Source organism: Pinus tabuliformis, chromosome 6 (assembly GCF_031772625.1).
Source record: "Pinus tabuliformis cultivar Carrire ecotype Pingquan chromosome 6, CPIR1, whole genome shotgun sequence".
NCBI classification, from domain to species: Eukaryota; Viridiplantae; Streptophyta; class Pinopsida; order Pinales; family Pinaceae; genus Pinus; species Pinus tabuliformis.
Window position 1 is genome coordinate 1,361,023,310 of NC_142292.1, and position 72,089 is coordinate 1,361,095,398.

Consider the following 72,089-nt stretch of genomic DNA (forward strand, 5'->3'; position numbering starts at 1 on the left):
TGGCATTTGTTGTTGATTCAAATTCATGGGCAAAGCAAGTTGTTGTGGACTTGAATTCATAGGTAGTTGTTGTTGACTTGGATTCATGGGAAGAGCAGGTTATTGTGAATTTGTGTTCATAGGCAACTGTTGTTTAGGAATGAAGGTAATAGAGGTGGGTTAAACCATGGCAATAACTGAGAAATATTTAGAGGGGAAATTAGGTGTGCCAATATGTGGCTGTCGTGGCTACAATTTTGTCTGGTTAATGGATAAGGTGGTTAGCTTTATTATAAAACTAAGTCCTAACCCTCTTCCATTGCAACACTGCTTACCTTTGATCTTCACCATAGCTTGACCAGGGGAACCTTGCCAGGCCTTATTCGATGCACCTGATTTGGGTTTTGTTGAGTATCTTGAGATACTGCTTCATCTCTTCATTGATCACTTCTCGTTGGTCATTTCGACGATGGCTCTACCACTGAGGTTTTGTAAACATCAAGATTAAAACCAACAGTTGGTACTGACGGTGTTGGATTACTAAATAATCTTATGGTGCTACCCCTCTTGAGCTTGGGAAAAACCCACTCTAATGAATTTATGGCCCTCAAACATTCCCTATGCATGAATAGGGAATTCCAGGCATGTTGGCAGCGGCTCTCCTCTGGTCACTCTCTGTCATGGGTTTGTAGTGAACTCCTGAAGGGTCTCCACCTCTCCTGCCACACACCAAGAGTTATTGACTCCAAAGAAGGCTTGTAAGCCTATCAATGGCGCTATGTAGTGTCTTCCAAGGCCTAACTAGCAGTGTTAGGAAGCTTATCGAAGACCTCTAGGTTGCTGAGAATGCAAGGTCGACTAAGCCTTTATGCAAGTTTTTCGGGCTACCCTTAGACTTAAAAGAGAAAATAACTCCCTCACCATCAATGCAATGCCACCTATGTAGATTCATAGGCTTTTAACGAATCGAATAATCATATATGTGTATATGCAAACCTTGCTAAGAAAGTAGTCTCTTATGGATCCTTCCACTACCTGTAGCATTTCATAATGTTTGTGTGTTATTTTCATATGTATTGTTTAACAAAACAGTTAAACATTTAATACAAAATAGGATTCCATTTTAGGGATATAACATAACGCTTGTTATCATGTAAATCATTACACATTTTTTTGCTTATTATATGTTATATGCAACACTAACAAGCATTTCACACAACATTTCATTCCCAGTCCAATAGCACACACTTGCTTAACCTATTTAACAACGTCATTCATCTCAGAGATGTAATATTTTATATACATAATTTCGATGACATGAGGGATTATAGGAAAACCTCCAATGATCGACGAGATAGGGCATTCTGTTGAATATATGAGCGCTAAAGAACTACAATCGAATATTCGATGGTTGTCTGGATTTTAGAAAAAAAACAATAATATCATTTAACTTCCAACACTTTTTCGATTTTAGCCATTTCAATGGATTCCGCCATCAGAATTTCCGCCCAAATGTAGTAGTGCATGGTATTTAGATTGAAACCTATGTCATAAGCCCTAAAATATACATGGGGCCTTAAATATGGTAGGGAACTCAAGCTTGTATAGGTATCTGCATTGTATGTTGGGATATGCGGGTGTAATATGCATGTCATTATGAGTTTTTTCACACCATGTATATGCCCTAAGGATGTGGCCATGCATGAAGAGGAGTACCACAAGGATGTGGCCATGGTTATAAAATATTAATTTTTGGTTCAATGGAACATGTACATGGTCTATAGTTGAAAAATGTGTCATATAAATGGAATATTTGTTCCACAAGTGTAATAAGATATGTTTCATTGCAACATTTTCCCAAAATTTTAATGTGGACATTGTTATAATTTATCGCACAACAAGCAGCTCTCCTCTCCAAGGATCTTTAGTTGTCATGGTGACAGGGACTTATGTTCGTCGACAATAGCTAATTGGACATCGCTCGAGAACGGAATGTAAAAGGTTCAAATCAACAGGTGGCCCATTGGATTCTAACCTCTAGGCCCTTTATGCCAGTGAGCATTGCAATATGGAACATGCAGAGATGGGGGTCAAGATATATGACCTTAAGGTGATGCTCCTTCAGGAGAGAACCTCTCAGAGTAGCACACTAGACACCACATGTCAAAGGATTTCCTACTTGGAGGACGAAGTGGAGGCACTTTCCAGCATTATGGAAAATCTTCATCTTTAACAGAACAAGCCGAACAACCTCATGGTAGAAGTGAAACTCGAAATTGATCTAACCATCTAGCATACCCTCTTGATTAAGTTAGTTAACATATCACTAGGTTAAAATAATTAGTTTTTTTGTCTAAATTTTTCCGGATATATACTAATATTAGAATAAGAGTACTTTTTATTCCTGATTCTTTCGATGTAATCTGGGCACTGATACAACCAACATATGCTAGTCATGAAGTTCAAAATTTATTTTGAAATGTAAATCTCTTGGAATTTTGCAGTGACCAACGTAGATTTAATGAAAACATACTCATTCTCATTGAAAAAAAAAATGTTGCACACCATGAATGGGTACAAGGCCTTCTTGTGGTTTTGGGTGTTGACCTACATCATGAGCTATATAATATGCATGGGACCTTATATATGGTAGGTAATTTATGATTGTAGGGGTATGTGTGTAGTATGTTAGGTTCCATGAGTGCAACATGCATGTCATTATGAGATTTTTCAAATCATGCATGTGCCTTAAGGATCTGACCATGCTATAAGAAGGAACACCACTAAGATGTAGCTATGGTTATTAAAGATTTTTTTCAATTCAGTGGATCATGCAAAATATCCATAATTGATAAGCATTCCCTATATATGGAATCTTTGGGCCTAGATCACCTCACATTTCCTATGAATGGGGACCTATATCACTCACATGTCCTATGTATGGGGCCCTATATTACCAAGTTTAGCTTGTATGAAGTAAATGAAGTTGTAAGGTTTATGGGCTAGGAATGAGGCCTCAAACCACCAAAGATGACATACAAATGAAATGTTTATCCTACATGTATTGTATGATCATGATTGAAAGGTATGTCTTAGGGCCCCATATTTGGTCATTGCGAAAGGAAAAGGTTGATAGAGTTGTGTTACACGTAATGTAAAGTGAATATGAGCATGAAATACCTTCTAAAATGATAATAATGATGAGAGATAAATGAAGAATCATAAGGTGGATTTAAGGGAGTTAGGAAAAACAAAATAAGCAATAAAAGCATGTCTTAGATCAGAAATTTCATCTTCCCAAGATTTTTATTGGTGGTGTTGAAAAACATCATTGATCTTATTTATGGACCTTCATGTGCCTATGACTTTTTGGATAACTTGGGCATGCAACATGAAAACAATGTAAGACTAATTCATTAAAACAACTAGGAGTCATCTATATTAATTGTAAAAGAATAAGAATTTCAAACAACCCACATACCTTAGAATAAAACGCATGATTTAGAATGTCATTTTACCTCACTTATATATTTACCTACGATCATTCAAGTAGACTACCTCACCATCTCTAGTACTAATTGTCTCTATTACTTCTCATACTCAAAATGAGGTACAAAGTATCATACATTTTAATGAGTGCTTCCTTATCATTATTTATAGTTTAAGGTTTGTAACAACAAATATATTTGAAAAGTGGTATACATATGCACTTAGTTTGTAATCTTGAAATACAAAACCACCCTTCTTTTTAGTTCTATCATCATATGTCAATATTCTCCTTTAAAATCCATTAAACCAATTAGAAATTGAATGACTTCATTAGCCATTAAATAGATATTGGGGGTCTACTTTCCCCCTAAGCAATGTGTCAATTAATAGGTAGTGCCCCATTCATTATCTTTTGAGAAAACCACTGCATATATGTGCCTTGCAAAAAGTGGAATGTTGTCATTTGACTCCACTAAATTGTCAAAGCATATTATATTCACAATAGTTAATCAAAATTAATCTAATATTCCCGATTTGCAATAAACTTGGTTGTATGAAATCTAAAACATGAATATAATGTGGTGAAATAGTTGGTTGGTCCTCCTTCAATTGGGATAATTCAATAGCTATACATTAACCAATAAGCAATGACACACAATTTCATCTATCAACTTAGTGAGTGGATTCACAGCGGTCACATTTACCATTACTACATGGACTGCAAGATCATGCAAGTTTTCTTGTGAATATTTCAACTATAGTGTTGTTTATGGTCCAAACTAACTGAAATCCCCAAATTCCATGTACTATTTTTCATTCATAGTATATGATCGCTTCACATCAATCATTTTCAAAACCTTTCCTTATCAATTATTCACTTTGTTGTTCTCTCTACCATTATTGAAGAATACCATTCAACTATATATTTTCATATCCAATAGGATTATTTGTCGCAAAGTTCAATTCTTCCCCACATATTGTAGTTTTGATGCATATGCTAACTCCTTCATGCTTCGCTTCCCAATTAATTGTCTTTAAATAGTTCCAATTATGTCACACCTTGTATTTCTATGTTCAGCATACACTAAGTGAAATAGATTAACATTTTTTAACTAAGTCACACAGCCATATGACAAAATACAATGATGATTCATTTACATATTATTCTCCTCAAGTAACTATAGAAAAATTGAAAGAAATGTTGTACATAAGACAAGTCAAAGTACCTATCATTACTTATGTAGAAGTGATATTCCTTCAGTACAACATTTTTATCTTTGTTACTACATGGCTTATGCTTGTATGTGATATGAACCATTAAGTTAACATGCTTTGAGTGATAATGTTGCCTTTGAATCTTATTTTGTGGCTAAAGAGTGTAGTTCTTAGCAAAAAGCAACCACTGATAATATAGTACCAATGGGAAAGGTATCTCTAAAAATTTTAAAATGTTTGTCTTTCCATCAAGCCACATGGATATGCTAAACATATTATTGGGTATTTCTAAAAAAATATTTGATAAATTCATAGACTTGTACATAGTGGTATAACAATAAAGGTATGTATATAAATTCATTGTTATAATAATTCTCCCATGGAATTTCAAACTGCAATATGAAAGAAAAGATAACATTTGGGTATGCATTACTAACTTGGAGTGTGTGTATGTGTCATTACAAATATGTGTGTGTGTGTGTGTGTAATAATAATAACCATAGTCAATGTGGTGCACAAAAAAATATTTGTTTTTGATGGAATGCACATCCTCGGGAAACCCTCCACGTACTCTCCTCATTTCGAGGATGGTACCTACCATAAATTATCTTGTTGTAGTTTTGGTAACCAACCTCGAAGGGGACATCAAGTGAGGCCAATAATGTTCACATAGGAAGCCAACTCGGGAGCTTGACCTTATGACCTCTTGCTTGTAATTCATGGCACTAAACCACTCAATCCAACCCATTGAGCTATGGTATCTACAACAATATGTGTTACGTATTGTGTTTAATTTAACATTCCAAGGCTTGCATTTATCAAAAGATATTTGACCTACGTTATGCTCACTCTTGAATTTCCTCATCCAATTCTATCTATGTCAGGTCAACAAAGTGTTTAAAGTGGGTTTCATGGTCCCTAAAATCCTTTCTCAATTTTAGTACATCATTATGGTTGAAAGAAGGCCTAGAGCTCTAGTGCCAAAATTTCTACACTAGACCCTTAGTTGCTCTAATTAACTTCATGTTAGAGTGAGAAAAATGCCAGTGAAATCCCACAAATTTGTTTGTCTTGCAGTATCGATGTTGTCTCATCTAATAGACTACTTTTGAATGGTTTTTACGTTACATTTAACGAGATGAAATGTGTGTTTCAATGAACAATATTTTGTTATGAACTTACTAACAATTGATTGTGGCAATATATGTTGGGTTGTATTATAATCTTTTGAACAAGTTTTCTCCCTAGTTCTATGAAAAACATCCATGAGGTTTCTAACAATATGATTATATTTTTATGAACTTTAACTATTTTAATGCCTAAAACCTTCCTCACAACAATTAAAGCCCTATATTTTGACAAAGATAAAAATCCTTGACTTTTAATTGAATAAGTTTTTGATTCAAAACATTCTTTAATAATTTTGAATGACTCGTGACTAATTGTTTATTTAGATAACTCAGTTTCAAGGGATGATAGATCACTTTCTTTCACTTAAATGCATTTAGGTGTTAGGAGAATTTTTCTCAATCTAAGTATGGATGATGGACCCACTTTTTGGTACTCATCACCTCCCTATTGCATAGTAAATGGAGTTCTTACCCCTTTAGTTACTTGTAAGTCCAATTTTGGAAGATAATGGATAATCTCATGACTACTTTTAGGAATGTCTAATTATTCAACAAAAACCGCACAATCAAAAATTGTTTCCTAAAAGGCTATCCAATTAGTTGCTTCTCTAATTTCATCCATGATATAGTTAGCTCCAAGAAAATCTTTCATTTTATGCCTATTCAGCTTATTTTGATGAACTAGCCATTGGAGGTTTAATATATGTCAAAATTGGATTAGCCTCTAATAAAATCCCATGATTTTCCTATTGCAACAAAGGAGAAACAATAGTGGCATCTATTAAGCTAGAATTTGGATTGATCTCTATTGAGACCAAACATTGTTCCATACATAACCTTGCATTTTTTTCCAAACATTGTTCTATACATAAGCTTGCATTTTTTTCTTTCTTCATTAACCTTGTCACTATTTTGTACTTTCCTCAAAGAATTTCTTGATCAATGACATCTATTCCCCATGTTCACATTAATTACCAACAAGAAATAGATAATATTTCACTTCCAATCACACAAAAATAATAAAAATTATTGATATTAGTAATTTTTCATAGAAAATGTTGGTTAACTTGTAAACAACATCATATTTTCTAGATAATTTGAGATTGAGTTTGTGCCTTTTTTGTTTTATCCAACAAAAATGCACATTCATTATAAAATACATACAATTTAATAACATGCATGCATTCTATGACATGTGTTTATTTTACAATGGATAAAACCAAATAACCTGTCATTATTTTCACCTCCAACACCCAAACAATATCACAACATAATCTTCCCAACCTCCAATTACAAATATGGGCACATAGGATCTGCACACTAAGATTTAATATTGAGTGAAATGAATTAATATGTCATGTTTAGCCTTAAATGCTAGAAGTTTTTTCTATGTGCTAAACTTGTTCTATATTGACATCTTTCACTTAACCTTTATTATTATATTGATATTTAACCCATCTAAAACTTTTTTTTTAAAACAAACACACAAACCTATCTTTCATAGATTAGAAAAACTACTTTTTCTCTCTCAGGTTGACACACTTTTTTTCCATGGAAGAATAACAAAATTTAAACTTGAGCACCAAGCCAAACATTTTCCCCAAACACCAACACATAGTGAGAATGACATCTTTATCTAATTTATATATATTTAAATCTTATTTGAAGAAATATTAAATTTCCTGTCAAGGTTTTCTGCTGCGATGTAAAAGTGACTATTTGCAATCATAAGCAGTATGTGTTAGCGATCTCCAATAGCAGGCTATGCAGCTTCTCCGGTGCACAGAAGAATGGACTATGGTTTGTGTCGAGACTGTAAACCTTCTGTGGTGGCGAATTGGCAAGGAGCTCTTCTTGCTTGGCCAGAGAGAGCGCGTTATCTTTAATGGTTTTGATATAAATTCTTGGAACAACCCCATACCGCTCATATGTGGTCTCGAGGCTCAGGTTTGTCAGTGCCCTGTTTGGACATGGTCGGAGCAACAGAGAAGCCAGAGTGGCATCCTGTCAACATCAAATTATATTTAGTACCACTCCTCTCAAGAGATTAATCAAAAAATAATATATGATAGTGAATGCAGTTACCAATGTGGAGGTTGTACCGTACAAGAAATCCTTCAGAACCTTTTTAGGCAGCTTTCCAGATGTCGGAGATTCTTCCATGCCATTGCCAAAATTATATTCAACCTGCTCAGCAATGTCTCTGTCCAGCTCCATCTGCAGAGGCAATCTATCTTACTCTCAACTATATCTATATTTTTATTTGATTATAATTATGTCTTTAAAAGAGGTAAAATCCTTACCATTTCCTTTTCCCGCTGCATGTATTCTCCACCTCGAACCATAAGAGCGCAGACATACACTGCTACCGTCATGAGATGCAGGAATTCTTCAGATCCACGGGCTACGCTAACGCCTCCCAAGCTGTGTCCCACTAACACTATCTGTGCTCTCCGTAGCAGTTCGAAAAAATTTCATGCAAAGAGAAATTGGAAGCCTCAGGTGAGTCGTCAAAATCAAAATTATTAATGAACCAAAATACAATTTTTCTCTCCATCATTTCAATTTCACTGTGATATCCTCTGCATCATTTCAATTTCAGAGTGTGCTCTCTTTAGTTTTGATTTCCGTATGATATCCTAACCCTAGTTTAATAAAAAGGCCATTTTGTTAACCAACATTTTTGTTGTCTAAGCACTGTTACACGTGGTGCAAAGATATTGATTTGGATAAGCTAAACAATCCCTCTTAGGCCTATCACAGAAATGCAGTACTAGCACATTTCAGGGATCCAACCAATTCCTAGTTACCAGATCAGGCCATGAATGATAGGAGAGGTGAAAGACTCCATACATCCGGAATCACGTTATAGCTGATGGTTTTTTCAGCAATTAAGGCTGTTCGTCACGTTAAATTTGTTTTTGGTTATTCTTTAACCCTAATAATTTTAATTTTAATTTGTTTTTGGTTATTTTTTAACCGTAATAATTTTAATTAATTTTAATTGGACTAGATGTATTTTTTATTGGGCGGGAAAACCTATCATAATTCAGTTGTCAAACCAGCTGTGAGGACTCTAACTGCTATTCGCGAATGCAGGTTGACTTATCACCATTATTCAAGGAAAACCACGCCACCTAGAATAACCCGTTGGTGGTCCCATTGATGGTGCGTTGGAAATTGTCAAACCAGTCCTGAGGACTCTAGGTGCCAAGACAGGTTGACTCATCACCATTATTCAAGGAAAACCACTCCACTTAGAATAACCCATTTGTGGTGTGTTGGGTCTTGGACCATTAACCTGTTTCCTTGTGTCCGAGGAAGACGAGCTCTTAGCCAAGAACGTATTTTTAGGGCATACTCCAAGCCCAAATATTGTTATAAGAGAAATTTTTGGCCCACACTTTTTGAACCAATAAGTGTGGTTCATTGTCATATTAATATTTTTAATACAATATTATTATTATTTTTTTAAATTAATTACACGGTAAACATTTTCTTTTAAAAACTCCCTAAGTGTCACTATACATTGGTCTGCACCACAGATTATGAGAAAATGTTGATGTGATTATTGTTTAGAAAATGTTGATGTTGATGTTAAACAATGACATCCAATGGAAAATACATCTTGTGTAAATTTAGATATGTTATTAGTACAAATTTAATTGAAGAAATGAGTATTATCACAACAAACCCTTGGTTTTTTCGTATTGGGGATGCCAAACTCATTATGGAACCTTCACAAGCTTAGACTATGATACAATAATATTTCTGGTCATATATAAAGCCAATATAAAACAATTTATCTAATAGGTAAGAAATTTAACTGCACTTCCAGGGCTAGAAACTGAATTCCATCCTATTTTGTGATGGTGAAACACCTTGTACTGCTTACCACTCTTGAGATATATCTTTTCTCACCTAGCTTACCACTCTTGAGGCATATCTTTCTCACATAGCTGAATATGATAGGCGCAAAATTTGATATGATAGGCCTATATTCTTTCTCTAGAGATTACGGTTGGCTCTTGCCAACCGTAATGTCTTCGATATCTCTGATACCAATTTGTAGCAGGGACTTCCTCAGAAGAAAAAAATGAAGCTTGTTGTGCAATTTCTATGTCTTTTGTGATGAATACATGAACTCTTACACGAACCTCTAGATCTTCACGCAATAATGCTCTTCAACGGACTCTTGCCAACACGAGCAAAACATCCATCAATCCTCGGTGAACCTCCGACGAACCTAAGATGAACCTCTCCTCTCACAGAATATTTAAAATAGCATAACAGAACATAAACTCATGCAAAACATTTTGAAAAAGAACTTCCCTTTTATTGATTTCAAAAGATGAATTACAATGTTGGAAGATTTAGAGAAACTTCAATTAGAGATATACTTCTTAGGCATTTACCAGACGCTACACCTTAGATTAAGATTGTTGGGTCCCTATAATACTAGTGATTACCCCATTACTATTGTAGTTATACCCCTTATTAATATTGTTGTGCCCCTATTGCCCTCATATTGTTATTACTGTGCCCCATAGAATCCCTCTATTGTTATTTTTGTGGCTTTATATTATTATTGCTAGCTCGGCTGGATTATATTGTGACTTCTTAGACTCCTATATATAGAAAGGAGGTTTTGTCATTTGAATCATCCAAGAATTGTTCATTTATGTAATGTAAAGGAGGTTGCCCCCTCGAAGAGGCTGAATTCTAAGGCGTTGATCTATCTTTTCTATCTTTTCTTGAGCTGGTTTCATAACATTTGGTATCAGAGCTTTGGATTCTAGGGTTTCGCTGCTCCAAACAGGTCATCGTGGCATTTTTGCTATAACGTTTTTTCTGTGACGTTTCAGAAGTCGCAAAAAAAAAACCCATTTGAGAAGAAATCGTGCTGAACCTTGGGTCCGAATTTCAGATCATTTCGCGCGATATTTGCGGAGATATGCTCTGAGGAAGTTGGTCTTTTTGTAGACTCCTGAATTACATTCAAAACAGATGACCTAGGGAAAATCGTCATAACTTTCTCTCTGGGGATCGGATTGAAATTTCGTAAGAAGGTACAGAAAGAGGATGGACTGTAGTTTCTTGTATGCATGTTTCAGATCCAAAGGTCAAAACAGTGAATCGTGGCACATCGTACAAGTTTGCTCTACTGAACTAGTCTATAAGTAAGTCATTGTGGGAGATTTCACATAACTCTTCCTTGGAAAATCCAATTTGGGTCAGACTTGTGGCATTGGAAAGAGGACACAGAGGGCTACTACAGCTCAGAAATTCAGAACTAGATGATTGGAAAGTACAGAGATACATCAGAGGTAATATCGAGCTCCTACAAAGTGAAAAAAGGTGTGTAGATTTTCTTAAATTTTTGCTTAAGCTTGGTTTGAAAATTTATTTTGAAGGATTTCAAAGGGCATAGTAGAGCATTATTATCGGTAATTGATGCCCCGAGGAAAGAAAATGCAAACACCTAGTAAGGAACCTAGAAGCTCTAGCATGACTCATGAAGAAGAGGAAGAAATGCAACATGATATATCAAAATTACAAGACCAAGTGCAACAACTGTCCCTTGCACAAAAAGGAATAGAATCTAAGATGGATGGTTTAAAGAAAGATGTAGAAGCTAAGATGGATGGTTTAAAGAAAGGTGTAGAAGCTAATATGGACTGTTTAAAGAAAGACGTAGAAGCTAAGATGGATGGCATGGAAGCTAAGGTGAATGGCATGGACGCTAAAATTGATAGCATGGATGATAAGATGGAAGAATTGAAGATAAATATGAATAAGTTGCTACAAGAAATGGTCACGAAGGGTGAAAGGGTACTAAAAGAAACTCATCATGAGAACAAAAGAAATGTTAATCATGATTCCATAGACTCTAATGTTGGATCGAAGACTCACCATGTTCCAAAAATCGATATGAGGAAGTTTGATGGCAAGGATCCCGCCACATGGATATTACAGATGGAGCAATTCTTCGATCTCAATAATGTGCAAAACACAAAAAAGGTACATATGGCAACTTTATATTTGGAACCAAATCAGTTTGTATGGTATCAATGGCTTTGCTCTCGTAAACAATTTATCACTTGGGCAATTTTTACAGAAGAATTGATAGCACATTATGAGGATACAAAAAACAACACTTTTTTTAGCCAATTGATAAGTCTCAAACAAAAGGGTTCAATAATGGAGCACATTGAGGAGTTCCAAAAATTGAACATAAGGGTAAAAGATATTCCAGAGGAGCATAGGATTGATGTGTTCATAGGGTCTTTAAAGGATAATATCCAACATGATGTTCGCCTTTGGGAACCGGATTCATTAGAAAAGGCATTCAGGTTAGCAAGAAAAATGGAAAGAAAAATTATGGCAACCAGGAAGCATACCACTCACAACTATAAAGATGGAAGTTTTGTTGCCCCTAGTCTTCCACAACCTATAAGGTTGACACCACAACAATTGGAAGAAAAAAGAGCAAAAGGGCTTTGTTACAGTTGTGATAGCAAATACACTAAAGGTCATAAGTGTGCTGAGAAAAAATTATTCTACATAGATTGTGAAGAGGAAGAAGAAAAGGAGCAAGAAAGGTCAAAAGAAGAGGATATACTCCAGGAACAAAGCCTAGATGAAGAACAAATAAACTTGACCATATCTTGTAATGCATTGGCAGGAATTACCACTCCTCAAACCATCAAGATAGAAGGACAAATCAAGAAGAAAAAGGTAATAGTGTTGATTGATTCAGGAAGCACACACAATTTTATTCATTGTAAGGTAGCAAAAGAATTGAATTGCTTCCTATATCCAGCACCAGAGTGTCAAGTGATGATTGCAAATGGAGGAACAATAAATTGCTCTGGAAAGTGCCATAATATCAAGCTATCCATGGGAGAATATGTATTGACTAGCCCAATGCTTTCCATTCCAATGGGAGGTGCTGATGTTGTACTAGGAGTCCAATGGCTACAATCCTTGGGTACAATAGCTTTTAATTTTCAAGAACTTTTCATCAAATTTTCTACGAAAGGAAAGGAAGTTGAATTAAGGGGTATTGCAGGGAAACCAGGAAAGATAATCAGCTCTAATGGTATGACAAAGCTTCTAAAAAAGGAGCAAAGAGGTGTAATTGCACAATTATGTTCACTAGATGTTTCCACATTGGAATCATCTATTTCTCCAGATCTCCAAAAAGTCTTGGACAATCATTCCAAGGTATTTGAGACTCCCAAAGGTCTCCCACCTATGCGTGATCATGATCATGCTATTCATCTGATTCCAGGAAGTGTTCCTCCAAACATCAGGCCGTACAGATATCCCTATGTCCAAAAGAGTGAAATTGAACGTATGGTTGCAGAAATGCTAGAGGCTGGTATAATTCAACCGAGTCAAAGTTCTTTCTCTACTCCAGTAGTATTGGTGCACAAGAAGGATGGATCATGGCGCATGTGTCCGGATTATAGGGAGCTCAACAAGCTCACTATTAAAGATAAGTTCCCCATTCCTGTCATTGATGAATTACTGGATGAATTGCATGGATCAATTTACTTCACCAAGTTGGATCTTCGTTCAGGATATCATCAAATCAGAATGAAGACTGAAGACATTCCGAAAACAGCATTTAGAACTCATGAGGGTCATTATGAATTTTTGGTCATGCCTTTTGGCCTTACCAATGCACCTTCAACATTTCAAGGTTTGATGAATTCAATTTTCAAACCATTCCTTAGAAAATTTGTGTTAGTATTTTTTGATGATATACTAATCTACAACAAGTCTTGGAAGGATCATGTTGAACATGTTGACAGGGTGCTACAACTATTGGAGGAGAAACAATTATATGCAAAAAGATCCAAATGTTTCTTTGGAGTCCAGGAGGTGGAATATCTGGGTCATATTGTATCTCATGAAGGAGTTAAGGTAGACCCTAGCAAAATTAAAGCCATTAAGGAATGGAAAATCCCCACATCCATAAAGCATCTGCGAGGATTTCTCGGGTTGACAGGGTATTATCGCAAGTTTGTTAAGAATTATGGGAGAATAGCAGCACCTCTAACAACATTATTGAAGAAAGATGCATTTTCATGGACTCCGGAAGCAACAAAGGCTTTTGAACATCTTAAAGAGGCAATGTGCCAAGCACCGGTCTTAGCTACACCGGACTTCACAAAAACCTTTATTGTGGAATGTGATGCTTCAGGAAATGGAATTGGTGCTGTTCTAATGCAAGATGAAAGACCCATTGCTTTTGAAAGTCGTCCAATCAAGGGAAAGTTTTTAAGCAAAGCTATTTATGAGAAGGAAATGTTGGCAATACTCCATGCACTTAAGAAATGGCGACCCTACCTAATGGGAAGACACTTCAAGGTAAAAACGGATCATGATAGCCTTAAATACTTTTTAGAACAAAGATTATCCTCTAAAGAGAAACAAAAGTGGGTCACAAAGATGTTGGGTTATGACTTTGAAATCATCTAAAAAAAAGGGAAGCAAAATGTAGTGGCAGATGCACTCTCAAGAAAGGATGAGGATGTGGAAGCATTGTTGTGCACCATTTCTATTATCCAACCAGATTGGATAAACGAAGCAAGGGAGGAATGGAAGAATGACAAAGAAGTGTGGGCACTTATTCGAAAGTTACAACAAGATTCCAGTATGTCTGATACATTTAGCTGGAAAAATGATTCATTATGGTACAAAGATCGCTTATACCTCTGTAAGAATTCCCAGCTAAAACAAAAGATTCTTATGGAATTGCACACTTCTCCCTTAGGAGGGCACTTAGGATTTTTAAAAACTTACCACAGGGTTAAGAAGGAATTTTTTTGGGATGGCCTTAAATCAGATATTCAAAAGTTTGTGGCAGAATGTTTGGTTTGCCAACAAAATAAGGTTGAAACAATTAAGACACCGGGTCTATTACAACCTTTATCCATTCCAAGCCAACGTTGGGAAGAGGTTTCAATGGATTTTATCACAGGTTTACCCAAGTCTGAGGGAAAGAGTGTCATCATGGTGGTAGTTGACAAACTTACCAAGTATGCACACTTTTGTGCATTATCACATCCATTTAAAGCCAGGCTAGTTTCTATTGCATTTATGGAAACAATTCAAAAGCTACATGGAAACCCAAAGATTATTGTAAGTGACAGAGATCCCATTTTCACTGGAAATTTTTGGACAGAATTATTTTCTTGTCTTGGTACTCAGTTAGCTCATAGCTCATCTTATCATCCTCAATCTGATGGGCAAACTGAGATAGTAAACAAGTGTTTGGAAGGATATCTTCGTTGCTTTGTATCTGATAAACAGACACAATGGGTCAAATGGTTGCCTCTAGCTGAATGGTGGTATAACACTTCCTTCCATACAGCAACAAAAATGACCCCATTTATGGCACTTTATGGGTATCAACCACCATCCATCACATCATATTTAAGAGAAAATTCTAAGGTTCAGGCAGTGGAACATCACATCAAACATCAACAACAAGTCCTCCAACTCTTAAAGGATAACCTCGTGTTGGCACAGAATAGAATGAAACAACAGGCAGATCAACATCGCAGTGAAAGAAGTTTTGATGTATGTGATTGGGTATTCCTACGGCTACAACCATATAAGCAAATGTCCCTCAAGCAAGCTAAGAAGGATAATAAATTATCACCAAAGTATTATGGTCCGTACAACGTGTTGCAAAAGATTGGTACTATGGCATACAAATTGGAGCTTCCTACAGCTTCTCGATTGCACTCAGTTTTCCATGTTTCATGTTTAAAGAAGGTTATAGGTGACAAGCTCCCAGTTCAAACAATATTTCTAGAACTTGACGAGGAAGGAAAAATTATATTGGAACCGGAAGCAGTCACAGAAACAAGAACTCGATAGCTACGAAATCGATCAATTTCAGAGTATCTTATCAAGTGGAAGAACTTATCCGCTGAAGATTCCACATGGGAGGATGAGAATTTTATGCAGAAGTATCCTGAACTACTCAAGCGTTGAGGACAACACTTTTTTTGAAGGAGAGGGGCATGTTGGGTCCCTATAATACTAGTGATTATGCCATTACTATTGTAGTTATACCCCTTATTAATATTGTTGTGCCCCTATTGCCCCCATATTGTTATTACTGTGCCCCATAGAATCCCTCTATTGCTATTTTTGTGGCTTTATAGTATTATTGTTAGTTCAGCTGGATTATATTGTGACTCCTTAGAGTCCTATATATAGAAAGGAGGTTTTGTCATTTGAATCATCTAAGAATTGTTCATTTATGTAATGTAAAGGAGGTTGCCCCCTCGAAGAGGCTGAATTCTAAGGCGTTGATCTATCTTTTCTATCTTTTCTTGAGTTGGTTTCATAACAAAGATGCACTCCAGAGGCTACCTGGCCCTTTGCAGACTCTGTCTTTGAACTTTTTGAAACAAACACAGACTCAAACTTAATGAGATAAGACACTTTAAGTTCTTACCAGGGTTGTTAGGCCTTGATATGCAGGCTTTTCAAACTCGACTCTAAAAGAGACTTTCTTCATGATACAAGCAGATCGAACACAGATGTTCGGATTATCTCAGACTTCAAACAACAAGACTCTCACTGTGAGACTCTCCAACCGCGAATGTCCTAATGAGCCTTACTTGTCTCTTTTTATAGGATGAGAAGGGGACAAACATCATACAATCATACCGAGATATGGATCAAATCACACCAAAAGACAATCGTACTGAGATTCCGAGATGTGGATCAAATCACACCAAAAGTCAAAGAATTATTTCGAGTCTCGAAAAATTAGAATTTTTACAAAGTATAGATTATGCCAAATCCTACGGAAAAGATATTTACATACATGAACTCTTACATGAACCTGTACATGAACCTCTGGATCTTCACGCAATAATGCTCTTCAACAGCCTCTTGCCAACACGAGCAAAATGTCCCTCGATCCTCAGTGAACCTTCGGCGAACCTCAGATGAACCTATCCTTTCACAAAATATTTAAAATAGCATAATAGAACATAAACTCGTGCGGAACATTTTGAAAAAACTTCTCTTTTTGATTTCAAAAGATGAATTACAATGTTAGAAGATTTAGAGAAACTACAATCAGAGATAGACTATTTGTGCATTTACCAAATGCTACACCTTAAATTAAGATGCACTCTAGAGGCTACCTGGCCCTTTACAGACTCTATCTTTGAACTCTCTGAAATAAACACAGACTCAAACTTAATGAGTTTAGCCACTTTAGGTTCTTACCAGGGTTGTTAGGCCCTGATACGCAGGCTTTTCAAACTCGACTCTAAAAGAGACTTTCTTCGTTATGCAAGCAGATCAAACACAAACATTCGCAGATGTAGAGAAGGAAGATTATCTCGTACTTCAAACAACAAGACTCTCACTCTCAGACTCTCTAACCCCTGAATCTCCCAATGAACCTCACTTCTCTCTTTTTATATGATGAGAAGGGGACAAACATCAGACAATCGTACTGAGATTCAGAGATATGGATCAAATCACACTAAAATACAATCGTACTGAGATTCCGAGATGTGGATCAAATCACACCAAAAGTCAGAGAAGTTCTTCAATTCTCGAAAGATTAGAATTTTCACAAAGTAGAGATTATTCCAAATCCTACAGAAAAGATATTTACAATGTGGAGATTTTTGTCGTAAAATCCCACGAAAATCAATCACTCTCAAAGTCAAGTGACAAGACATTACTGTACATTGTGGATGCTTTTTAGGAGAAGCCCACGAGAACCCTTGGAGTCTTTTAAGTTATGTTCCCAATGGATTGTACCAAGAAATCGAGCATTATTATGATGGTATGCTCTACTAGTATCCCATGCTTTTGTACAAATTCTTCAAACAATCATTGGTTTCCCGAGGATAATCTGATGGTTCACTTTGGTTAAGACTAACCAATGATGATGTCCTCTCATGAAGTAGCCTAATATGTGATCATCAGTAAAAAAAAATTAGATCTACAATAGTCTTACAGGGAAGGTGAAAACACCCCATGCACTCCTGGCCATCACTTTGAAAGTCTCTTTCAAAGTACCTTGGATCGATAACAGACTTATTTATCCCATACCATCTCCACCATTCTTGTAACCAAGTTGGTTGTAACAGTAATTGTGTAATGAAGGCAGGTCAAAATTTAAATAATGTATAATGTATTTCTGATCTTTGTTCTCTGCATAAGAGGTCCCACCAGAGATCTTTATAGCCCTGGAAATTATAGACAGTGTCAGGATATACAAGGCTTGGATCCTTTTGTGGCCACATTATTCTTGCAGGATGTTTAGGATATCTGGTTCTATTGATAGTATAATATTTATGAAATATTTTGGTTCTATTGCTTCCCTCATTCCATATCAAACTAATATCATGAAAACTCTCCCTTAATGCTTCGTTTGCAAGATCAGAGTAAATCATTGAATTCTTATACACCATGTCATGTATCCAAGTGCTGGACTTAGGGTAAATCTTTCTTTCTGGTACAAGGTGTTGTAATTCCTAATGAGGTTGTAGATTTGCATCCATAACTTTGGTGTTTCTTAATTGCCAAGTGGGTTTCCATTTTTCAGCATAGATTGGCCATGAGGTGCTGTCTAGGATATTTCTAAGTTCTTCTTGTTGTGTTTTAGGGTCCCATTCAGTAACAATAACCATTAGATGATTTTTTTTTTTCAAATACTCCCGCCTCAAAAAATCTAGTAGACAGTTTCTTTCACGCTTTATATGCTCGACATCAAAATCAAAATTTGCAAACAAAACTTGCCATATAGCAAACTTGGATTCTCTAGGCTTTTTGATGTCTTTTGTTAACACTATCTTAAAAGCAGAAGCATCAGTCCTCAGAAGAATCCTTTTGTATGAGGTTGATTTCAAATTTGGCTATACAATTCCATGCAACTTTTACCTCTTTTTCAATTGTAGAATAGTTTTGTTCTGCTTGGTTCCATGTGCCTGAAGAAAACTGTATAACTTGTTCTTCTCCTTCTTTAGTTTGCTTTAGAATACTTCCAATTCCAATGTTGTTGCCATCAATTTCTACAATTTTTGGCAAATCCTCATCTGCAAGGTAGAGAATAGGTAAAGTTTTTACCTTAGATTTTATTTTTCTGATGGCACTGGTTTGTTCTGAAGTCCAAGGCATTGGATTTTTTTTCAATCTTTGATTTAAGAATTTGTCATGGGCACATCCTTCATAGAAATTGTTGACGTAGTTCAAACAACCTAGGAATATCTACAATTGTTTTTTATCTGTAATAATATCTAGAAATTTATTAGCAAATTCAAGTGCATGCTTTTGTAATGTGATTTGGCCATCCTCAGTAGTATGTCCCAGGAATTTGATCTTTGTCTGACACAATTATATTTTCTTCTTTCTTAGTACGAGCCCACTTGTCTTGACTACCTCTGTAAAAATTTGTACATGTTTGAAATGTTCTATAGATTTAGAGAATATTAACACATCATCAATATATACAATGAGCCAATCAAAGTATGGCTTGAAAACCTGGTCCATGACCTTTTGAAATTTGGATGGTGCATGTTTTAGGCCAAAGGGCATAACATTCCACTCATAATGACCAGCAGGAATGCTGAAGGCAGTTTTGAATCTATCTTCTTCTTTTACCGCAACCTGCCAAAACCCATATTTCATATCAAATTTGGAGAAAACTTTAGCTCCTGCTATTCGACTTATTAGGCTTCCTTTGTGGGGAATAGGATATGTATCATCTGCTAGTACAAAATTTAGAGGTTTGTAATTTATGACTAATCTGGGAACACCTCTAATCTGTTCTGAGTGTTTATTTACATAGAACCTGTAGCAGTTCCAAGGATTGCTAGATTCTCTGATCAATCCTCTTTTTAAGAGATCTGAGATTTCTTTTTGGCACAGATTTCTGTACTCGCTGTTCATAGGTATGGCTTGGCTCTTGCATGATTTTCCATCATATTCTTGTTTGAACGAAAATGAAACTCTGTGTTTCTTTCTATGCCAGAAAGCATTTGGGTTTTCAAAACAACAATACTTTTCTAATTGCTCTCTGAGCTCTGAGATTTTTTGTTGTACCTTTGGGGACTGTAGCTATTCTTTTATTCTGAGAGAGGACTTGAAGTCTTTTAATTCTCCCAGTTTTCTTTCTGTCAGATTAACTTCCTGCATAGTCTGAACCATGGTGGATATTCTTGGTGTTGAAATAAAAGGAAATGTGATGGTTTGTAAGAAACCTTTGTTATCAGGGACAAATATAAAATAACCAGCTTTGCCATCCTGTAATCTGGCCGATCCATGTGGTTCAACAACAGCAAGAAAAATATTTCCTAAAATACAGTCAATTGGAATATTTCAAACTGCAAATTTCATTTTCCTATAATATCTTAAAAAACAAAGAGTTGCACAGGAGACTTCATATTGAAAACACTGTGTACCTACCCCAGTGTCTTACCTATATGCAGGTGTCCAGTATTTGGCTGGAATCACTTTTTTGTTTAAAACGTTTATGTCTGCACCCGAATCTATTAACGTTCTGAGAGTGAGTTTTCTCCTTGTATATTAACATTTAATAGTAGATGGTGCTACTAATACTTAATGACCATGATCTTCAGATTGCCAAACCCTAAGCCATTATTTCTCATATCTTCAAAAATCTCGACATTAGGATTTTCTGCTAGTTCTTGCCATTTTCCCCATTCTATCTGAGAGATTTTTTCTTTCAGCTCAACTATTTCCTTTTCTAAATGATGAATCTCATGACTGAATTCTCCTAGAGTCAAAGACCTTGGTTTTGTATGATGCTAGTTTCTTTGAAAAGATTCTGTGTTTTTCTCATCAGAAGCGTCAACAAACAGTGCTTTAGAAATATTACCTTTTGAGGTATCACCAAGATCTCTGTGCTTGATTTGTAAAAAAATTTCTAGAAGTTTTTCTTTCATTTCTCCTTCTATAAACATCTTGATGCCTGTGAGAACTTTTGATTCATCATCATCAATAGTGTGTGCCATACACACTTTCTCTTTGGCTCGTGCCTTTTTTGTTTATGTTTCTGAGCTAAAGTCTGTGTCTGTCTCAAAAGGGCTGCAGTTCCACCCATTAGTATCTGTGCAATTGCACTGTTGGACATTCAGTTGTTCATCACTATGTTCAGACACAAATAAACTAGAATTAGATGATTCTGATGAACTGCAACAATTTTGCTTCATTAGGTGTAATTCTTCCTTGAAGTGGATTCTAGGTCTTCTACAGGCATATTCTTGTGTCTTTTTGCATCTATTTTCTCTTGACTCTCTTCCTTGAGGACATTTCTTTGCAGTGTGTCTAGTCTATCCATATAACCAACAAGTAATCATATTTTTTCTTTGAGACTTAAGATGGATATCTTTGGGCTCATAGTAGTGTGTTCTAGGCACTATATTATATGATCCTTTCTTATGACTATTTGACTTATAAGGATGACTTTTAACGGACTGTTTATGACCTTTCTTCTGGGATTTTCTGTGTTTTCTTCTTTGCACAATTGGATCATCAATAATCAATCCATATTTATTGCAGATAGATTCGCTGTCAGGTAGTCTGGACACCTTTTGTAAGGACTTATTGACTTTCATGCTGGTGCATAGTCCTACCAAGGCTTTTGTTATGCTGCAATATATATCTCCTCATGTATAGTTTTCAAAAGAAGTTTGGAACACTTCTTGTTGTTGGATGTATTCAACAAATTTGGAGGGTAATGCTGCTAAATATACTTGTTTCCACAAGTCATTCTAACTTTCTTTTACTTCGTAAATTCTTTGTGTCCAATCTCTGTGGAAATATTCATTATGGGACATTTTCTTACATTTGAGATTCATCACGATCATCTCATGTTTATTTTCAATTTCTATTGTTGCTCCACACCAATGTTCTAGAATGAAGGAGGTTAATGCTCCAATCATATTATTTTGTGGATAACATCTCCAACTTTAGCCTAACAAATTGTGCTTCCATTTTTGCAAGTAATTTAGGGGAAGATTCTACTTCCCACCATCTCTGTAGGATACCTATAATGCACTAGATGAGAGTTTTGCAGGATTCAATTTCATATTTTCCTCTCATATGCATAAGCTCATATTCAGTGTACATATTGTCAATCATTTGTCTGATTTGACCAGCACTCAAGCCATCAATATTCCAATCTTTATAAGATCCAGACTGAAAGGTATGGGTTTCTAGCATCTTTCCCTTGCCATTGAGGTCAAGAGCTAGATATCTAGTGAATTGGCTAGACAGAGGTTCATATATAGGTAAAAGATGTTGTCTTGAAGATCCTAGCTCTTCTTCTTTCGTTATGGTCCCTCTGAAAAGAGAATAGGATTAACTAAAAGATTCTTTGGTGCCAGTGTGTTGCTTTGGTTTTTCTTGAGGAAATAGAAATGGAAACCTTTCTACAGGTTTTATGGCATGTTGAATGGGTACATGGTGGCTAAAGAACATGGAGGTAGGGATATCCTTATCATTGGGAGATATTGCAAATTGCTCAAATTTTTCAGATAGTTTACCCATAAGATTCTGAATATATTGGAACTCATAATCTACCTTTCTCTCGATGCTTTCAATTTGTGCTATTGATTCTCTAACAAAACCTTTTAATATAGAAACTGAAAAGTTGACATCATTTAAAGTTTTATTCACACTATGTACAGCAACTGATAGTGAGTCAAAACATTCCTTTTGTTCAAAAGTTTTTACCATATTCATCTCTAGCCCTTTAATTGTTGTATTTGTTCAGTTTATTTGTTCACTGACCTTCTAGATCCTTCCATCTATTCCTAGGACTGAATCATCTTTTAATACTAAAGGAATGGCCTTGGTTGAGTTTCTAGCTTTTCCTAGCATGATTCCCTTGTATGGAGGGAATGTGGTATTTGTTTCTAAATTGCTTCCATCACAAGATATGTAGAAATGTTTTTGTGCAGATGAAGTTTCTGGATCTGCCATATGTACTTCTGGTTGTTCCTTTAATTTCTTCCAGACATAAAAATAATTCCATGTGTTTGTTTCTTCCATATACTTTTTCCATTCCGAACATATTTTACTTCAATAGATGTGCTGAGACTAAATTCTTTGGATTCAGGATGTGTATAAAGATCCCAATTTAGCATGTTATTCATTCAGTCTCTATTAATCTTATGTTTGGGACAACATCCATGTGGAGGATAATTTGTACATTTCCAGGATTGATAGCTTTTTACAGTCTGGTGGAATAGGATTTTTAAATCTTGAAGATGGAATGAGACTATCTAGTCTTTCAAGATATCCCAAGCCATATTATGGCATTCCAGGTGGTCTCATCTTGCTAAACATTTCAGTGAGATGGGGGTCTTCATTCTCTAGAGTGGGTAATTCATGAATCATTAGGACAGTGTCATGAGGAAATGGAATGTCAAAGCATTTTGGATTTGGACATGAATTTGTAGTAACAATAGAAGGGGCCTCTCCAGTCCTGGGATTATGATTTTTGTGGAGAACAAGATCTGTGAGAAAATTGTAAGCGAACCACTATTTGGCAGATAGGACATTTTACTTCGAGAGTGGAAAAATGTAATAATTGAGCGAGTTCAAATAAATCAACATGTCAGTAGCTTACAGATGGAGTAATTACAGATGTGGAAGTAGATGGCTAACATGAAATATGATCTGAGTTTATATGGTATTTTGTGGCTTGACAGGGTTCTTGTATCCTTATGCAATCCAATGTAGATCTTCTAGGGAAGGACAAAGTAGCTTTAGCTGGTCCTTCTTATATCTGAGCAGTCGTGATACTTTGAACTTTGGGCGACTGAGGTAGATCTACTACCCAGTTTTCAAGAAAGTTGAGATCTTCCCATTTGATGGTCTGATGCTCAATTTTTTTATTGTGATCATCAGTGATTACTAGGTTGTTGGATTTTGACTCTTCACTGGATGTATGCAGAATGGCTGGATATAATGTGTTGGTGTGCCTAAAACACCCTCTAGTATGAATTGCAATGTTTGTCTTTTTTCTTTTCATATCGAAACCACTAGTTTTGAATTTCAATTGGAGGATCTCCTTAATGTGTTCATCATACACATATACTATGAAATCTGGCCGGCCATCAAACCATACAAGACCATTTGATAAAGGAGCCACGATACCACCAATTAATGAATCAGTATATCTGTTATGCGTGAGATCTTTGATAGTAGCCAACACATATGTATTAAGCCCTCTGTGGGTTAAATAATTTATGCCCACTCGAATACAACCATGATGTAGATAAGAAGTACCATGTCTTCGAGCTTCATCCTGAAGCTTTTTAGGATCTAAAAGGGAAATCATTTGAATGGATTCGACATTTTCTTGTATCTGAGAGACACATTCTTTAAGAGTGACTCTAGTTATAGCTTTCAAATGAAACATAGATAAATCACCATAAACTTCTGATGGGCTTATGGAAGGGAGAGCCCATTGGGCTGACTTTCATGCTGGTGCATAGTCCTACTAAGGCTTTTGTTATGTTGCAATATATCTCTCCCCATGTATATTTTTCAAAAGAAGTTTGGAACAATTCTTGTTGCTGGATGTATTCAACAAATTTAGAGGGTAATGCTGCTAAATATACTTGTTTCCACGGGTCATTCTGACTTTCTTTTACTTTGAAAATTCTTTGTGTCCAATCTCTTTGGAAATATTCATATTGGGACATTTTCTTACATTTGAGATTCATCAGGATCATCTCATGCTTATTTGCAATTTCTATTGTTGCTCCACACCAATGTTCTAGGATGAAGGAGGTTATTGCTCCAATCATATTATTTTGGGGTCACCATTTTCATTGTGGATAACATCTCCAGCTTTAGCCTAACAAATTATGCTTCCATTTTTGCAAGTAATTTAGGGGAAGATTCTACTTTCCACCATCTCTATAGGGTACCTATAAAGCACTGGATGAGAGTTTTGCAGGATTCAATTTCATATTTTCCCCTCATACGCATAAGCTTATATTCAGTGTACATCTTGTCAATCATTTGTCTGATTTGACCAGCACTCAAGCCATCAATATTCCAATCTTTATAAGATCCAAACTGAAAGGTATGGGTTTCTGGCATCTTTCCCTTGCCATTAAGGTCAAGAGCTAGATATCTAGTGAATTGGCTAGACAGAGGTTCGTATATAGGAAAATGATGGTGTCTTGGAGATCCTAGCTCTTCTTCTTTCATCATGGTCCCTGTGAAAAGAGGATAGGATTCACTAAAAGATTCTTTGGTGCTAGTGTGTTGCTTTGGTTTTTCTCAAGGAAATAGAAATGGAAACCTTTCTACAAGTTTTGTGGCATGCCGAATGGGTACATGGTGGCTAAAGAACATGGAGGTAGGGATATCCTTATCTTTGGCAGATATTACAAGTTGCTCAAATTTTTCAGATAGTTTACCCGTAACAGTCTGGGTAGATTCGAACTCATAATCTACCTTTCTCTCCATGCTTTCAATTTGTGTTGTTGATTCTCTGACAAAACCTTTTAATACAGAAACTGAAAAGTTGATATCATTCAAAGTTTTATTCACACTATGTACAATGACTGATAGTGAGTCAAAACATTCCTTTTGTTCAGAAGTTTTTACCATATTCATCTCTAGCCCTTTAATTGTTGTATTTGTCCAGTTTATTTGTTCATTGGCCTTTTGGATCCTTCCATCTATTCCTAGGGTTGAATCATCTTTTAATACTAAAGGAATGGCCTTGGTTGAGTTGCTAGCTTCTCCTAGCATGATTCCCTTGTATGGATGGAATGTGGTATTTGTTTCTGACTTGCTTCCATCACAAGTTGTCCAGAAATGTTTTTTGTGCAGATGAAGTTTCTGCATATGTACTTCTGATTGTTCCTTTAATTTCTTCTAGACATAAAATGAAATCCATGAGCTTTTTCTTCCATATACTTTTTTCATTCCAGAGAAAGAGCATATTTTTCATCAACAGATGTGCTGAGACTAAATTCTTTGGATTCAAGATGTTTTTAGAGATCCAAATTTAGCATGTTCTTCATCCAGTCTCTATCAATCTTATATTTGGGACACCCATCCACAAGGGAGATGAATTTGTACATTTCTGGGATTGATGGCTTTTTTCAGTCTGGTGGAATAGGATTTTGAAATCTTGAAGATGGAATGAGATTGTCTAGTCTTTCAAGATATCCTAAGCCATATTTTGGCATCGCAAGTGGTCTCATCTTGCTAGACATTTCAGTGAGATGGGGGTCTTCATTCTACAGAGTGGGTAATTCATGAATCATTAAGACAGTGTCATGAGGAAATGGAATGTCAGAGAATTTTGGATTTGGACATGAATTTGTAGTAACGGTAGAAGGGGCCTCTCCAGTCCTGAGATTATGATTTTTGTGGAGAACAAGATCTGCGAGAGATTGTAAGAAAACTACTATTTGCTAGATAGGAAATTTTACTTCGAGAGGTGAAAAATGTAATAACTGAGCAGGTTCAAATAAATCAACATGTGAGCAGCTTACATATTGAGTATTTACAAATGTGGAAGTAGATGGCTGACATGAAATATAATCTGAGTTTATATATTATTTTGTGGCTTGACAGGCTTCTTGTATTCTTTTGCAATCCAAAGTAGATCATCTAGGGAAGGACAAAGTAGCTTTAGTTGCTCCTTCTTGTATCTAAGCAGCCGTGGTACTTTGAACTTTGGGCGACTGAGGTAGATCTACTACCCAGTTTTCAGGAAAGCTAAGATTTTCCCATTGGATGGTATGATGCTCAACTTTTTGATTGTGAGCATCAATGATTACTAGGCTGTTTGTATTTTGACTCTTGACTGGGTGTATGCAGAATGGCTAGATATAATGTGTTGGTGTGCCTAGAACACCCTCTAGTATGAACTGAAATGTTTGTCCTTTTTCTTTTCATATCAAAATCACTAGTTTTTATTTTCAATTAGAGGATGTCCTTAATGTGTTCATCATACACATATACTGACAAATTTGGGTGGCAATCAAACCATACAGGACCATTTGATAGAGGAGCCATGATACCACCAATTAATGAATCAGTATATCTATTATGCGTGAGATCTTTGATAGTATCCAACACATATGTATTAAGCCCTGTGTGGGTTAAAGAATTTATTCCCACCCAGATACAGCCAAGATGTTGATAAGAAGTACCCTGTCTTCGAGCTTCTTCCTGTAGCTTTTTAGGATCTACAAGGGAAATGGTTTGAATGGATTTGGCATTTTCTTGGATCTGAGAGACACATTCTTTAACAATGACTCTAGTTATAGCTTTCAAATGAAACACAAATAAATCACCATAAAATTCTGATGGGCTTATGGAAGGGAGAACCCATTGGGCTGATGACTGACTTTCTATTAACTCTATTTCTGAAGAGTTAATCATTGAAGATGATGCACTATGAAACAGATTTTCCATATCAAAATTATTTTCTTGTGTTTCTTCTTTTTGAAGTTCTCTGAATGAAAAAAATCTTCTTCTTGGTTCCAAGTTATATTTTGTGAGATTTTAAAAGATAAATACCCATATGAACTAGACGTTACTGGGTCTGGTACCAATTTGTAGCAAGGGCTTCCTCCGAAGGAAAAAATGAAGCTTGTTGTGCAATTTCTATGTCTTCTCTGATGAATAAACGAACTCTTACATGGACCTATACACAAACCTCTGGATCTTCACGCAATAATTCTCTTCAATGACCTCTTGCCAACATGAGCAAAACATCCCTCGATCCTCAGTGAACCTCCAGCGAACCTCAGATGAACCTCTCCTCTCATAGAATATTTAAAATAGCATAACAAAACATAAACTCATGCAAAACATTTTGAAAAAACTTCTCTCTTTTATTTATTTCAAAAGATGAATTACAATGCTGGAATATTTAGAGAAACTTCAATCAGAGATAGACTGCTTGGGCATTTACCAAATGCTACACCTTAAATTAAGATGCACTCTAGAGGCTACTTGGCCCTTTGCAGACTCTGTCATTGAATTTTCTGAAACAAACACATACTCAAACTTAATGAGTTCAACCACTTTAGGTTATTACAAGGGTTGTTAGGCCCTGATACTGATCTGAAAATGGGGCTCTTAGGCTTCTTGTCTAACTTACACGAACCTCTCCCACTTCCAAAGCTTCTAATTTCCCCAAGTCTTAATGATTAACCAATGTAGAAATAAGAAATGCTTGAAAATATGGGTGTATGCTTGTATTGGTTTTCAGTTGGTTATTTACTTTAAAATCTATTGTTTGTGCTGATATGGGAAGATACTTAAACTGATATACAAATGCATATAACAGTAGTTAGAGCAGCAGTAAAAACAAACACATAAGGCAACAGTATAATATGGAGTTCACCCTGATATCTTCGGCTACGTCTCCTTGAGCTCTAATCAACTTGATTAGGTTCTCTGGGATTATGGTAATAGTTCTTTTACAAGTGCCTACACTTAACTCCAATGTTTTACACAGGAACATTGGGCTCAGAACACCATCTTATCCCTTGGATCTTGGAGCTCTTCAGCTTTCCAGCTCTAGCTCTGACTCTTGCTCTAGCTGTGGCTCTGACTTTAGCTCTGGCCCTGTGGCTTTGGCTTTGGTTCTGGCTCTCAGCTCTCACTTCTGGCGCTCACTCTAGGTCTTGGCTGTGGCTGTGGCTCGTGGCTCTCTGCTTTGGCTTTTCTAAGCTCTTTTGCTCGGCCTTTGCATGCCTCTGTGAATCGCTCGACCTCCAAGCAACTCTAACAACAATATGTTGTTTCCAATTGAGCTCTCTAGATTTTCACTCGACCTCCAAGTGACTCCCCAAACTCTCTATGCATTCAGTTGATTCTCGTTCTTCGCTCTTTTTCTCCCTATTACAATGAGATTTTGCTCTCGCTTCCCTGGTTCCAAGTCTACTTACTGCTTCCTAGGCTGCTCCCTTTTTTCTATTCATTTGTTCGTGGCTTAACGCCAATTCATCTCATGACTGTTCGCTTCCTCTCCCAGCTCTTTGGATCACCTACCTCTGTCCGCTGGAATTCCTTGCTCTGCGTCATCATCACTGTAATGCTTCACAGAAAAGTGGCCACTTGTCTCCTTACGAGCTATGCTAGCTCTTCCTCAAACGGTGCGTTACTTCAGTTACTCTGTGAAATGATTCATCCTCCAACTCAGCAGTCCAATCGGACTTCAACCTTTATGTGCCGAAGCTTATTTTCTCCGTTGAATCCAGTTTCCCATTGGGCGCAATCTCAACCGTTAGATCTGGGGCCTCCAGATCCTAACTGGGTGAACCACGTATATCTGTGTCTCTCTTATTTTATGCATTTTTTGTGTTTATATTTCTGGAATATTTTATGTGCTCCATTGCTCCGTAATATATAATTTTCTAACAACTGGTATCAGAGCCGAAGGTCTATTTGGCTGATAAACTCGCAGGAGAGAAGTGTTCCTGGTTCGAGTGGGAGAAATGGTAGAAGATGGTAGGTTTAGAGTTGAAAAATTCAACGGCCAAAACTACCAGCTGTGGAAGATTTAGAGGGAAAATTATCTATATCAGAGAGATCTGTACCTACCGTTGAGTGGAAAGACAAAGAAGCCAATGAGTATGACAAACATAGAATAGGATATTCTTGACAGAAAGGCACTTGGATCAATACAGCTGTGCCTAGTGGCGTCAGTAGCGTTTAATATTTCAATGGAAACGACAACAAAGGGTTTAATGTCGGCATTGGCCAAACTATATTGAAAAACCCTCGGCCTCAAATAAGGTATTTCTTATGAAGCGTTTATTTAATATGAAGATGTCAGAAGGTGGATCTGTTGCAAACCATTTAAATGATTTTAATACAGTTATAAGTCAGTTAAGTTTTGTAGGGGTAAATTTTGATGATGATGTTAGGGCTCTGTTATTTCTGTGCTCGTTGCCAGAAAGTTGGAATGGCTTAGTTATGGCCATTAGTAACTCTGTCTCTGGATCTATTACTTTAAATTTTGATGATGTTGTCGGTGCAATCCTTAGCAAGGAAATGCAACGGAAAAGCTCCGGTGAGACATCAGGAAATGCTTTGACTGCAGAGACTAGGGAAAGCAAAATTGAAAGTGGAAAGAGCCCACGATATCGCAGTAAATCAAGGAAAGGCAGATCCAAGTCCAGATCAGGGATATTGTGCTGGAAATGCGGAAAGAAAGAACACCTGAAGAAACACTGTAGATCTCGGAAGGGAAAAGGAGGAGATGCACAGCAAGAAGACAATCATGAAGCAAATGTGACAGGTGAGGTGTTACAAGATGCTTTGATTCTTTATTTCGAAAATATTACTAATTCCTGGGTGGTAGATTTAGGGGCCTCATTCCATGCCACACTTGATAATAAATATTTTCATGTCTATGTTCAAGGAGATTTTGGACAAGTCCGTTTGGGTGATGATAAACCCTGTAAAATTGATGGAATGGGTAAGGTTCTTTTAAAACAATAGATGGAAACAAATAGCTACTAAAGGAGATAAAGCATGTTCTAGATCTAAATAAAAAAATTGATTTCAACAGGGCAGTTAGGCGGTGAAGGTTGTGTGACAACTTTCACAGATAAAGCTTGGAAGGTCACCAAAGGATCCCTGGTAATAGCAAAAGGCGAAAAAGTTGGTACCTTGTATTTATGTAATGATATTTCTAACTCTGTTAATGCTTTAACTTCCAAAGGAGAAGATGCAACATTATGGCATCATAGGCTCAGATAAATGAGTGAGAAGGGGATGAAGATTCTTCACTCAAGGAATTTGTTGTCGGGTTTGAAGAATATTCATTTGGACTTCTGTGAGAATTGCACTTATGGAAAATAGAAGAGAGTCAAATTTCTCAGAGTTGGGAAAGAAAAGAAGAGCGAAACATTAGAGCTTTTGCATACAGATGTATGGGGACCTGCTCAGCTATCATCTCTTAGTGGCTTTCATTAGTATGTTACTTTTATTGATGATGCAACTAGAAAAACCTGGTTTTATTGTATTAAGAATAAATCTGATGTATTTGATACTTTCAAGAAATGGAAAGCTTTGCTTGAGATTGAGACAGGAAAGAAATTAAAGTGTCTCAGATCAGACAATGGAGGTGAATATTGCAACAAAGAGTTTGATAGGTATTGTTCAAAGCATGGAATTCAGAGAGAGAAGACAGTTCCAGGAACACCACAAGAAAATGGTGTGTCAAAAAGGATGAACATAACAATCATGGAGCATGCAAGGTGGTTGAGATTGCATGCAAGATTGCCTTTACAATTTTGGGTAGATGCTATAGATATTGCTGTTTATCTAATAAACAGAGGGCCTTCAAGTTCCTTGGATAGTGGTGTTCCAGAGGAAGCATGGACAGGTAAAATGGTAAACTAATCATTTTTAAAGCCTTTTGGTTGTGAGGCCTTTGTCCATATTAATAAAGAAAATAGAACAAAGCTTGAGGCAAAATCAAAGAAATGTACCTTTATTGGATATGGTATTAATGATTTTGGTTATTGCTTATATGATTATGAAAATCACAAAATCATTAGCAGCAAAGATGTAATATTCAATGAAAAGGTCTTGTATAAGAATCAATTGGAGGAAAAGAAACAGGAAAAAGAAAACAAGGAATACACAGTTCTTGATGAGATCACTGAAAAAGTAAAGGTCCCTGAAAATAATAATAATCAACAACCACAATAATAGCAACCACCACAACAGCAACAAGCACCCTAAACACCTGAAAGTGGTGTTAGAAGATCTACCAGAATAAGTATACCCCCTAAACGATACTCTCCTTCATTATATTATTTATTGTTGACTGATTCTAGTGAACCCGAATGTTATGAAGAAGAAATGCAAGTTGAAAGTAGGAAGAAGTGGGAGCTAGCCATGGAAGAAGAGAAAGACTCCTTAATGCATAACCAGACTTGGGACTTAGTTAGGTTACCTGCAGGTAAAACTACATTGTAGAATAAATGGGTTTACAGGTTGAAGGAAGAAGATGGAGGAAAACAAAGGTCTCGAGTTCAAAACACACTTGGCTTGCATTGAGGGGGGAGATTGTTGTGCTCCCTGTTAATGGCGGTGTTGATCCAACACTCCCGTGTGTTTTGTGGATCTGTTAACTCTACAGATGTGTCTATTTACTAACACCTACAGGTTTTGGGTCCCGGGGCCAGTGGGGATTCGGGGTAGTGCCCCCGATGCTAAAAATAGATGTTAAATTGCCTTGTAAAAGTCTAGTAATTTCTAGTCAATCTGGGCCATTCATTAGGCAGATGATTTGACGGTAGAAGTTATGTTTAATTTAGGGTTTTTTTCCCTAGAGGGCAACCCCTCACTATATATGAGGGAATTGTATTTCGTTTATGTAGATCTGTATTCTGAGTGAGGAAGAGAGAAGAGATTGAGAGCGAAGAGGGTGTTACAGTGGATTTGCTGTAGGTTGTATCTCTTCAGTTTGTTGGATAATATAATAAAAGAAGGACTGGTTGTTTCTCCATGGATCTAGCCCAAACTGGGTGAACCACGTATATATGTGTCTCTATTTTTTTATGCATTTTCTGTGTTTATATTTCTGCAATATTTTTTTTGTTCCATTGCTCCATAATATATAATTTTCTAACAATTATTTCTGATAGGCTTCGACATCCAAGTGACTTTAAACTTTAGTATGAGCTTTTACAGAGTTCGGGTAGCTTTAAGAGAGTTTAAGGATCCAAATTCGAATCATGCCTTCCCACTAAAAGAACTTTTGGTCCACCGAAAGACTGATATATTGATCTAAGCAGTAAATGAGAGTAACAACACCCTCTCTTTTTTTTGGCCTCCTTACACTTGCCTTTGCATAGTGCCTTTGAACCACAATCTTTAACCACTTCCCTTCTTGGATAGGTTGGTCGTTTTGGGAAGAACTGTTTTCCTCCTTGACTTCATGTAGGACTTCTGCTATGAAGTTTACAGAAGGTAGTTTGAACTTCTTTGCCTTGATCCTTGATCCAAGGTGGCTCAAACAAATGTGAAGTACATCTGCTCCACAAAACATTCATTTGTACCTGTTTGAAAAGCTGCCAACAACAACTGTTAACAACAGTAGGCATACAAACAACAACTGTATGGGCTAACTCCCGCTTCAACAAAGAAACAGATTTCACATCTTGTGAACCCTTCCATGTCTTATATCTGTATACAAATGATTAACTAGATAACAAGCCAATAAAACATGCCTTTACAACAAGTGACCCTTCAAGTCAAGCATGTAGGAAAAAGACCTTTAGGACTCTTTTCCAAAAGATGAAACACTTCATCATGATCTCCATTTTGGAAACCAAGTTAACTTCTCCCAAACCAGCATCACATGCATCTCATGCTCAGGCATGCATTCCATCTTTCAACTTTCGCTTAAGTATATTGTACTTCCAAAGCTGAAATGAACATACTGTTGCAGCAATAAAGTGAGTTTCCTACTCAACTTCTTTCTATTTACCATTTGGTAAGATCCTGCAACTTGCATTTATTCCACAAAGAAATGCAAATAGACACATCACTAGACATGCAGCCTTACTTGGATAATAATTCTAACCATTTTTTACCAATCCATGTCAAAGGTCCCTCCTTTGTTTGCACATCAGCATCAATATGTGAATCATCCTGAACCACATCAATCATGGAATCTTTATTTCCATCCCTACCATTTTCTTTTTCCACCCTCTCCTTCAGCTTTGGTGGAAGCAATCCTGGATTCAAAGTCCAACACCTTTCAGTAAGATGCCCTTGCTTATGGCAGTAAGTGCAACACATGTGCATCCTTTTGACAACATGATTTTCCTTGTCATTTGGACCTTTGGCTGCTTGCTTCTTTTCCTTCAAAAGTTTCCTGTATGTGGCCATCCTCTTCCAACATCTAGAAACATAATGGTTATCCAAACCACAAAAGGAACATGCAATTATTTTTCCATGCTTTACAAAATCAAAAGGAATGTTTTTAGAACCAGATTTATACCTGCCTCTTTCACCTTTATTGCCTTCATGAGGAGGTGAAGCAAATGAAGGAGTGGCTCCCTTTGGAACACCATCACTTTCTTCAAGGCTTTCAGAGTTTCCACAACTCTTTGGTTCAATTGTGTGCTTCTGAACACCTGCATCATGTGAGAGATGTTTCGAGCTATTGCATTCCTCCTTAATACAACCCTCACACTTCTGAGGTAGAGGACCTGTAATGAAACTCCTTTTTGGAACTGTTTCAATGGCCTTCATGGCAGCTTTGGAATCCTCTCCATAAGACTTTCCATAGCCAAGACCCAAATACTTAGGCCTTTCCTCAACCATTATTGGCTCAATAATACCTTTTGCATGTTTGCCCAATCTTTTTCCTTCATAGCCCATCTTGGACATTAGATTGGAACCTATGCCTCTGGTATGTTTTTCAAAAGAACCAATATAAGCATTCTTAGAAGAATTTGAAGACAAACAGGAATGGTTTACCTCTTCTTCAAGCTGATACTTGGCCAATGCTTATTTTGCAACAAAGAGTTGTGACTCCAACTCATGCATCCTTTTCAGGTTCATACTTGCAATATGAAGTTGCCTCTCCATTTCCTGCAATTTGTCAGAAAGCATCTGCTTCTCTTCCTCCACGGAATTCAACTGCTCTCTAAGTATGATTCTCTTCCTTCCATCCTCATACATTTCTCTCACCATATCCAGCATGGTGGACAAGTCTTGCTTCATGTCTTCATCAAAGGAACTTCGAGAGCAAGAAGAATTTGAGAACTCACTTGTAAAAGTTGTCATTTTCAAAATGCATAAGAGAACTTCAAACAAGATTATTAAAGAGCTTATCTAGTAACCTCTTGCAATAAACATGTGTGCTTCAAAGATTGCCTTGAGGTCCTTTGGGATAGAGGAATGCCTTTAGCTCCTCTTTCTTCTTGTCCTTCTTGGAGTGAGCTATCAATAGCTTTCCCTTAACCTCTGCAAACTCAAACAATAGTCATTCTGCAACCAAGCATACAATCGATGAGGCAACCGACCCTTGATTATCCAAACACCTTTCGGACAAGCAATATTTGCCCTGTCAATCAAGCATTCTGTTACAACCTTCTTTGAAGGTGGGGTTAATCAATCTTAAGCTTTGATACCACCTAACCTGAAAATGGGGCTCTTAGGCTTCTTGTCTAACTTACAAGAACCTCTCCCATTTCCAAAGCTTCTAATTTTCCCAAGTCTTAATGATTAACTAATGCAGAAATAAGAAATGCTTGAAAATATGGGAGTATGCTTGTATTTGTTTTCAGCTGGTTATTTACTTTAAAATTTGTTGTTTGTGCTGATATGGGAAGATAATTAAATTGATACACAAATGCATATAACAGTAGTTAGAGCAGCAGTAAGAACAAGCACATAGGGCAACATTACAATATGGAGTTCACCCTGATATCTTGGGCTACATCTTCTTGAGCTCTAATCAACTCGATTAGGCTCTCTGGGATTATGGCAATAGTTCTTTTACAAGTGCCCACACTTAACTCCAATGTTTTACATAGGAACATTGGGCTCATAACACCATCTTATCCCTTGGCTCTTGGAGCTCTTCGGCTTTCCTACTCTGGCTCTTGGTTCGAGCTCCGGCTCTAACTGTGGTTGTGGCTCTGACTCTAGCTCTGGCTCTGTGGCTCTAGCTCTGGTTCTGGCTCTCATCTCTCGCTTCTAGCGCTTGCTCTAGCTCTTGGCTCTGGCTGTGGCTCGTGGCTCTCTGCTCTGGCTTTTCTAAGCTCTTTCGCTTGGCCTTTGCATGACTTTGTGAATCGCTCGACCTCCAAGCAACTCCAACAACAATATGTTGTTGTCAATTGAGCTCTCTGGCTTTTCACTCGACCTCCGAGTGACTCCCCATACTCTCTGCGCATTCAACTGATTCTCGTTGTTCACTCTTTTTCTACCTATTGCAATGAGTTCTTGCTCTAGCTTCCTTGCTTCCAAGTCTGCTTACTGCTTCCTAGGCTGCTCCCTTTTTTCTCTTCATCTATTTGTGGCTTAACACCAATTCGTCTCATGACTGTTCACTTCCTCTCTCGGCACTTCGGATCACCTGCCTCTGTCTGCTGGAATTCCCTTCTCTGCGTCACCATCACTATAACACTTCACAGAGAGGTGGCCACTTGTCTCCTTACAAGTTGAGCCAGCTCTTCCTCAAATGGTTCGTTACTTCGGTTACTCTGTGAAATGATTCATCCGCCAACTCAGTGGTCCAATCAGACTTGAACCTTTATGTGCCGAAGCTTATTTTCTCCATCGAATCTGGTTTCCCATCGGGTGCACTCTCCACCGTTAGATCTGGGACCTCCAGATCCTATGGTTATCACTCTTATTACACGGTTCACTTGCTCGGACATTAGCCCGCGATGAGGGTGGTTTTCTCTCTCATCTGCTGGACACGCGTCAATCACTGTATGGCATTGCTGGGTCCTCTGACAAATCCGCTTACCACCCAAAATGTTTTCGATATTCTGCCAGTTTTGGAGCGTGGTTTTGGAGCATGGGACCCACCTATCATTTTCAGTGCTTTTCCCACGGTTTCTTGGCTTTCCTTATGACCGAGTGCTTGGGGCTTTACCATTTCGAGGGGTTTTGCCTAGGATGCACGATTAGCACTAATCGCGCATCAAAAACGACCTCTGTTTTCTGATCCAGACTTCCTAACTGCTAGTTTGTGCCATTGCACGGTCTCCATGGGCCTCAGTCAGTGCACTTTGACCGAAGGTCCTCATTGCTCCATGCTAGCTGCAAATTATCGTTGTTCAGAGGTTATTTCTAATAGGCTTCAACATCCACAAGACTTTAAACTTTGGTATGAGCTTTTACAGAGTTCAGGTAGCTTTAAGAGAGTTTAAGGATCCAAATTCGAATTAGACACACAGGCTTTTCAAACTCGAATCTAAAAGCGACATTCTTCGTGATGCAAGCAGATCGAACATAGACGTTCACAGATGCAGAGTAGGAAGATTATCTCAGAATTCAAATAACAAGACTCTCACTCTCAAACTCTCCAACCTTGAATATCCCAATGAGCCTTACTTCTCTCTTTTTATAGGATGAGAAGGGGACAAACATCAGAGAATCGTAGTGAGATTCTGAGATATGGATCAAATCACACCAAAAGACAATCGTACTGAGATTCCGAGATGTGGATCAAATCACACCAAAAGTCGAAGAAGTGTTCCAAGTCTCGAAAAATTAGAATTTTTACAAAGTAGAGATTATTCCAAATCCTACGAAAAAGATATTTACAATGTGGATATTTTTTTCATAAAATCCCACGAAAATCAATCACTCTCAAAGTCAAGTGACAAGACATAACTATACATTGTGGATGCTTTTCAGGAGAAGCCCACGAGAACCATTGGAGTCCTTTAAGTTATGTTCCCAATGTATTTGTACCAAGGAATTGACCATTATTATGATGGTATGCTCCACTAGTCTCCCATTCTTTTGTATAAATTCTTCGGACAATCATTGGTTTCCCGAGGATAATCTGATGGTTCACTTTGGTTAAGATTAACCAATGATGATGTCCTCTCATGAAGTAGCCTAATATGCGATCATCAGTAAAAAAATTTAGATCTGCAATAGTCTTACAAGGAAGGTGAAAACACTCCATGCCATTACACTCCATGCACTCGTGGCAATCACTTTGAAAGCCCAAAGTAGCTTTACCTGGTCCTTCTTGTATGTGAGCAGTCATGATACTTTGAACTTTGGGCGACTGAGGTACATCTACTACCCGGTTTTCTGGATAGTTGAGATCTTCCCATTTGATGGTTTGATGCTCAATTTTTTGATTGTAAGCATCAGTGATTACCAGGGTGCTGGATTTTGACTCTTGACTAGGTGTATGAAAAATGGTTGGATATAATGTGTTGGTGTGTTTGAAACACCCTCTAGTATGAACTGCAATGTTTGTCCTTTTACTTTTCACATCAAAACAACTAGTTTTGATTTGCAATTGGACGATGTCCTTAATGTGTTCATCATACACATATATTGAGAAATTTGGGTGGAAATCAAACCATGCAGGACCATTTGATAAAGGAGCCACGATACCACCAATTAAACTTAGATCATATTTCATGTCAACCATCTACTTTCACATCTATAAATACTCCATCTGTAAGTTGCTCACATGTTGATTTATTTGAACTCCCTTAGTTATTACATTTTTCCACTATCGAAGTAAAATGTCCTATCTGCCAAATAGTAGTTTGCTTACAATCTCTCACAAATCTTGCTCTCCACAAAAATCATAATCCCAGGACTGGAGAGGCCCCTTATATTATTACTACAAATTCATGTCCAAATCCAAAATGCTCTGACATTCAATTTCCTCATGATACTATCCTAATGATTCATGAATTACCCACTCTGGAGAATGAAGAAACCCATCTCACTAAAATGTTTAGCAAGATGAGACCACCTAAGATGCCAAAATATGGCTTGGGATATCTTGAAAGACTAGATAGTCTCATTCCATCTTCAATATTTCAAAATCCTATTCCACTAGACTGCAAAAGGCCATCAATCCCAGAAATGTACAAATTCTTCTCCCTCATGGATGGGTGTCCCAAACATAAGATTAATAGAGACTGGATGAAGAACATGCTAAATTGGGATCTCTATACACATCCTGAATCCAAAAAAGTTAGTCTCAGTACATCTATTGATAAAAAATAGGCTCTTTCTCAGGAATGGAAAAAGTATATGGAAGAAACAAACTCATGGACTTCTTTTTATGTCTGGAAGAAATTAAAGGAACAACCAGAAGTACATATGGCAGATGCAGAAACTTCATTTGCACAAAAACATTTCTGGGCAGCTTGTGATGGAAGCAAGTTAGAAACAAATACCACATTCCCTCTATACAAGGAAATCATGCTAGGAGAAGCTAGCGACTCTGCCAAGGCCATTCCTTTAGTATTAAAAGATGATTCAGCCCTAGGAATAGATGGAAGGATCTAGAAGGCCAGTGAACAAATAAACTGGACAAATACAACAATTAAAGGGATAGAGATGAATATGGTAAAAACTTCATAACAAAATGAATGTTTCGACTCACTATCAGTCGTTGTACATAGTGCGAATAAAACATTGAATGATGTCAACTTTTCAGCTTCTGTATTAAATGGTTTTATCAAAGAATCAACAGAACAAATTGAAAGCATGGAGAGTTTTAAGCTATGGTATGTTATATGCTTATAATAGTTTACTTCTTTTTCTTATGATATTCCATAGATTAGAAATCACATGTACATAAAGTAAAGTGTAGATAGAACATTAAACGGTCGACAGAAAACAAGCCAAGACAAGAGACACAAGATGTGGCGGCTAGCCAGGGACAAACCCCACAATGTGTGGGGAAACCCTCTGATCAAATCTTCTTTTATATTCAATAATTCAGAAGAGATAAATAGTACAATAAATCTGATTTATATTAGCAGTAGCAAACCCTAGATCAGCAGCATCAGCATTAGCAGCTTCATCATCAAACTAGGGCAGACGATATCTCACAAACCAACCATCGTATCGGCTTGATTCCACTACCAAAAGTTGCGGCTTCCAGAGGAGGTTCAGATGAACCTATAGTGTAGTTTAGATGAGGAGATCTTCTAGTCCACCTAGGTCAAACTTTACTTCTGTAGTTGCAGCTTCAGTTTCGGCAGCTTCCTTCAAACTAGGGCAGTCGATATCCTGCAAACCATCCGTCGGATTGACTTGATTCCACCACCAAAAGTTGTGGCATTCAAAGGAGGTTCAGATGAACCTAAAGCATAGTTCAAATGAGGAAATCTTCTAGTCCACGTAGGTAAAACTTTACTTCTGCAGTTGCAGCTTCAGTTTCGGCAGCTTCCTTCAAACTAGGGCAGTCGATATCTTGCAAACCATCTGTCGAATTGACTTGATTCCACCACCAAAAGTTGCAAATTTCAGAGGAGGTTTAGATGAACCTACAGTGTAGTTTAGATTAGGAGATATTCTAGTCCACACAGGTCAAACTTTGCTTCTGCAGTTGTGGCTTCAATTCCGGTAGCTTCCGGCTTCACATGTGTGAGGGAGAGACCCTTTTCTGCTTAGTGTAGTTTAGATGAGGAGATCTTCTAGTCCACGTAGGTCAAACTTTACTTCTGTAGTTGCAGCTTTAGTTTCGGCAGCTTCCTTCAAACTAGGGCAGTCGATATCCTGCAAACCGTCCATTGGATTGACTTGATTCCACCACCAAAAGTTGTGGCATTCAAACGAGGTTCAGATGAACCTACAACATAGTTCAAATGAGGAGACCTTCTAGTCCACGTAGGTAAAACTTTACTTCTGCAGTTTCAGCTTCAGTTTCGGCAGCTTCCTTCAACCTAGGGCAGTGGATATCTTGCAAACCGTTCGTTGGATTGACTTGATTCCACCACCAAAAGTTGCAGCTTGCAGAGGAGGTTTAGGTGAACCTACAACATAGTTTAGATGAGGAGATATTCTAGTCCACGTAGGTCAAACTTTACTTCTGTTGTTTCAGCTTCAGTTTCGGCAGCTTCCGGCTTCACATGTGTGAGGGAGAGACCCTTTTCTACGCATTAGAGAAGAGACTCTTTTCTACGCAGTAGAGAGAGAGAGATGTGATGAGATGAGTGATTCCAAATGAGGAAAAGTCCTCCTATATTTATACACAACGTTGGTGTTTGAATAGATGCAACTGTTGGGCTTCTGAGCCTACATGAGTTGTAGGTCGGCTTGATAATAATTCCATAATCACAATAAATTCATATCTCCATGAATACTTATCAGAATTGAATGATCTTTATATCAATCCTAGACCTCTCGATGAGAGGAATCTAATAAAAATATTATCAACCATGAATAAGATGACCCACATGAAGTTTGGCTCTAGTTGCCAATTTTAACACTCCCTCTCAAGCTAACGAGAACTTCATCTGCAATCTGTTTGTTGGTCGCTACTATTCATCCATCAAATGCACTGCCCTGTACAGCTTGACCCTTGCCCTACTCTGCTCTATTATGCTTGTTCTGCTTTGTCTTGTTCTACCTTGTACTGATCTATACTACTCTTCTTTGTTATGCGCTACTCTGCTTTGTTCTGTTCTTCTTTGCTTTTGTCCGAATTATGAAGAAGAAGAAATGATCGAGGATGTATCATACTGACTCAAAGTCAGTCTCAGAGTATGTACCACTGGTCCTAGACTAGTCTCAACCAACCCGAAGTCAGTGTCATAGTGAGTACAACTCCACTGGTCCTAGACCAGTATCATCCTCCACTGACTCAAAGTCAGTCTCAGACTGTGTACCACAAGTCCCAGACCAGTCTCAACCGACCCAAAGTCAGCTTCATAGTAGGTACCACTCCTACCACTGGTCCCAAACCAATATCATAGTCTCAAAGAGTGTACCACTGGTCCCAGACGAGTCTCAACCGACCCGAAGTCAGCATCATAGTATGTTCTCACTAGTCCTAGACTAGTACTGCATTGACACAAAGTCAGTCTCAGAGTATGTACCACTCATCCCATACCAGTCTCAATTGACCCGAAGTGAGCATCATAGGTACAACTCATACCACTGGTCCCAGACCAGTATCATTGATCCCAGATCAATGGAGGTCATCCTAGCGTAGGGAGTACGGTAGATACAACAATGCATACATCAGTACTACTATGGTCCCTAACTTCATTTCCCTACTCAATGATTAGATGAGAGGTACTTCCCATGAGTCCTAGACTGCATGGGTAGGATGCCTCAATAGGAGAACTAATCAATCCTGCTACAATCGCCATGGAGAACACATCAATCCAGGCCTCACAGCAGAACACATCAATCCTTCTGCAATCACCATGGAGAACACATCAATCCAGGCCTCACAGGAGAACACATCAATCCTGCTACAATTTCCATGGAGAACACATCAATCCAGGCCTCACAGGAGAACACATCAATCCTGCTACAATCACCATGGAGAACACATCAATCTAGGCCTCATAGGAGAACTAATCATCCTGCTACACAGGATAGTGAATCATCCTGTTCCACAAGAGAGCGAATCATCTTGTCCCACAAGAGAGCAAATCATCTTGTTCCAGTGCACACCACCAGGGGAGGGTGAGTAACCCTATGGTCGTATTTTTCTCTAGTAAGAACTGCAAGCCCTCAGAGCTCCCAGATCTCAATGTATGAAACATGCAGGACCCTTGTACAAGGGTTTCTTGAAGACTCCAAGTTGTTTGGGAAAATCATAGATTATATCTTTCCTCAGGGCTTTGACAAGTTGTATCGATTTGTAAATCATCTTAATGTGATGGAGCCTCCTTGCTCATCAACTTACCATATCTCAGATGATGTCTATCTGCTGGAGCAATCAACGAATACAGGATTCCTCAACAATAGAATCCCACTTATTGTTACAGTGAATCACAATGGTATGTGTTTAAACAACTCACTGAAGAGCTTCCCCAACCAGACAGCTTCATATGATTTCATACTCAGAGATATGTATCCAGTCTCAGCAGTGCTTATGGAAACCGACTTCTGCTTCCTGCTCATCCGTTATATCGAAGAAGAATACAAAAAGAAATAGCACTAAAAGTGCTCCAGTGATCCTCCAAACTACCTGCCTAATCAACATTCAAATAATCATGCAATTTTATATTTCCAACAATATATCTCAATCCATGAGAGATTGTGTCCTGAAGACATCTCAGAAGATTCTTGGCACCAATCTAGTGAAGCTCAACCAAATATGAGCTCACAATGCTAACTGCAAAACATATGTTTGGACGGAGGTTCACCAAGAACATCAATGCGAATGAGTTTTTGAAACTTAGAGGCATTTCCCAAATCTGGTCCGACATCACTACCATATAACTTCTGAAAGTTAAGATCCTCAAGGTAGGCTCAGGCTTGCAGTCCATCATACCAAATCTTTTCAGAATCTTCACCACATATTTCCCTTGAGATAGGAAATTTTCCCCTGGCTTCTGCCACACTTCAAGTCCTAGGAAATAGTTCATCAGTCCTAGGTCCTTCATTTAAAATTTAGAATCCAACTCCCTCTTACATTTGAGAATGAGAGGGTCTGCACCTGTTAGAAAGAGGTCATCCACATACAACACCAGTATGAGAGGTTTATCATATTCAACCTGCATACATGAGATTTTCAATCATAAATCTCAAATCCTTCAGGTTGTTCCACATAGACCTCTTCTTTGATCGAACCATGCAAGAACACGATCTTGACATCCATATGATGTAGGTTCCATCCTTGTGAAGCGGCAAGGGCTATGATCAAGTGGATGGTCATATATCTAGCAACAGGTGCAAATATCTCATCATAGTCTATACCTTCCATTTGACAGAAACCACGAGCAACAAAATGAGCCTTATATTTTTCTGTACTTCCATCTGCTGCATGCTTTATCTTGTAAAGCCATTTAGAAGCGACAAATTTCTCATCTGGGGGTCTGGGAACTACTTCCCAGACATCATTCTTCATAATAAACTCATGTTATTAGGTCATATCATCCTTCCATATTTGATGCTTGATGGCATCTGAGAATGATGAATGCTCATTTTGTATGATCGTTCTCATGATGGTCAGGTATCTCTGATACCTGTTAGGTTTCTTACTCTCACGGAAGGTTCCTCGGGGTGCATCTTGTCCTTCAGCATCATCAAGTAGCCCGCTAAGCCATGAAGGCCTCTTCCTAGAAGAGGAAGGCTCATTTGGAGGAGCATCAATCGGATCCATGGGTTCTTCTACATCAGGCATTGATTCATCATCCTTTTCTTTCGGTTCCTTGGTGTCAGCTTCTTGAGAGCTCCTCAAATTTGGAAGATTGTCCACCTTGCTGAGAGCCATATCTTCGTTAAGGTGACATCATGACTAATCATGACTTCCCTTTGACTGGCTACATAGATTCTATAGCCTTTAGTATTTTCACCATAGCCCACGAAATTCCCTTCTTTCCAGATGCACCCAATTTATTTCTTTTCTCTTTCGGCATATGAAAATATACAGGCTTCCAAAAATTCTAAAATGAAAAACATCAGGTTTCTTTGGTGAACTTTTCTTCAAGAGTCTTGGAACCCAATGCTTGATGAGGGCATCGATTTTGTACATATACAGCAGTGTTTGCAGCTTCAGCACTTAGAAGCTTCAGAAGTCTTTGATCATGTTGCATGGCCCGGACAGCTTCCATAATCGTTCGGTTCTTCCTTTCTGCCACACCATTATGTTCAGGAGTATATGGTGTAGTAGTCTCCCTCTTAATGCCAGCCTCAGGTATGACTGAGTGAACCAACTATAATATATTGGAGGTCTTGCTTTGGCTTGAGGGGAATGGTCCCCTTTTGAGATTTCCTTCGGCACATACACCTTCTTTCTCTACTCGGAATTTGCGCATCACCATTTGTCTTACATCGGGTATAGCTTTATAATTAATGGGGGCACACCTCCGATGCCAAAGTTCGGACTTGAAGAGATGTGTCATAAGACATGATACCTAGCGGACTTCCATCGACCTGATATAATGAATCAACACTAAACCCAAGAGTAAAGGCATCTTTAACATTATTTTTCCATAGACGTACCTTGCCATCACTGAAGGTTACCTTGTAGCCTTTGTCTTCCATTGCCGAAATGGACACCAGGTTCTTTTTGAGGTCATGTGCATTTAATACATCCTGGAATTTCTAGCCTTCTTGAATGGTTGTCCTCTTCCTTGATTTCCAGCATTCCTTTTACCTTTGCTATTGAATTGTCCATCCCTTTGATTACCATGAGAGGGATTTTGATCATCGTCACGGTGAGAGTCCTTTCTATCAGGGCATTCCTTTGGATAGTGACCTACTTTATTGCAAATATAACATTGTCCTTTTCTTCCACCCTTAGGTCTAGTCTTTCTTTAAGCAAGGGAATTTCTTGCTCTTCTACCCTTGTTTATTCTTGAATGTGTCTAGCCATTAATTCCTCGAAACCGGGAATTACATTATTGTTCAGAAGAGTAGTCTTGAACATGTACCATTCGGATGGTAATCCTCCAAGAGTTGTGAGTGCCATTTCTCTGTCAGTAATAGTCTCCCCAATAGAAAGGAGATCGTTCCTGATCTCGGTGATTCTTAAGAAGTATGCTTGCATATTGTCATCTTTACCCTTCTTGATTTCCATCAGCTTATTTATAAGAAACAAAACTTGATTTGCATCATTAACTATAAATAAACTCACCAATCTATCATAGATTTCCTTGGAGATGTTCAGTTCAGAGATGTGTGCCACCAAGTGCTTGTCGATAGAGTCCCGGATGATCTTCTTTGTTTTAAATTCTTCATTTTTCCATTTGTTCCAGGCAGCAGCGGGTGCATTTGATGGAGGCTCAACAATATTGCCTCTCACATGATCCAACACTCCTTGATCCTCAAGGGTTAGATTGATAGACATCTTCCATCCATGATAGTCAGCTTTCTCACAGAGCCTGTCTTGGACAGGAAAGAGTGTTGAGACCCCATCGTTTTTTTAGGATAGCCTTGCCAATCTTCTCTTCAGTGATTTCTCTTGCTCTTGCTCGGGCTTTGTCTTCACCTCTAATCTGATACCATGTTAAGTTATGGTATGTTCTATGCTTATAACGGTTTACTTCTTTTCCTTATGATATTCCACAGATTAGCAATCACATGTACATAAAGTAAAGTGCAGATAGAACATTAAATGATCGACAAAAAACAAGCCAAGATAAGAGACACAAGATGTGGCGGCTAGCCAGGGACAAACTCCACAATGTGTGGGGAAACCCTTTGATCAGATCTTCTTTTATCTTCAATAATTTAGCAGAGAGAAATAGTACAATAAATCTGATTTATATCAGCAGTAGCAAACCCTAGATCAGCAGCATCAGCATTAGCGGCTTCATCATCAAACTAGGGCAGACGATATCTCACAAACCGACCATCAAATCGGCTTGATTCCACCACCAAAGTTGTGGCTTCCAGAGGAGGTTCAGATGAACCTACAGTGCAATTCAGATGAGGATATATTCTAGTCCATGCAGGTCAAACTTTACTTCTGCAGTTGTAGCTTCAGTTTCAATAGCTTCCTTCAAACTAGCGCAATCAATATCTTGCACACCGTCGCTCGGATTGACTTGATTCCACCACCAAAATTTGGGGCTTACAGAGGATGTTCAAATGAACCTATAGTGCAGTTCAAATGAGGATATCTTCTAGTCCACGTAGGTTAAACTTTACTTCTGCAGTTGCAACTTCAGTTTCGGCAGCTTCCTTCAAACTAGGGCAGTGGATATCTTGCAAACCGTTCGTTGGATTGACTTGATTCCACCACCAAAAGTTGCAGCTTGCAGAGGAGGTTTAGGTGAACCTACAGCATAGTTTAGATGAGGAGATATTCTAGTCCACGTAGGTCAAACTTTACTTCTGTTGTTGCAGCTTCAGTTTCAGCAGCTTCCAGCTTCACATGTGCGAGGGAGAGACCCTTTTCTACGCAGTAGAGAAGAGACTTTTTTCTATGCAGTAGAGAGAGAGAGATGTGATGAGATGAGTGATTCCAAATGAGGAAAAGTCCTCCTATATTTATACACAATGTTGGTGTTTTAATAGATGCAACCTTTGGGCTTCTAAGCCTACATGAGTTGTAGGTCGGCTTGATAATAATTCCATAATCAAAATAAATTCATATCTCCATGAATACTTATCAGAATCAGATGATATTTATATCAATCCTACACCTCTCAATGAGTGGAATCTAATAAAAATATTATCAAGCATGAATAAGATGACACACATGAAGTTTGGCCCTAGTTGCCAATTTTAATAGAGAGAAAAGTAGATTATGAGTTCAAATTTGCTCAGACTCTTATGGGTAAACTATCTGAAGATTTTGAGCAACTTGCAATATCTCCCAGAGATAAGGATATCCCTACCTCCATGTTGTTTAGCCACCATGTACCCATTCAGCATGCCACAAAACCTATAGAAAGGTTTCCATTTCTATTTCCTCAAGAAAAACCAAAGCAACACACTAGCACCAAAAAATCTTTTAGTGAATCCTATTCTCTTTTCATAGGGACCATGACCAAAGAAGAATAGAGCCAAGATCCTCAGGACAGCATATTTTTCCTATATATGAACCTCTATCTAGCCAATTCACTAGATATCCAGCTCCTCTCAATGGCAAGGGAAAAGATGCCAGAAACTCATACCTTTTAGTCTGGATCTTATAAAGAATGGAATATAGATGGCTTGAGTGCTGGTCAAATCAGACAAATGATTAACCAGATGTACACTAAATATAAGATTATGTGTATGATAGGAAAATCTCAAATTGAATCCTGCAAAACTCTCATCCAGTGCTTTACAGGTTCCCTACAGAGATGGAGGGAAGTAGAATCTTCCCCTAAATTACTTGCAAAAATGGAAGCAAAATTGTTTAAGGATGAAGCTCGAGATGTTATCCACAATGAAAATGGTGACCCCCAAAATAATATGATTGGAGCATTAACCTCCTTCATCCTAGAACATTGGTGTGGAGCAATAATAGAAATTGCAAATAAACATGAGATGATCCTGATGAATCTCAAATGTAAGAAAATGTCCCTATATGAATATTTCCACGGAGATTGGACACAAAGAATTTACGAAGCAAAAGAAAGTCAGAATGATATGTGGAAACAAGTATATTTAGTAGCATTACCCTCCAAAATTGTTGAATACATCCAACAACAAGAAGTGTTCCAAACTTCTTTTGAAAAATATACATGGGGATAGATATATTGCAACATAACAAAAGCCTTGGTAGGACTATGCACTAGCATGAAAGTCAATATGTCCTTGTAAAAGATGTCTAGATTACCTGACAGCAAATCCATCTGTAGTAAATATGGATTGATTATTGATGATCCAATTATGCAAGGAAGAAAACACAGAAAAGCCCAGAAGAGAGGTCATAAACAGTCGGCTAAAAGTCATTCTCATATGTCCAATAGGCACAAGAAAGGATCATATAAAATAGTGTCGAGAACACACTACTATGAGCCCAAAGATATCCATATCAAGCCTCAAAGAAAAAATATGATTACCTATTAGTTATGTGGACAGACTGGACATACTGCAAAAACATTTCCTCAAGGAAGAGAGTCAAGAGCAAATAGAGGCAAAAAGACACAAGAATATGCCTCTAGAAGACCTAGAATCCACTTCAAGGAAGAAGTGCACCTGATGAAGCAAAATTGTTGTAGTTCATCAGAATCATCTTATTCGAGTTTATCTTAGTCTAAACATAGTGAAGAATAGGTGAATGTCCAATAGTGCAATTGAATAGATACTGATGAGTGCAATTACAACCCTTCTGAAACGGACTTAGACTTTAGCTCAAAAACAAGAACAGAAAAGGCACCAGCCAAAGAGAAAGTGTGTATGGCACATGCTATTGATGATGATGAATCAAAAGTTCTGGCAGGCATCAGCATGCTTGCAGAAGCAGAAATGAAAGAAAAACTTTTAGAAACTTTTTTACAAATCAGACACAGAGATCTTGGTAATACCTCAAAAGGTAATATTTCTAAAGCACTGTTTGTTGACGCTTTTTATGAGAAAAACATAAAATATTTTCAAAGAAACCAATAGCACAAAAAACCAAGGTGTTTGACTGTAGGAGAAGTTAGTCATGAGATTCATCATTTAATAAAGGAAATAGTTGAGCTAAAAGAAAAAATCTCTCAAATAGAAAAGTGAAAATGGCAAGAACTAGCAGAAAATCCTAATGTCTAGATTTTTGAAGATATGCAAAATAGTGGCATAGCATTTTGCAATATGAAGATCATGACCATTCAGTATCAGCATCACCATGTACTATTAAATGTTAATATACAAGGAGAAAAATTCACTCTCAGAACATAGCACGTGCTCAAATAGCTCACTGAAGAGCTTCCTCAACCAAACTGCTTAACAACAGCAATACTTGTAGAAATGCATTCGACCTCGACAGTGCTTAGTGAAACTAATTTCTTCTTCCTGCTCATCCAAGATATTGAAGTAGACCCCAAAGAGAAGCAACACCCAGATGTACTCTTACGATCCACCACACTGCCAACCCAGTCAACATATGTATATCCATGTAGCCTCAAATTCCCAGCAATGTATCTCAGTCCATAGTGGATTGCACCTCAGAGATATCTCAAGAAATTCTTGGTAGCAACCCAATGAATGTCATGGGGCTCGACCATATATTGACTCAACGAGTTCATAGAGAAGCATATGTCATGATGGGATTTGACCAAAAACATTAGCCCCCCCACAAGTTGACGATACTTGGTAGGGTTTGCTAATTCAAGACTAGTAGCACTTCCACATAGCTTCTTAAAGTGGAGTTCCATCGGAGTAGTCATAGAGTTGCAGTCCACCATCCCACATCTCTTAGGTAGCTTCACAATGTATTTTCCTTGAGAAAGGACAATCTCACCTGGCTTTTGCTAGACCTCAACCCTAGGAAATAATTCATCAGTCCTAGGTTGTTCATCTCAAACTCAGAAGCCAACTCCCTCTTGCATTGATGAATGAGAGGGTCATCACCTATGAGAAAGAGATCATCCACATAAAGGACAAGAATGAGAAGTTTGTCCTTTTTAACATTGTAGTATAGGTTTGGGTTAGCATCGCTCCTTGTAAATCCCAACTTCATAAGATAGCATTTGATCCTCTCATACCAAGCCCTAGGGGCTTGCTTCAACCCATAGAGGGCATTCTTCAACCTGCATACATGTGTCTCATGATCTTGAACTTCGAACCCCTCAGGTTGTTCTACATAGACTTCCTCAAGCGAACAATGCAAGAAGGCAGTTTTGACATCCATATGATATAGGTTCCATCCTTGCGATGAAACAAGGGCTATAATTGAATGGATGGTGGTATATCTAGCAACTGGGGAAAATATATCATCGTAGTCTTCTCCTTCCTTTTGAGAGAAGCCTCGAGCTACAAATTTGGCCTTGAATTTCTCAGCACTCCCATCAACTCCATGTTTGATCTTGTAGAGCCATTTCAAAGTGACCACTGACTTGTCCTTGGGTCTAGGAACCACATCCCAAACATCATTCTTCATGATCAACTCATACTCCTTGTTCATCGCATCCTTCCAAACTTGTTGTTTCATGACATCTTTGAATGTACAAGGCTTAGATTAAACAATGGTACTCATGGAAGATAGGTACCGTTGGTACATATTCGGCTTCTTTCTTTTAAGAAATGTCACCCTCGATACAATATGTTTCTCAGCATCTTCAAGAGTGTATTTGAGCCACAAAGGCCTTTTCCTTGAAGTAGAGAGCTCACTAGGAGGTGGATCAATGGGATCCATCAGACCTTCAACATCGTGCATCAGTTCATCAGACGAAGGTTATTCCTTCTTATCTGCATCAACATCATCATTGTCCTTCCTTCGAATAGGAAGATCTCAAATCTTTCTAAGAACAAAATCTTCATCAAAATCATGACATCATGACTTAATTCCACTTCCCTTTGACCGGCACATTGATTCTATATGCCTTTGAAGTTTCACTGCAGCCCACAAATGTTCCTTTCTTCCTAGATGCATCTAATTTGTTTCTTTTCTCTTTCGGTACATGAAAATATACAGGACAACCAAAAATTCTAAAATGAGAGACATCAGGTTTCTTATCGGTGAAAGCTTCTTCGGGTGTCTTTAAGTTCAAAGCTTGATGTGGGCATCGGTTTTGGACATACACAACGGTGTTGGTAGCTTCTCCCCATAAGAACTTCGGAAGACCTTAATCATGAAGCATAGCTTGGGTGTCTTCTATGATAGTACAATTCTTCCTTTCGGCAACACCATTTTGTTCAGAAGTATGTGCGGTAGTGGTCTCCCTCTTAATGCCAACTTCTCTACAATAGTCTTTGAGTTCATTTGACTCATATTTGATACCATTATCCGTCCTCAATATTTTGATCTTCTTCCCTATTTGATTCTCGACCAAGGCTTTGAAGGAGTGGAAGCATTTGAATAATTCATCCTTCTTCTTTAAGAAAGAGATCCATGTTTTGCAAGAGAAGTCATCCACAAAAATAGCATAATACAAATATCCACCCAAAGATGTCACGAGCAACATACCTGATAGGTCAGAATGGACCAATTGAAGGATACATGTGGTTTGAGTCTCACTTGAGGGTAGTGGCCCCCTTGTACGTTTTCCATCTTCACATCATTGACAAACACTTTCATGATTTAAGTTGAATTCGAGCATCCCTGTTACCATCTTCCTTACATCGGGTAAGGCTTTGAAATGAAGGTGAGCGAATCTCTGGTGCCATAATTTGGATTGAAGAGAAGTATCACAAGTCATTGCTCTCAATGGACTTCCTCCAACCTGATAGAGACCTTCAACCTTGAATCCAAGAGTGAATGCATCTCTTGGGTTCCTTTGCCAAACTTGAACCTTCCCATCAATGAATGTCACCTTGAAACTTTTGTCTTCCATCACAGAAATAAAGACTAAGTTCTTTTCAAATCAGGTACATATAACACTTCTTATAAGTGGAGGGCTTGACCTTGATTTAAGTGAAGAGTAACGGTCCAAATTCCTTTCATGGGATAAGTGGCATTATCCCCAAGTATAATCTCCATATTCATCTTTTTTTCAACCAAGTTTGAAAGAGCTTCTTTGTACCCAATGAAGTACTTTAAGGCACCACTATCAATCAACCAACGGTCCAATGTATCTAGAGGAGAGGTGGTGGAGAGGGCATAAATAAGATTAAATTATTTTTGCTTTACAACATTAAATTCTTCATACCTGGAGTTTCTCAACTTCTTGGGAGGATGACCATTTCTATTTCGAGCAGTGGGAGCATTCTTCTTTCCTTCGTTGTTGAACCTATTGTTCATTTGATTGCCATTTCCCTTGAATTTGTTGTTATTGTTGTCATCATCTCTTGGAGTATCCTTCTTATGAGGACACTCTCTAGCGAAGTGGCCAAACCTGTTGCAATTGAAGCACCTTCCTTTCCTTCCTTCTTTGAATCCCAGCTTGAACCCTTGTCCTTGATTCCTTGGACCAACATTGTTCCTTCTCTTAGAATGGGCGGAGAAGGATGTAGGATTGTTTCCATTTGAGGGCTTGTCTCTTTCCATCACCCTTATTTCTTCTTGATTGCATCTAGCCAACAGTTCATCAAATCCCGAAACCCTGTAATTGTTGAGGATGGTAGCGTTAAATATATCCCAATCTCTTGTAAGGCCTCCAAGTATAATAAGAGAGAGCTCTCTATCACCAGTGACTTCACCAATAGATAGGAGATCATTCTTGATCTCAGTAATCCTCATGAAGTAGGATTGGATGGATTCTCCTCTATCCATCTTGATATATTTTAGCTTGTTCTTGAGAAAGAGAATTTGATTTGCATTGTTTACTTTGAACATCCCAACCAGTTTTTCATACTTATCCTTAGATGTTTCCAAATCAGAAATATAGGCAACCAAAGGCTTATGAATAGAATCAACAATAATCTTCTTAGATTTAACCTCACCTTTCTTGTACTTGGTTTGTGCAGCAACGGATGCATTTGAAGGAGGCTCTGCTATTCTTCCTTTGACATAGTCCATGGCATCATTTTCTTCTAATGTCAAATCCAAAGTCATCTTCCATGCATGATAGTCAGATTTGTCCTTAAGCTTGTCCTCGAATTTGAAGAAAGATGTAGTCATCATTGGGACTAGTTCCAAATCCTTGTCCAACAACTTCCCTTAGTGATTGCTTTGCTTCACTCTTGCTTGGTCTTTCTGTTGGAAATTATACTGAAAGGGGGGGTGGCACGAATTAGTATTTACAATTCAATAACTTTTCATTTCACAATCAGATTTATATACACTACTTTAGTGAGTGTACTTGCGTGTGCACACAATTGCTATTAAGGAAACCAACGTATACCCAAAGAATTTATGATTCAGCTAATTCATCATGTGTTGATCTTTAATCAGTGCATCCGTACTTTATTAAACAGTAACTATGTGTAGTAATAACATAATAAGCCATCACACATAAGCAATGCACATGAACACCAAGATTTAAGGTGGAAACCCAATGTGGGAGAAAAATCACCTACTGTTGTTGTGTCTGTCTTCTTTTAATATAAAGAAAATTTGTTTACAATCTTGTACTAGTGCAGACTCATACTAGTATGCAGGCACCCACCTGCAGAAGGCTACAACCTTCTCTCATTCTCTAGCTTCTACTTGTTATGAAACCAGCTCAAGAAAAGATAGAAAATATAGATCAACCCCTTAGAATTCAGCCTCTTCGAGGGGGAAACCTCTTTTACATTACATAAATGAACAATTCTTCGATGATACAAATGAAAAGACCTCATTTCTATATAGGAGTCTAAGGGGTCATAACATAATCAGAGCCGACATAACAATAATAATGTAAGGGCACAATAATAGCAATAGTGGCCTTCTATGGGGCACAATAGTAACAATATGGGCACTACATGGGTACATCAATATAATAAGTGGGTTGTACTAATAACAATAAGGGGTTACACTAGTAGTATAGGGGCCTAACATGTCCCTCTCCTTCAAAAAGCATTGTCCTCAACGCTTGAGTAGTTCTTGATGCTTCTATATAAAATTCTTGTCCTCCCATGTGGAATCTTCAACGGGTAAGTTCTTCCACTTGATGAGATACTCTGAAATTGATCGATTTCGTAGCTATTGGGTTCTTGTTTCTGTGGCTGCTCTAGGTTCCAATATGATTTTTCCTTCCTCTTCAATTTCTGGCAATATTTTTTGAATTGGGATCTTTTGAATAAGTGGCCATACTTCTTCGTCCTTCTTCCATTCATCCCTTGCTTCATTTATCCAATCTGGTTGGATAATAGAAATAGAATAAAACAATGCTTCCACATCCTCATCCTTGAAGAGTCTTCCCATTCAGTAAGGTCGCCATTTTTTAAGTGGATGTAGTATTGCCAACATTTCCTTCTCATAAATAGCTTGCTTGAGATGTAGCAGTAAAAATACCCAATCACCTACATCAAAACATTTTACACTACAATGTTGATCTACCTGTTGCTTCGTTTGACTTTGCACTGAAGTGGTGTTATCCTTTAAAAGTTGGAGAACTTGTTGTTGATGCTCGATGTGATCTTTCACTGCTTGAACCTTTTTCTTCTTCATATGTCCTTCTATCTCTAGAGTTTGAGGAGTGGTAATTTCTTTCAATCCTTTACAAGATATGGTCGGATTCATTTCTTGATGCTCGATGTGATCTTTCACTTCTTGAACATTTTTCTTCTTGATATGTCCTATCTTGATAGTTTGAGGAGTGGTAATTTCGACCAATGAATGACAAGATATGGCTGGATTCATTTCTTCTTTCTTGATGTGATCTTTCACTTCTTGCACCTTTTTCTTCTCGATATGTCCTTCTATCTTGAGAGTTTGAGGAGTGGTAATTCTTGCCAATGCTTTACAAGATATCATTTAATTCATTTCTTCTTTCTCTGGGGTGGGGTCCTGGCGTATATCTTCTTCTTTTGATGTTTCTTGATCCTTTTCTTCCTCCTATTCATATTCTATGTAAAATAATTTCTTCTCAGCACACTTATGACCTTTAGTGCATTTTCTATCACAATTGTAACAAAGCCCTTTTTCTCTTTTTTCTTCCAATTGTTGTGGTGTAATCCTTGTAGGTTGTGGAAGGCTAGGAGAAACAACACTTCCATCTTTATAGTTATGAGGGGTATGCTTCCTGGTTTCCATAATTTTTCTTTCCACTATGTCACAAAGCCCTTTTACTCTTTCCAATTGTTGTGGTGTTGCTCTAAAGAGGGTGTTGCTCTTTGTATCCTCATAATGTGCTATCATTTCCTCCATGAAAATTGACCACGTAACAAGTTATTTACGAGAAAAAAGCCCTTCATACCATAAAAATTGATCCGGTTCTAAATATGAAGATGCAATACATACCTTTTGTAACAGTGGTACACCATGTAGATCAAAATATTGCTCCATCTAAAGTATCCAATTCACCGGATCTTTGCCATCAAACTTCCCCATCTTGCTTTTTCTTGATTTTAGGAGCTCGATATTGAAACGACTGTAACTCTGTACTTTCAGATATTTACGTTATGAAATTGCGATCTATAGTAGCCCTCTGTGTCCTCTTTCCAATTCCACCAGTCTCATCCAAATTGGATTCTCCAAGAAAGAGTTATGCACAATCTCCCAATATGACCTGATTATAGACCTTTCCAGAAGAGCAAACTTGTATGAAGTGCCACGTGTCACTGTTTCCACCTTTGGCTCTAAAAAATATGTACAAGAAACTACAGTCCGTCCTCTTTTTATACCTTCTTACAAAATTTCAATCTGATGCTCAGAGAGAAAGTTATGACTATTTTCCCCAAGTCACCTGTTTGAAATGTAATTCAGGAGTCTGCAAAAAGACCAAGTTCCTCAAATCATATCTCCGCAAATATAGCACAAAAAGTTCTGAAATTCGGACCCCAGATTTAGCGCGATTTCTTCTCAAATGGGTGTTTTTTTTAGCTTCTGAAATATCGCAGAAGAAATGTTATAGAAAAAATTCCACGATGACCTGTTTGGAGCAGCGAAACCCTAGAATCCAAAGCTCTGATACCAAATGTTATGAAACCAGCTCAAGAAAAGATAGAAAAGATAGATCAATGCCTTAGAATTCAACCTCTTCGAGGGGGCAACCTCCTTTACATTACATAAATGAACAATTCTTTGATGATACAAATGAAAAGACCTCCTTTCTATATATAGGAGTCTAAGGGGTCATAACATAATCAAAGTCGACATAACAATAATAATGTAAGGGAACAATAATAACAATAGTGGGCTTCTATGGGGCACAATAGTAACAATATGGGCACTACATGGGTACATCAATATAATAAGTGGGTTGTAGTAATAAAAATAAGGGGTTACACTAGTAGTATAGGGGCCTAACACTACTGGAAGGGAGCTACAACCCCCTAGCTCTTGTACTAGCTGATATGTTTACTAGTATGTAGGTGCCGGCCTACAGAAGGCTACAACCTTCTCTCTTCCTCCAGGGACCACATTTCATAAATTTTCAGACTGGATACTCCTGCTACATAAGCACACAATTAATCACCACTGCAATAGCTAGATCTACCAATAATCAGTCAATCTGAATACTCATATCAATGTCACCAGAACACTGTGTTGAACCCAGAAACCTGTATAATCAACTAGAACCAACTGTAACCTAAAAAATTATATGTCAAAATGTATACGCTACTTTAGTGAAGCCAACCTGTGTGTATACGCTACTTCCTTTAACCAAACCTGCATATACCTCCAAAATTACTGAATCATAAAAACCTCTGAATCAAAACTGTATCAATCAATAACATTCTAAAGATCTACTGTCAAATTACAGAGATCTAAACAGATAGCAGCAAAGATCACCCTTCTCACTTAATCAATCAATCAATCAAACTCAATCTCCTTATGCATTCAGTTCTACTTTCAGATCTAAGAAGACATCATTGACAGATAGTAGTAAAACAACATCACTGATCAGATAGATCAGTCATTTCTGAACAACATCCTTTTCTTTTGCATACGCTACTTGGAAGAGTCAAACCAGCATGTATACGCACCTTCACCAAGGTGAACCAACGTATAGATCTGAAAATACTAGCTTACAACTTCACTACTATTCCAGATTTCAGACATACCAAAATAATGACATTTAAGAATAAAACATGCGTAAGAAATCAGATCTAACCCAACCAATATCAGATCACACAATGATAAGTCATTTCAGGTCTCATGATCCTGATCCAACATTGTATCCAAGGTGCAAAAAATATTTCAGATCAAGTCATAATCATAGCCCCTACAACATAAAATATACTTCAGATAGAAGTATTCCCGAGAAACCATTTCACTTGCACACTTGGCCCTTTGATCTTCTCCTCCTTATATAGTTTTTGGCCTTTCACAATACCTCGGACTGTACGAATTTACAGGGTAAGTTCCTCAGACAAAACACCAAAGGACACCGCTCACAAACAGATAACAGATCAATACACTAGTATTCTTGACATGGTTAAAACCCTCAAAGAAGGAAACAGTCCATAGCTATCCTCCCAAAACCGGGCAAGGTTTCCATTCCCAATCTCCCAGAAGCTGTGATTTTGAGCTAAAGCTTTGTTCTCCCAAGCATTATTCTAGATGTGAGATTCCCTGATGTGCCCTGTCATTCTAATCAAGTCCCCATCTCTCTAGTTTTTTGCATATTTCTCCTTCCAAAGCTTGGCCCATGGGTTGTTGGATTCCTTTAGCCATCTCCACCAAAGTTTGGCCCCCAAAACGTTTTTAAGAGTTTCTGGGTCATGGAGACCAAGACCCCCATGAGGTTTGGGCATGCAAAGTTTGTCCCAAGCAACCAATGCCCATTTCTTCGTTTCCTCACCTTTTCCCCATAGAAAGTCTCTTTGCATGTTCCTGATTTGCTGGGCAACTCCACTAGGAATAGGAAGAGCCGACAACATATAAATTGGAAGAGACTGCAGGACCACCGTTGTGAGAACAAGCCTGCCAGCAAGGTTTAAAGATCTACTTGTCCACTTGCAGATTTTATCCTTTAGTTTATTGATCAGAGCTTCCCAAACCTCCTTGCTCTAAGGTTTGTCAGTGAGAGGTATTCCTAGATATTTGGAGGGGAGATGGTCTCTCTGAATTCTGAGAATTACGGAGAGGTTTCTCTGAATTGCAATATTTGTATTGAAAAAAAACACTTTAGATTTAGAGAGACTTACCTCTGTACCAGCCGCTAAGGCAAAATCCTGTAGGATTTGTTTGTAGGCTTTGGCTTCTTTGACCGTTGGTATGCCCTGTAACATAGTGTCATTTACAAATTGCTGATGAGTTAATGTGTTCCCTTCCTAGGTAAGCTTGAGACCCTGGATAGTGCCCTCCCTTTTGGCAAAAGTGATTGCCTTTCCTAATCCTTCCATCATGAGAATAAAAGGAAATGGTGAAAGTGGATCTCCTTGCCTGAGGCCTCTCGAGGGCTGAAAGGATTTGGAGGGAGAGCCATTGAGGAGGATGGAAAAGCCGGCTGAAGTTACCGAAGCCATAACCCTTCTTATCCAATTCTGGTCAAAGCCATAAGCAATTAGAACTTCTTTTATATATAACCAGCTCAGTTTGTCATAAGCCTTCATTAGGTCTAGTTGAATGATCATCCCTACTTCCTTATTATTCTTGAGAGAGTGGACAATTTCATGTGCTTGAATGATGTTTTTAAGAATTTGCTTTCCTTCCACATAACCAGTTTGCTCCTCTGAAACGAGTGTTGGTAGGAGGGGCTTTAGTCTATTTGCAATAACTTTGGAGATTATTTTGTATATCACATTACAAAGGGCTATGGGCCTGAACCGATCTGGAGTCATTGCCTTATCCTGTTTAGGGATGAGGGCAATGAAAGAGGTATTTAGCGCTTTTAGGACTGTTTTTAAAATCCTTGAGTCCTCCACCACTTCCAGAATATCCTTTTTGACTATTTCACATCTTGCTTTGAAGAAATCTATGTTAAAACCATCCAGTCCAGGTTCCTTCCCATTGTGCATCTCATTTATTACTTCTTTTACCTCTTCTTCTGATACTGGTCTATTGAGATTGAAATTGTCCTCCCTGGACACTAGTTTTGGAATATGTTTTGTAAATTTCTTGATAGATAGTGATCTGTTTGAGATGGGCTCCTCTGCTTTTTTTTGAAAATGTTGTACCAAAACGGACTCCATATCTTTGTGTGTATTGAGCTCTCTTCCTAGCGGATCTAAGAGCTTTGTGATCCGATTATGGGCCTAGTGTTCCATGGTAGATTTGTGTAAAAACCTTGTGTTTCTTTCTCCTTCTTTGAGCCATTGGACTTGTGATTTCTGCTTCCAGAAGATTTCCTTCTACTGACATCTAGTGTCCCATTCCTGTTGTAGTGAGTCTACATGCAATTTCCTATCCTCAGTGAAGCCTTCCTTGATAAGAGTTTGGTTGATATTCTAAAGCTTTTGTTCCACTTCTCTTTTGGCTTTAAAAATGTTTCCAAACTCAATTTTGTTCCAATCTTTGAGTCTAGTCTTGATGTGCTTAAGTCTCTATTGCAGCATGAACATTTTTGTGCCATGAACTCGTAAATCATCCTTCCACCATGTTGTGGTCACCAACAACCCCCCTCTTTGTTTGATATTAGTAATAACATCAAGCAAAGGGGGACCTTTAACCAAAAATCCAAAAACATATTTTGTTTAAAAATCTTTTGTATTAAACTCCCTAAGAGCTATATCGCGTCGCAAAGGTAGAAAGAAGCGTTTTCCCTAAGCGCATAAATACACTGAAAAAAGAGCGACGCGAGAACCCATCGCATCGCGTGCATTAAAAGCGCTCAAAAAGGGAAAACCTAAGGAATCGCCGATGGCCGATATGCGACGTCGCATGTCGCAATGTCGCATAAGCAGCACAGAGTGATAAAGCGAAAATCTTGCGATCTTGCGATCTTGTGATCTGCGATCTGCGATCATACAAAACTGCGATCTGTGATATTGGCAATTTGCGATAACACTTAATGATGTCGCAGTGCTCGATACTGCGATTCCAATCGCAGAAAGGACTCATCGCAAGAATTCTCCGACATAAACGGTAAACCCAAAATTGAGCGCACACCTTAAGGGAAATTAATGATCGCATGCTTCAGTATCCAAGAATGATTGTATCGCGTTTTTCGAAGAGTCAAATCATGATGAGTGTCAGAATTATGCATTCATTAAAACTTAATGCTTTCATGTCAATCTTTTCGTCATTTCTCTTCTTCTTTACGTAAACTGCAAGACATGTAACTGATATAAATCTATATGCAGGAAACATCTAAGGAAAAGAGGAAAGCGCCAATGGGGTAACAGAGAGAAGATGCCTCCGCAAATGGATGCCGCATGCAGCAGGACCGCGGATTCCAGAGTATCACCCAACAGGCGCTGATGAAAATAGACTATCTAAGACTCAAAGTCAAAGGCACACAAAAGCAGCATGTTTGCAAAAGATCTTGAAGCTCAGACTGGGTAAAGCAAAAAGAGAAACGCAAAAGAAGGAGGACGCTCCAGAAAAGCCTGGAACAAAGAACGGAAGCAATTCTCGATACAGGGGATTGTCCATACAACGCGACTCCTAACTCATTGAGTCATTTGCACGACCAGAAACTGAAATAGCAACAGCAAAATCAGTTCGAAAGAAACCTGGGTTGTACTAAGTATACGCACAGTGAATACACCCAGCTAGAGAAAGGTTTTCGAAAATATCTTCTAGTCTGTCAGAAAGAGGTGCCAGCTCTTGTCATTGCTAATTTTCAAGCTCGAACAAAAGGAAAGGACAACCAGCCGACTCTTTCACGGCGAACAGCGCATTGCTTACAGCACTAAGGAGCAGATACAGAAACGGTTAGAAATTAGATTTGATTTTTAGAAATAAATTTGCTTTTAGTAAAAGGGCGGTCATTTGAAGCCGTTCCCTAAATTTGTGTAATTAAGATTAATTAGTTAGTAGTATTTAACCCTTCTCATGGCATTTGGAGAAGGGTCCGGAAATCTGTCAAAAAACTTGTCCTCAGAACATGCACTTTTGCACCCTCGGAGGGGGTTTTTGATGAATGGATGGATCGAGATTTATTTATGTTTGCATTTTAATGACTGTTACTGATGTTGCACTTCTGTACTCTTAGCAGATATTAGAACAAGTAGAAATAAATCGTTATTGCTTGAAGTTTATTAGTGAAATCAGTCATAAATGGTACTTTTATCTCTTGATTGATTTTTGCTTATATTCCTAAAGTGATATGCAGCTGAGTTCTTTATATGTTAATGTATGAATGTGTGTATTACCATTTGGCACTTCTGTACGGTGAAGTCATTTATTTATGCTTGACATATGAATAACTAACTATGCGATATGCTGTTCACAACTGTTTTGCCTAACTTTTTATGCAGAATGGTTTATCTTAATGGATTTCTATTCTTATGATAGCTGAATGATCTTTATTACCAGCTATTGTTCGAAATCTTTTTAGAACGCATAATAGAAGAAAAATACCCCGGGTTAGCGTAGATTAGATGTATTGTTTTTCATTAGATTACAATAGCATAGAGTTAGTTTAGAAGTTAGAATTAAATTAGCTTAAAAATACCCCTAGATCAATACCGTCAAACTCTACACACACACACACCCCTCACATTGGGAAACTGGTCCCATTACCCCCAGTCGGACCCGCTACTCCAAACGGGCAAGGAGCCGCCAACCAGGTTTCGGACCGGGTGGGTATCCCCCTTGTTGTCGACCCAATTTCGGGGCCCTCAACATATTTGGCACTAGAAGGAGGGCACGAGCTATGAATGGCGCATAAATCAAAATCTAAATACCATTCTGAGAGCAAATCACCCTCACCAACTCCCCCGACTTCTCCGGTACGATTAAAATCGGAGCGAGAAGTCGCTCGGGCATCCACCGCTGCTACACACTCTAATATATCAGACCAACTTATCATTGATCCCCTTGAACTTCAAACTTTAATTTGTAAACTCCAGGGATTCTCTATTTTTACTCAGAGGTCTGATAAATCTAAAGGCAGTGTGACTTCGCAGTACAATCCTGCTCATCCCCTGACCAGATTGAAGAGTGAAAAGTTTGGCATCCAGCCAACTGAAATCCCTCTCCCCACTAGGAAAAGAGCAAGGAAAGCACTTCCAGAGTCTGACAGAGAGACTCTTTCATCTACCTCGTCCATTTCAACTCCCTCACCGCGAAGTCAGCCACCCACGTCTTCACCCCAGATCACTCACCCATCTTCCACAACCCTTCCTCTTCAAACATCAAAGACCTTAATATCTTCATCTTCTCAGCATCAGGGATCATCTTCTACACTTCCATTGACTAGCAGCTCAACGATGGCCCAGTCTCCATGGAACAATCCTGGGGCGGTTTTAATGCCTCCACCCCTGAGCCCTATACCGGCCCATCCTGAGAAATGGTTGCCTAAATTCAATCCACAAGCAGGTATGCTAGCCGAAGAACATATCAATAATTTCATGCTTTCTGTTAATCTCAACAGAGTTACTAACGAAGACGCTGTTGTCCGGATTTTCCCTTATACAATGCAAGGAACAGCTGGGTCGTGGTACTTTTCGTTACCTTCCGGATCCATCACAAGCTGGGACATTTTTCAAAGTCAGTTCCTTAGCAAGTTTGGTGATGACAGATCCACGGCGACATTGATCAATGACCTATCTAATCTTAAGGCTGAGGCTAGAGAACCCATTAAAGATTTTAACTTATGGTTCAATAAGATCCTCAACAAAATCCCCGCTGCTTCACAACCCAGCGAGGAAGTAAGATGTGAATGGTACATCACGGCCTTACCATCTAACTTGGCTATCTTCGTAGATAGGGAAAGCAAGACAACCTTAGTTGAAAACTTAACAGAGGCGTTAGCAGTTGAAAAACACGTAGTAGCCCTTGAAAAGAGATCTGCAATTGAAGAACGTAAATCTAAGAAGATCTCTTTCAAAGAAGACACCAAGAAGAAGCAAACAAAAGATCCTTTCGATATGGAAGGATTACAAAAAGTATTAAAGGCCATGTCCAATGAGATGATTGATATAAAAAGACAAGTAGCAGAAACGTCTTCAAGAAAGCCTTTCAGGACTTTTAAAAGAAACCCTCCCATGGAGACGAAGCCACCCAACGCTGTCTCAAACATTGAATCTGAAGAAGAAGAAGAAGAGAATACCATCGAAGCACAGACCGACGATGAAGAAGTGGTGGAACTACAAGGAATGTGGGATTTCATCCTCCCACAAGAAGAGGATCAAGAAGCATTTCCGGTTAGCACACGAAGCAAAAATCAACTTGATCCTCCCCAAACTACCCCTAAACAGAAGGGCGCAAGCCCTGCAACAAAAGATAAGGTCGCAACAAAAAAGACAACTGCTAAAGCGACCCAGTTTAGCCCAGTCCAATCCGATCAAGCACCTCCATCAAGAACACTGATAGTGTCAGATGAAATGGAGTATAACATCATCGATGACATGAAAAAGACTAGGGCTAATATCACCCTTTATGAATTGAGTAAATTGAAACACCAGCAGAAAATAATGATGAAAGAATTACATGCTGTGCCTACTACATCTTTACCTACAGCTGTAGCTTCCCACAATCTGGGAAGGCCTCCAACCAACGCGATCAATGAGATTGATCCAAATGACATCGCCTTGATTGGAGGAAGATCAAGATCTCATACTCCTCCTTTTCTCCTCACTTATGAAATTTTCAATAAAAACGTGCACAACTGCTTGGTTGATTCTGGTGCTTCAACGAATATTTTACCCAGGTCAATATGTGCCAAATTGAATGTGCAACCTCAAAAATCCGCAGTACGTATAGTTCAACTTGATCGATCCCAAGTCGAAGTGATTGGTGAACTTAATCAGGTGACCATAAGATTGTCGTCTAACCCAAAAGTGTGTCAGGTTATCGACATTCTAGTAGTTGATATCCCTGAGTTCTATGGTTTGATTCTTAGCAGGGATTGGTCGGAGAAACTCCATGGATATTTCTCAACCTACTGGTCGCACATGTGGTTACCATACAATGGTAAACCAAATCAGATAAGGGTTGAACGAGAGTTGCACCAAAAATACATAGTGACAGAACTGGAAGGAGAAAATGAAGCCATAACATACAATAGCAGCATTGTAGGCAATTACGCAGTAGATTCTTTCCTCGGCAATTTCAATGCTCATATTTCACCTTACTTAGAGAATTCAGTTTTATCCCAAGTTGAAAATTTCTCCCAAACTGATGACTCAAAATGTTTTAGTTTTCTAGATAATTTTGTAAATACATCATTATTTTGGAAATTATATTTTGACGGGTCTAAATCCAATGAGGGAGCAGGAGCAGGATGCGTTCTGATTAGCCCGGACGGGAACAAGATTATGCTCACATGCAGACTTGAGTTCGATTGCACGAACAACACAGTGGAGTACGAAGCCTTGGTTCAAGGCCTATACAAAGCAATCAGATTGAATGTTAAGTATCTTCAAGTCTTTGGAGATTCTGAGATCGTCGTAAAACAGGTACGTAACACCATACATTGCCTGTCAAGTCATTTAAAGCACTATCAATCGTTAGTTCAAGATCTCACTGCACATTTCATAGCATTCAACATCTCGTCAATTCCAAGAATTCAAAACGCGAGCGCAGACCTGTTAGCTAACGTAGCCTCTAGACTTATTCCTTCTGAAGATTTTAGTCCTGATAGGTTTTCAATAGAATTAATCTTTAGACCATCCATCCCTGACAACATCACCAATTGGAGAGTATTCAACGATGATCCTGACATCGTAAATTTCCTTACTTCTGAAGGATCCTACTCAAACCAAATAATCGACGAAGACTGTCATGATCACCAAATACAGCAAAGTAGCACTGACAATGCTATACCGAAATCAGTGGTCAAGTTAGAAGATCTATATGATTTGAAAAGTCGGTTTAAAAGGTCAGCCAATGCTAAACTTTATAGTTCTACCCTGAACTATGAATTAGTAAACCTAGGGACCGATCAGAAGCCACAAAACGTTAACCGAGGCCACGGCCTAGCCCCTGAAGAGAAATCAGCATATATCTGTCTTCTGAGACAGTACAAAAACGTTTTTGCCTGGAATTACGATGAGCTGAAGACTTACAACACTTCTATCATTCAGCACACTATCCCTATGATTGACAATGAAAAACCTGTCCAGCAGAAGCTCAGAAAAATACACCCTAACTTAGAAAATCAGATAAAAACTAAGCTTAATAAGTTGTTGAGAGCCAGAATAATTTTCCCCGTCAAGCATTCCAAATGGGTATCCAATATGGTACCCGTTAGGAAGAAAAACGGAGGCATTAGAATCTGTATCGATTTCCGAAATCTCAACAAAGCCTGTCAGAAAGATAACTTTCCCCTCCCACCTATGGAACAAATATTACAGGCAGTAGCAGGCTCAGAATTAATGTCTTTCCTGGATGGATTTTCAGGATACAATCAAGTACTGGTGCATCCCGATGATCAGTTAAAGACTACGTTCCGAACCAAATGGGGCACTTATGCATATCGGAAGATGCCATTTGGTCTGATCAATGCCGGAGCTACCTTTCAGAGAGCCATGGACATCGCGTTTAAAGGGTTAGTCAATAAATCGGTAGTGATTTACCTGGACGATATAACAGTGTACTCCAAGAATCGAAGCGACCACCTCAAAGATTTGAAGCAAATCTTTCAAAGATGTTTGAGGTATGGGATTTCGCTCAACCCAAAGAAATCTTTCTTTGCATTAAGCGAAGGGAAATTGCTAGGATTCATAGTGTCAAAATCTGGTATTCACATTGAACCTGACAGAATCAAAGAAATTTCCGAGATATCCATGCCCCATAACAAAAAGACCATGCAATCCTTCCTTGGACAGATCAATTTTGTCAAAAGATTTGTCCCGGATTTTTCACGTATTATTTCTCCTTTACAAAAAATGATAAAAAAGAATTCAAACTTTAAATGGGGTCTAGACGAGCATGAAGCATTCAACTTGATCAAACAAGCCATCATCAACGCTCCATCTTTAGCAACCCCAAATTTTTCAGAACCTTTTATCTTATACACGTTTGCCTCAGAGAAATCTTATGCTGCGATTTTAACTCAAGCAAATCAAGAAAAGGCAGAAGCTCCAATCGCATTCTTTAGCTCGAACTTACAAGGTGTTGAACTTAATTACTCAGACGTAGAGAAACAGGCGTATGCCGTTTTCAAAGCGATCAAATATTTCAGACCTTTCTTGCTAAAAGCCCATACCAAAGTCATAGTACCGTTCCCAGCGGTAAGAAACCTCCTGATACAGAAGGACGTGGGCGAAAAGAGAGCGAATTGGATCACCGCCTTACAAGAGTACGATCTTGAGATCAAGCCAGCACACATCGTGAGAGGTCAAGGCTTCTGCAAGATGTTAGCTGGAGCATCGCAAATTCCTGAGAACTCATCTGAAGAGGTACACACGTATGAGGTAAGCCTAAACGACGCAGAATCATTATATGCTGACACCATTTATTTTCTTAAGAACGGGTATGCTCCATTTCACCTGGATCACACCAAGAAGAGAGCCCTGAGATTGAAAGCTAAACAATACCAGCTCATAAATGATGTTCTGTTTAAAAGAAATTACGATTCTGTGCTTCTTAGATGTCTTGAGAAAACTGAAGCCGAAAAGGTTTTGCAGGAACTTCACGATGGACCAGCAGGTGGACACTATGCTGGAGAAGCCACCGCACATAAAATCTTGCGTGCAGGATATTACTGGCCCACGCTGTTCAAAGACTCATACAATTATGTAAGGAAATGCCGAGTCTGCCAGACTGCTGCAGGGAAACAAAAGAAGTCATCCATGCCACTATAGCCGGTTAACATTGAGCAACCGTTCAGTCAATGGGGCCTGGACATAATAGGTGAGATCGTTCCTCACTCTTCTAAATAGCATAGGTATATCTCCACGGCAACTGACTATTTTACCAAATGGGTAGAAGCAGTTCCTCTCAAGACAGCTAATTCTGAAAACATTATTGAATTCATAGATCAGTTTATCATCACTAGGTTTGGATTGCCAATGGCCTTAATGTTTGATAATGCATCATATTTTTCTGGAAATGCAATGACTGAGTTTGCGCTTAAAAGAGGGTTCAAACTGAAGTATTCTGCCAACTACTATCTGCAAGGTAACGGGTTGGCCGAATCAACAAACAAGAACCTAATCAGGATTATTAAAAAGACAGTCGACCAAAACCAAAAGAATTGGCACAAAGCATTGGTAAATGCCTTATGGGCAGATAGAATTACAAAGAAAGCTTCTATCGACACTTCTCCCTTTAATTTAGTTTATGGGAGAGAAGCGGTTCTTCCGACTCACCTAGTCATTCCCTCTTTGTCTTTAGTGCAATACATTGATGAAGTACCTACTTCCTCCTTACAATTAAGACAAATGGAAGTAACCAAACTAGAAGAACGACGAGAACAAGCTAAGAAAACCCATGCTCACCACCAAGCGCTAATAAAATCCTCTTTTGACTCAAACATAATGACCAAAAAAAATTTTCAGATGGGAGATTTAGTTTTAAAATGGGATAAGGTTCATGAAGAAAATGGCAAAAATACGAAATTCCAGAAGCTGTGGCTTGGTCCTTTTCAGATTGTAGAGGTCATAGGCCCATCGACTTTTGTGTTGCAGGATTTAACAGGCAGGAGAGATTCTCTGCCTGTGAATGGACAAATTCTCAAAATGTATTTTCCATAGAAGAGAATTGTTCTAATTTTTTGTAGGATAGATTTAATTTTTAGTTTTTATTTTTTGTTTTGTTTTTCTCTTTTTATGAATAAAACCCGTTGTAAATGATCATTTAAAAAGGATTCATGAAAGAGCACGCCAATTCTCTATCAGATTTTGATTTCGCTTGTACAAATAGCAAAATTTTTGAAAATCTGAATTTTATTATTGACAAATAGAGTTAACTTCACCTTGATTACGATGCTAGTTTCAACCTCAAAAAACTTTGACGAAAGCAACCTTTGGTAAAGAATTGTTTTGTATCAGCACAATGAAAGGTATCATCAATAATAAAATAAGTATTCTCTGCAAAATTGTTGTTTTCAAAAACTCTATTATTGTCGTCCAGAGCTTTCTTAAGGAAAAACAATGACTTCCTCCCTGCTAAAAGGAAATTGCAGCATTCAGAGAAACAATCCAAGGAAAACACTATATCTCAAAGAATAAGAGGTCTCATCACGAGCCGGCTTATCATGATCACAGATATTATAACTTGCTGACTTTGCCAATACTGTCTATCAAAACAGGGCAACGACTTAAGATTGTTGCAATCAAAAGACAAGAGGTCTCATCACGAGCCGGCTTGTTCAGCAAAAGTGTAAATCAAGTGAATGACTGTGTCATAATTTGGCCACCAAACCAAGACATTGTTCTTTAGAGAATAAAAAAGGAAAAAGTGTCAAAAAGGATTTTTCTCTGAAATGTTGTAAATAACCTCAAGCAGGAAAAAGGATCATTGCTGGATAACATGGTAACCCTGTCGAAGCTATGGACGCTTGCGGGCAGCAGAGGCTCTACCTACGACAAATGAGCATACTTTTAAGCCAGTACGCAGAGAAGACCTTATTTTATCTTTAATCAAGACCAAGTAATGTCTGGTGCGAATGCAAGAAAAAGCCTGAGGAAGCAAGCAATTGGGATATAAAAAGGTTGAGACAAAGTATCGTTGACGAGGTGAGGGGTAATCTACTCTATCTGTCCATAACAAAATTTAGACATATAAAAATTTTGCTGTTTCGGAAGTGAACGGTCAATAGAAAAGCAGAGATAACTGGTTCTTCACAGTGAATCGCCATTGTTGTGGTCACCAACAACCCCCCTCTTTGTTTGATATTAGTAATAACATCAAGCAAAGGGGGACCCTTAACCAAAAATCCAAAAAAATATTTTGTTTAAAAATCTTTTGTATTAACTCCCTAAGAGCTATATCGCGTCGCAAAGGTAGAAAGAAGCGTTTTCCCTAAGCGCATAAATACACTGAAAAAAGAGCGACGCGAGAACCCATCGCATCGCGTGCATTAAAAGCGCTCAAAAAGGGAAAACCTAAGGAATCGCCGACGGCCGATATGCGACGTCGCACGTCGCAATGTCGCATAAGCAGCACAGAGTGATAAAGCGAAAATCTTGCGATCTTGCGATCTGCGATCATACAAAACTGCGATCTGCGATATTGGCAATTTGCGATAACACTTAATGACGTCGCAGTCCTCGATACTGCGATTCCAATCGCAGAAAGGACTCATCGCAAGAATTCTCCGACATAAACGGTAAACCCAAAATTGAGCGCACACCTTAAGGGAAATTAATGATCGCATGCTTCAGTATCCAAGAATGATTGTATCGCGTTTTTCGAAGAGTCAAATCATGATGAGTGTCAGAATTACGCATTCATTAGAACTTAATGCTTTCATGTCAATCTTTTCATCATTTCTCTTCTTCTTTACGTAAACTGCAAGACATGTAACTGACATAAATCTATATGCAGGAAACATCTAAGGAAAAGAGGAAAGCGCCAATGGGGTAACAGAGAGAAGATGCCTCCGCAAATGGATGCCGCATGCAGCAGGACCGTGGATTCCAGAGTATCACCCAACAGGCGCTGATGAAAATAGACTATCTAAGACTCAGAGTCAAAGGCACACAAAAGCAACATGTTTGCAAAAGATCTTGAAGCTCAGACTGGGTAAAGCAAAAAGAGAAACGCAAAAGAAGGAGGACGCTCCAGAAAAGCCTGGAACAAAGAACGGAAGCAATTCTCAATACAGGGGATTGTCCATACAAAGCGACTCCTAACTCATTGAGTCATTCGCACGACCGGAAACCGAAATAGCAACAGCAAAATCAGTTCGAAAGAAACCTGGGTTGTACTAAGTATACACACAGTGAATACACCCAGCTAGAGAAAGGTTTTCAAAAATATCTTCTAGTCTGTCAGAAAGAGGTGCCAGCTCTTATCATTGCTAATTTTCAAGCTCGAACAAAAGGAAAGGACAACCAGCCAACTCTTTCACGGCGAACAGCGCATTGCTTACAGCACTAAGGAGCAGATACAGAAACGGTTAGAAATTAGATTTGATTTTTAGAAATAAATTTGCTTTTAGTAAAAGGGTGGTCATTTGAAGCCGTTCCCTAAATTTGTGTAATTAAGATTAATTAGTTAGTAGTATTTAACCCTTCTCATGGCATTTGGAGAAGGGTCCGGAAATCTGTCAAAAAACTTGTCCTCAGAACATGCACTTTTGCACCCTCGGAGAGGGTTTTTGATGAATGGATGGATCGAGATTTATTTATGTTTGCATTTTAATGTCTGTTACTGATGTTGCACTTCTGTACTCTTAGCAGATATTAGAACAAGTAAAAATAAATCGTTATTGCTTGAAGTTTATTAGTGAAATTAGTCATAAATGGTACTTTTATCTCTTGATTGATTTCTTTTTATATTTCTAAAGTGATATGCATCTGAGTTCTTTATATGTTAATGTATGAATGTGTGTATTACCATTCGGCACTTCTGTACGGTGGAGTCATTTATTTATGCTTGACATATGAATAACTAATTATGCGATATGTTGTTCACAATTGTTTTGCCTAACTTTTTATGCATAATGGTTTATCTTAATGGATTTCTATTCTTATGATAGCTGAATGATCTTTATTACCAGCTATTGTTCGAAATCTTTTTAGATCGCATAATAGAAGAAAAATACCCCGGGTTAGCGTAGATTAGATGTATTGTTTTTCATTAGATTACAATAGCATAGAGTTAGTTTAGAAGTTAGAATTAAATTAGCTTAAAAATACCCCTAGATCAATACCATCAAACTCTACACACACACACACCCCTCACATTGGGAAACTGGTCCCATTACCCCCAGTCGGACCCGCTACTCCAAACGGGCAAGGAGCCGCCAACTAGGTTCCAGACCGGGTGGGTATCCCCCTTGTTGTCGACCCGATTTCGGGGCCCTCAACACACCACTTATCAATGTTGGATATGAAATTAGGGTGAGTAAGCCAAACATTTTCAAACCTGAAGGGTCTGTTCCTTGGAGTGCCAATAAAAGAAGCTTCTATCTGAATTGGCCAGTGGTCCGACCCTCCAAAAGGTAGGATAAAAGCATTCAAGTTAGGCCCCGAGAGGAGGAGGTTCTCCGAGATAAGGAACCTATCTAGTTTTGAAGCAAGCTTTGAAGCTCCTCCCCTCTTATTGTTCGAGGTGAAGATCCCATTTGCTGTTTCTAAGTCCACTAGCTTCAATTTGATGAGGAAGTTTTGAAAGGCAATAGAATCCTTGCCCATTAGTCTAGTGCCTTTTTCTCTGTAAGAGATTTGATCATGTTGAAATCTCCACCCAGAATCCAGGGTATTGCTAGATGTCTCTGTCTAAGCTTCTCGAGTGAGGTAAGAAGCTTGAGTTTATTGTCAGGATTTTGAGGACCATAGACATTAGTGACCATATAAATATCCTTGTCACCTAAAGGTTGGATAATCATTGAAAGATAGTTCCTAGATGTTTCCGCATCCAAAATGTCAAATTTCTGGGGATTCTAGAGCGTGAGAATCCCTCCCACTGTATTATTGGCTTTTACTTCTAGGTATTCATACTTACTGAGCCATTTACTATGTATGTTCCGGACTTTATCTATTGAACATTTTGTTTCCTGTATGAACACCATATCTAGGTTTTCTTCTTTTATTCTACTGTTGAGATTCCTCTGCTTTCTTTTACTTCCTAGACCCCTCATATTCCAAGTTGTCAGCTTCATGATGATGGGTTTTTGAATGAGTAACTGGTAAGATCTTTCATCTTACCTGATTTAATCATGAGCTTTCCACACTCTATTAGCAGTTCATTTTGACTCTCTCTGCCTCCTTTCCTGCCTGGGTTCCTAGCCTAGTGTCTTGATATTTCCTCCATTTATTTGACCCCTCCCTAGTCTTGGATTTCATGGTTTCTTTTGTTTCTTGAGGTTTTTATCTGAGATCGTCAGAGGAAAAGCTGTTGCACTATGTCAAACTCCTCTTGTGGTAGGAAGTCTATCCCTTTTCTAGTTCCCTGGTTTAAGAATTTCTCCAGGTCAAGATTATCCCTCTCAAGTATCTCATATAGTTCTTAGTCCTTAGTCCCAACTTCACTGGGGTTATCTCTTGATCCCTGCTTTGTTCCATGCTAGTTGGTATATCTCCCTATAGTTTGTTGTTATCATGTATTATTTCCATACTATCTTCTTTTTCTGTCTCTTTAGGATGATTGTCTAGCGTTACATCTTTCTCACTCGTCCCCCCTTCTTCTTCTAAAACTTCAAAACTATTGTGATTTGCTACTTTGTTATCACCCTATTTTTTCTGATACCTTCTTTCCCCACCTTTCCCTCTACCTCCTATCTTGGTGAATCCTTCAGGATCTTTGTGTATTTTGGTCCTTGGATTCTCCTC

At 38.2% G+C, this 72,089-nt stretch overlaps 1 protein-coding gene across 1 annotated transcript; it reads right to left on the bottom strand.

The window, feature by feature from the left end:
• Positions 1-7,424: 7,424 nt before the first annotated feature.
• On the bottom strand, positions 7,425-58,379 carry LOC149263683 (methylesterase 17-like). The gene is made up of 6 exons (XM_089389745.1): positions 58,056-58,379; positions 57,744-57,818; positions 9,115-9,173; positions 8,117-8,264; positions 7,899-8,030; positions 7,425-7,817 (listed from the first exon to the last, which is right to left on the bottom strand). The coding sequence occupies exons 1-6, from the start codon at positions 58,377-58,379 to the stop codon at positions 7,539-7,541; spliced, it is 1,017 nt and encodes a 338-aa protein (XP_089245871.1). The 3' UTR covers positions 7,425-7,538.
• Between the last annotated feature and the right edge of the window lie 13,710 nt (positions 58,380-72,089).

Bases quoted from the DNA above. Each gene is read 5' to 3' on its own strand.
- LOC149263683 (XM_089389745.1), bottom strand. From the start codon at position 58,379: ATGACTCCAGATCGGTTCAGGCCCATAGCCCTTTGTAATGTGATATAC. The intron at 8,265-9,114 runs GTTAATGGTCCA...ACTGCTACGGAG, and splicing joins CCTCGGACACAAGGAAACAG to AGCACAGATAGTGTTAGTGG. The intron at 8,031-8,116 runs GTAAGGATTTTA...TTGCCTCTGCAG, and splicing joins TGCAGCGGGAAAAGGAAATG to ATGGAGCTGGACAGAGACAT.